The sequence below is a fragment of the Aulonocara sp. 'chitande type north' Nkhata Bay genome, linkage group LG20 (genome assembly GCF_057382095.1).
Source record: "Aulonocara sp. 'chitande type north' Nkhata Bay isolate Kocher_YH1m ecotype deep benthic linkage group LG20, A_spYH_male_GT1.1, whole genome shotgun sequence".
Lineage (NCBI taxonomy): Eukaryota > Metazoa > Chordata > Actinopteri > Cichliformes > Cichlidae > Aulonocara > Aulonocara sp. 'chitande type north' Nkhata Bay.
The window spans coordinates 25,537,385-25,609,473 of NC_141363.1; the positions used below are offsets into that span (position 1 = coordinate 25,537,385).

Below are 72,089 nucleotides of genomic sequence, written 5' to 3' on the forward strand. Positions count from 1 at the left end.
TTCACTTTATCCACCTCGCACGGTCAGCATTACGTTCCAGATGAGAGATGGTTCGGAGAAATCCACAAGGATGAGGGTCCTGTAAACGATGAAGTCCGATCATTCACTGTCTCAGCTCGGTTTCAGGTTTTGGTTTATGGGGATCCTGCGGTTGCACTGAAGGCTCTGACATGTGCGGGACTGACTGCTCAGGTGGGAGAAATTTAGTTTGTTCACAACTTTGCCACAGGTGTGTCATTTGCCTTTCTTGTCTCGCTGTCAACCGTTCGTCACGTTAAAACCTCGGCAGCTCTGACGGTTGCGCTCCTAAGAGAAGTGGAGTAATTAAAATGTATCAATCACTTGTTTTAGCTCGCCGAGCTATTTTTCACGAGTTTGATCCGATATAGGCAGCAATAACAAAACGAACAATGAAAGCGTCATGTTGGAAAATAATCTACTTACGGGTCCAGCACTGGAGGGAAGCACTCAATCAAACGTGAAAAATGGAGGACTGTGTCCAAGGCCTAAATGTATTCCATGGCCGGAGAATGAACTTGCTGCCCATGTGACACATGATTTACACAGGAAAAGGCCTGTGACTCTCTACAATGATAGATCTATGCCTAAGCCTGCCTGGGCTTACTCTATGACATATAATCCTTCTCTTTTAAGTTGTAAGATAGAGATAGATAACAAAATGCTGTATTGATTTCCCTGTCTGCACAGCGGCTGGGTTTTTAAGACTGCACATGTGCATGTCTGAATCTGGACTACAGTGACAGCTGTCTGTCTGCACCTCATTGTATCCCTGCTTCTTACATTTGCATTGTTAGATTTAAGTTAATCTCAGTGCATCTTCCACATAAAAAATAAAAGATCTTTCATAGAACTGTTTATTCACACATGACTCTAGCATATTTGATATGTTGCAGGCTGTTTGAGACATATATCTTGCAGTGTTTTCAACTGATCATCACAGTGCATGCTATTCACGCTTGGTAAGGCGTCTTCTTCATTGATTCAGAAACTGTTATGATATTAGTTAGCAGCGGGATTAGTTTGCATACTTCAACAATGCAGAGAAAGGAGGATATTCTTAAAACCGCTGACTTGTTTAAATAAATGTAAAGTAAGATTATTTAAATACTTTATTTGATGCACTACTGTTGTGTGTCCACAACCAAATCTAAGGTGGTTTTTATGCCAGTGAAAGCAACAAAGTGTGTTGCACGTTCACAGTTTTTCTTGCAAAAATATTCACTTCACTTGTAAACACTATGAAGTGTCACACAATGTGTGACCTGCCAACCAATGTTCCATCATATACGTGATATTTTTGACAATCTGATTTTCTTACATTAGACAGTAAAAAAAAAAGGTTTACAGCAATGACCAGTGTGAGAATGTTGGTTAGGTCAACAAAAAAAAAAAAAAAGACCAGCAGCTAGGAAATAATAAACCCACATTGGATTTCAGAGATACCTAGAAATACGCTGCACTGTTAGTAATTTGCAGAGTACCGATTTTTTATATAGCGATGGGAAATTTACTCTGAAAGCATAGTTTTGCAACCTACTAATGTCCTGACCTTGATTATTGAGCATGCATCATGACAAGCTACCAATTATTCCTTACTTTGAGGATGAGAATTACAACGAGAGTGCTGTGATAGGAACTCTAATTTGATTAACTGACACTACTTGGAAAAGCTGGCTTCTTGCAAAATGAATGAATTGACAATGTGCATATGAAAACACACAAAAATACACACATACACAAAACCAATTAGAATATCATATACCTGCAGACAAAATGAAAAACAGAAAACCAGTCAGATAAGCTTGTTCAAAAAGTGACCAGTTGCTGACAGGTTACATAAAACAAACAGTAATAATGATCAAGTCAAATAAATAATAACTGGGTGTTTGAACCAAATCAATAGCATGCTACTACTTCCTTAGCTTTTCTTAATAAATAGCCAAAATCAATACTGACTAAAGCTAGTCAGGTTTACATTCAGATACATTCACTGGTGGGCTGACATACAATTTACTGAAAGACCCCTAACGCTTAAACCTGTCCCAAACAAAACAACTCCACTCTTTGCAAGAAATGTTACATTATGACTGAAAGAAATCTGGATTTTGTATTATGTGAACCGTAAAAGTGTCAGTTATATCAGACAGGCAGCAGTTATCTAAACCAGCTGTCCCCAACCTCTTTTACACCACGGACCGGTTTATGTCCAACAATATTTTCACGGACCAGCCTATAAGGTGTCGCGGATAAATACAACAAAATAAAACCAGTACTGATACCAAAAAAATATTTATTCATAACCAGTGATGGGAATAACGGCGTTACTTTTTTCAGTAACAAGTGTGAATGTGTGTGTGAATGTGTGGATGACTGGATATGTAAAGCGCTTTGGGGTCCTTAGGGACTAGTAAAGCGCTATATAAATACAGGCCATTTACCATTTTAATCTAACTAATTACTATTCCTATCGTTACAACGCCGTTACAGTTACTAACAAGAAAATGCGGTCCGTTACTGTTTTTCAACAAACAGATGGTTGAAGCTGTGTTCAGCTTACAGCATCTTATATCAGTTGCACGGAAGTAGCTGACTACGTAAGTAATCTGAGCGCTACAGCTTTAAGCAGCTGCGCGCGCTCCCGCGGACGGTAATCACGATCACTTTCTAGCACAACACCTGGAGCGAAGGGGCAAAACAATCACATGAGTGCTGCTGTTTGACTGAGGAAGAATAAAGTAGGCGTGGTAAGCCAATCACATGGCCACTTAAAGACGAAGCAACAAGGTGATATATACCAGTTTATAAATTGTGTTGATAGGCAACGTAAAACCAGAGTCATGATAAACAATATATACGCGGCGTTTTTCCTCAATAGTTTCGTCACGTTTACTGTCTAAGGACAGCGCTAGCAAGCACTCTCTGCTCATGAGCAAAAACACACAAACAAACAAACAAAAAAACAGGGGAAGTTTTAGGAGTGACGGCGAGAGAGAGAGAGAAAGACAGCAGAAAAAGAGAGAGAGCGAGTTTTGAGATGTGAGAGATTTGTGACGTTTAACGTGTTTGGAGTGTGTAGTTAGTGTGGAGTGTTGTGGATAGTTTTGTGTTGTGTGTCAGAACAATGAGGCGACTGCTGTCTCCAGGTAGAAACCTGCTGCTGTCAGATCTGCAGGTATCAGGCTGTGATGTTCTCCTTTATAGTGGACAGAAATATTTGGAGTGGCACAAATAATTTGTGTGTCTTATTGAATGCAGAACAGCTGATTGTTCTGTAAATAGTTTGAAATGGTTATTTAAAAAATCAAGGTAAAAGGTAAATGGATGCAAATAAATTTGCTGTTTGCAAAACTTGTGCATAGGATTTTAAAATTGACAATTTATATTTGCATTTAAAGTTATGAAATATGATTCATTAAACATGTTTGTGGTTGTTACAGTAAAAAATATAACTTTTTCTACTCGGAGTTTATGTTTTTTGTCTGATTTTAGATCAACTGTGTTAATACAGTATGTCAAAATGAAAACATAACTGTAAATTCAGACACGTGAGGTTGTGCTGAAAAGGATGATCCCAAACAAGGCAAATAAACTGTTTTTAAAGGTGAAATGTGGAGGGAAAATCAAAAGTAGTTAAAAATGGCCAATTATACTCTGGAACCCAGAGGGTTAAACGTTTTTTAAAGTAACGCAATAGTTACTTTTCAAGTAATTAATTACTTTTAGAATATTGTAACTCAGTTACTTTTTTGAAGAAGTAACTAGTAACTATAACTAATTACTTTTTCAAAGTAACTTGCCCAACACTGTTCATAACGCGTGGGAAAAGACCCAGGGAAACCGAGCTAACAATAAAAAATAACTATAAAAACCCTGAAAACCATAAATTTCACACCCGAGTCTCAACTCTGACAGCCCAGTACTAAATGGTTGGGACCGCTGATCTAGACAATAATCATCCACAAAAATCACTGAACTATTTACAGATCAATAAAGTCAAACTGACTTGTTTTATTAGTGTTAGAATTGTAAGACTTAAGTTATATCAATAGATTATACTACATTATAATGTTTTAGACGAGCACAAATGTCATAAATGTAGCTACTATCATGGTCATATACAGTGGGGCAAAAAAGTATTTAGTCAGCCACCGATTGTGCAAGTTCCCCCACCTAAAATGATGACAGAGGTCAGTAATTTGCACCAGAGGTACACTTCAACTGTGAGAGACAGAATGTGAAAAAAAAATCCATGAATCCACATGGTAGGATTTGTAAAGAATTTATTCATAAATCAGGGTGGAAAATAAGTATTTGGTCAATAACAAAAATACAACTCAATACTTTGTAACATAACCTTTGTTGGCAATAACAGAGGTCAAACGTTCACTATAGGTCTTTACCAGGTTTGCACACACAGTAGCTGGTATTTTGGCCCATTCCTCCATGCAGATCTTCTCGAGAGCAGTGATGTTTTGGGGCTGTCGCCGAGCAACACGGACTTTCAACTCCCGCCACAGATTTTCTATGGGGTTGAGGTCTGGAGACTGGCTAGGCCACTCCAGGACTTTCAAATGCTTCTTACGGAGCCACTCCTTTGTTGCCCGGGCGGTGTGTTTTGGATCATTGTCATGTTGGAAGACCCAGCCTCGTTTCATCTTCAAAGTTCTCACTGATGGAAGGAGGTTTTGGCTCAAAATCTCACGATACATGGCCCCATTCATTCTGTCCTTAACACGGATCAGTCGTCCTGTCCCCTTGGCAGAAAAACAGCCCCATAGCATGATGTTTCCACCCCCATGCTTCACAGTAGGTATGGTGTTCTTGGGATGCAACTCAGTATTCTTCTTCCTCCAAACACGACGAGTTGAGTTTATACCAAAAAGTTCTACTTTGGTTTCATCTGACCACATGACATTCTCCCAATCCTCTGCTGTATCATCCATGTGCTCTCTGGCAAACTTCAGACGGGCCTGGACATGCACTGGCTTCAGCAGCGGAACACGTCTGGCACTGCGGGATGTGATTCCCTGCCGTTGTAGTGTGTTACTGATGGTGACCTTTGTTACTTTGGTCCCAGCTCTCTGCAGGTCATTCACCAGGTCCCCCCGTGTGGTTCTGGGATCTTTGCTCACCGTTCTCATGATCATTTTGACCCCACGGGATGAGATCTTGCGTGGAGCCCCAGATGGAGGGAGATTATCAGTGGTCTTGTATGTCTTCCATTTTCTGATGATTGCTCCCACAGTTGATTTTTTCACACCAAGCTGCTTGCCTATTGTAGATTCACTCTTCCCAGTCTGGTGCAGGTCTACAATACTTTTCCTGGTGTCCTTCGAAAGCTCTTTGGTCTTGGCCATGGCGGAGTTTGGAGTCTGACTGTTTGAGGCTGTGGACAGGTGTCTTTTATACAGATGATGAGTTCAAACAGGTGCCATTCATACAGGTAACGAGTGGGGGACAGAAAAGCTTCTTACAGAAGACGTTACAGGTCTGTGAGAGCCAGAGATTTTCCTTGTTTGAGGTGACCAAATACTTATTTTCCACCCTAATTTACGAATAAATTCTTTACAAATCCTACCATGTGGATTCATGGATTTTTTTTTCACATTCTGTCTCTCACAGTTGAAGTGTACCTCTGGTGCAAATTACTGACCTCTGTCATCATTTTAAGTGGGGGAACTTGCACAATCGGTGGCTGACTAAATACTTTTTTGCCCCACTGTATACACTCACCACCGCTTAATTAGGTGCATCTGTGTTGGACCGCGCTTTGCCTTCAGAGCTGCCTTATTTCTTCAGGTCATAGATTCAACAAGGTGTCTGTATTGACTAAGAGTGTCACACAGTTGCTGCAAATTGGTTGGCTGCACATCCATGATATGACTCTCCTGTTCCACCACATCCCAAAGGTGTTCGACTGGATTAAAATCTACTGGCTGTGGTTTATTTGACTACACTGATCTCGTTGTCATGTTAAAAAAACAGCTTGAGATGATTTGAGATTTATGGCACGGCACATTATCCTGCCAGAAGAACCCATAAGTCTCTGTGCAGAAGTCTCTTTATTTTCCTCCTCTGACCAGCATTAACAAGGTATTTTTATCCAAAGAACTGCCGGTCACTAGGTAATTTCTGTCTTTCGGACCATTTTCTGGAAACTTCACAAATACTTATTACGAAAAAACTCGTCGTAGACTGTTTATTTGTTTATTATTTTATTCATTTATTGTGTTATTTGTTTACAGGGTCATTTAATTTCATGGCCGTAATCTCCATTGTTTTAAAAAACTAAAATCAGAGAAGCATTAACATGTGCTTTACATCTGACTCAGTATCTCAAAAGAAACTCACTAAAAACATTTCATTTTGAAGAAATCTGCCATACATTATCAAACCGCAGCGTGTCGGGTTGATGGGAGATTTACTGCTACAACAATGTGTTTTCTCAGTCTAAAACTGTGCCCTAATCTGGGCCAGGAAAAGTGAGTTGCAGCAGCACATCACGTCACATTAACACAACCTGATTGTCACATCATATTTAATTCGAGTTATATGACAGAAAAAAAAAAAAACATGTCTAACCATATTCTTATGCATGCTCTCTCATGCTCTTATGGGTCATTAGACAACATTCAGTAGTTTTTGGATAGGTGGTGAAGGGTGTTTTATTTATTATTTTCAAACTTTGCTTGAGGCCCATGAACCCAGGCTGTGTTTACAGGCTGAGAGAAATAGCTTAAATCTGCTGGCGTCAATGCTGATTCATGTCAAATTGAGTGGCAGGTGACCCGAGAGCCGGCAGCCAGACAGTGAGACGGATTACAAGTGAGCAAAACGCCAACAACCTCTGGCCTGCTGTGGGGCAACAGATGACAGCAGAGGAGGGCAAGAGGTGGAGAGCTCTGTGTGCAACCCCCCCCCCCCAGCTCTCCATCTATCCATCAACCCATCCCCCTCTTGGCCGCTATCCATTCAAGCTTACTGATAGACAAGGGGAAATGAGAGCATTCACTTGTTAAAATAATACAGCTATGTCAGATGTTGAAGTAACTTGTTACAGATTCGTTGTTTTACTTTTTAAGTGTCACTTCTACCAAGACTATAGTGCATCTGGGTAGAGTTAGACTCCGTAATGTTACAGCACACGTACAAATCACCAGATTTTAAAATTGCTTGTCAATCAAAAAGGTCATTGTAGTTACATTATGCGGTCGTAGCAGCAGAAATTACATTGTAGCCAAATACAAGTGAGGAATAAGTGTTTGTGGCTTCAGGACTAACAAGGCTGCAAGTCAGGAAGCGGTCCATTAATAGAAAGGTGTGAACACTATATGCTCCTAGTGAAAAATGTGGACAAGAAGAGAGAGGGAATGAAAATGCTCCTGCTCGCCTACAAATGTGCAGTGGCAAAACGTAAGCATGCATGTGCCCTTGTTGACGGCTGGTTGCAGCAGAGCCAACAAACCCCGAATTCTCCTGACAGCGTCTGAGGGGCCCGAATCCAATCCCCTCCAATTCCGGTTGTTAGTTTACAGCGAGGACGACCTTGCACGGTGCTGACAGTCAAATTCTTTCCAGGCTGTTTCCTTGGATTTTATAAATGTTATATCTCGCTGTGCCACGATGTTACAAAAAACTGCATTAAATCGTTTGCAGCTGAAAGTCGATAAACTGAAACGATTAAAAGCATCAATATTCTATAATGTCTGATTAAAAAAATCAGCTTTCGAAAAATTTATATTAGTAAAAATAAGTAATAGTAATTTCTCACCCAAAATGTCCCCATCTGGACCAATCAGCAACAAATGTGTCACTTTGTTTTGAAATGTAATTTCCCCTCGGACCAATCAGTGTAATTCTGATTGCCGAAAAGCAGCGGCGATATGAATCATTTTCCACATTTTGTCAAAGTGAGATCAGTCATGTCTGATGTTTTGTGTCTGACACATAAATGAGCAAACAGATGTTGCGCTGTTTCTATTGGGCTCATATGTGTAATTCGGAAAATCTAAAAGCACAGCTGTTAGTTTCATCATTTTCAAGATTTAGCTTGATATGAAAAGAAGTGGCTTCACGACTCTTATGTTGCATTAAACTTACCTTTAACATATTTAAAAGAGCATCTTCACCCTGGCCCCATGTTACTGTCAGGCCAGCAGAGCATTTTAGTGTCCATCAGCTCATTGTGCTTTCTGTTTTGGTTTTCTCTGACCGTTTCCATCAAATTTATTTAAAGCTGCAAGCAGTTGCTTATAAACCCAGGCTGTAGCTCTTATCAGCAACAAACTAAAGATCCTGATAACTTATTCCCACAAGCTTATAACCCTGAACAAATGCAGCTGTCGTCTCCTGGATGTGCAAATAGGCAACTGCTTGTTCACAAATGCGCCTTATCAACTTTATAGGGAAATGATAACAAGGTGTGATCCTAAAGTCCTGCACCTCCAACTATAAAATAATAAAAATAAATGAACTACCTGGCCCCTCCAAAGTTATGTCTTTGTGGACGTTTGGACCACCTCCAGCCTAGCTTCTGTTTTTAGAGCTCTCCTTGGAAACGCAGCTCTGACCTCTCGCATGTGCTCGGCTGCAGTTTCGCTACACGCGTCAAATATGAGCAGAGAGCAAACATCGACTTCTGTGTGAAATGGGTTCGACTTTCAGGTTGAGAATCATCCCTGGTGGATGAGCTCCGGCTATCATCCAGAGCCCAAACAGGAGTTTTGGGCTTTAGGTGGAGCATCAGGTCAAGAGTATAACCAGGAGAACGGCTGTGCACTGTGAATTCATCTCCCACAGTCAGACTGTCAGTGCAGAGTGTTGCTGTCATTCAGTAAAAATTCAGTAGAAGCAACTTCATCTGTAAGGCACACGGCGACTTCATCACAGCGCAAGACGTTGTTCAACTATCAGCTGACCGCCTTTTCTCAAAGTTTAGTCTTGTTAAAAGTGAACTCAACACATTTGTTTGGATTTTTAGCAAGATGACATCTGTGTACAAGAACGGTTTTATTGTATCCTTTTATTTCTTAGAAGATAATTAAATCAACAAAACAACAAATGGAGAGAAGAAAAATGTAAATTTGGCCACCCACAGTCAGTCTTTTTAACCAATAAGATAAATAATCTGTATGCTACTTCACTCACACCATTGGTAATGCTGATATTAGATGGTAGTAAGTTCACCAGGCAATAAATGAGACATAATTAACTGATAGATAAGAATAAGTATCATAGATATGTTGTAAATAATTATAACAGGAGGTCCAATAATACTGCTGGCCACTACATGGCTGTCGGTGCAGCACCGTTTATTAACCAAATAAGCTGTCAATCAATTTCTGTGGTTCTGGTTTTGCTTTAGATCAATTTAGACTGAAGTAAAATTGTCATTTCAACCATGTTTGCTTGATGGCCACGCCAACATAACCTTTTCTTATTGTCCACCATGCTCACCTGATTTAAATCCTTGCTGAAAGGCCACCATGACATAGTGGACGTGATACTGCACGCATCAGGGATGCACAAGTCCACAAGACCTCCAAGTGGCAATCTAAAAATAGCAGCTAAAGTGGGGCAGAGCTGCCCAAAGAGCCTTCAAGTGAAGACCAGCCAAATTTATCTCAGGTATGTTTATTGCACCAAGTTTAAGACTTTTTGCATCGTCCCTAAGCAGACAAATCAGTGAAGTCTCGACTTTCCTCTCAGTTTTTCAAGTCCTCACGTGACCACAACAGCTAGCGCAACAAACTAGCCAATTTTCTTCCAAAGGAGCTGCTTTATTTTCTGAATACTTTTACCATATCATTACAAATATGTCACGTATTGATGGGTAAGTTACAGTAAAAGTCAAAGTCTGCCCGGTTGACAGCAGGCTCTGGGCTGTTTACAGGTGTGAGTCGTCATATAAGCTGCTGTTTTTTCACTGTAGCTAACATCAAGCTGGAAATTACTGCAACAATACATCTGTGGGTGCTTAGTGCTACAGGAAGCTGTAGTCATTTGTAATCTTTCTCCTTCTGGCACTGACTGTTTAGTTCAGTTTATCTTTGAAATCCCCTTGTCACACACACTAGCACTCTCTGGTATCAGAGCCTTACAAAAAAAAGAAAAGGTTTCTGTTGGCTGGAATGTGACAAAAAGTGACTGAATTTCTGCTTGCTCCCAGCGAAATCTTCATATCTCCTGCTAGGATATGTTTTGTTCTTAACCCGAGTGTCTGTTATCGGCATTAAAGCTCAGGATGTACTTGGGAAGCTCAGTTTCACATCTCTGGACCCGGTAACCATTTATCTTCATTAACTTGTAGTTTCATGCATTTTTATTTGACAACATTAAGATTTGATCTGAATAAGCTTAAAACTTTGCTTCACAGTTTAAGCACTGCACTTAATGCACATGAATTTAAGAAATGGGTTGGGCAGTTTTAAGTTTTAAGACCACAGCTGATGCAACACAATAGAGATAAACTGTACCAAGCAGTTCATTACTGTTGTTATATAAATGGCTGCCTATATTGCCTACAATTCCTAAGCAGACATGAGGACCTGCTATAAATATCTGATAAGCTGACTTCTTCTGTATCTACACTCAGAGATGTTCTAGCTTGCAGTCCGATTTTAAGCGGATTTAAGTGACAGAATCAATGGGCACAACTCCACCTCTCTCTCAGGTCACACCAAAGACTGTAAATAGAAGATAGAAGCTGCCACCAACTTACTATGTTGATTTAAGCCTCGTGTTTTTAACATTGTAGCCACAGTCATTGTTTTTTATGGATCCAGGTGGGACTATATTTAGACAAGATGGAGAGTTCAGTTATCAGCTAATGCTAGCAAGCTTGGTTAGTAAGGTGCAAAGTTATGGTTCAATAACCTCAGTTAGTTAATGCAACACCTACCAGCGGGCTTGTCAGCACCCGCCTGTCACTTAAAGTGCCCATTCCCCTGGTAATGAATACACTGATCCTTAGTGCAATTTAAATGGGTGAATAAGAAAGAAATTCACTCCCTGTACAGCCTCAGAAATCAAAAAGTTACATTTGTTTCTGCTGCAAAAGTGGACTTTTTAAAATGGGAGCTGACAAGTCTATGTGGACTTGAGCTATGACATTTGTACAGTGAACACTGTTCAATTTGTGTATAGTCTCAGTTGCTAGTTTCATATTGTGTTGATTACTATATGACAGCAGTCCCCAACCCCCGGGCCATGGGTCGGTACTGGTCCATGAGTCGTTTGATACTGGGCCACGACAGTTGAGACTCAGGTGTGAAATTTAAGGTTTTCAGGGTTTTCAATTGGCTTTTATCTTTTTCTTTTTTTTAGCGTTAACTCAGTTTCCCTGGGTCTATTCCCGTGTGTTATGAATAAATCTTTTTATTGGTACCAGTACTGGTTTTATTTTGTTGTATTTATCTGCGATACCTTAAAGGCCGGTCCGTGAAAATATTGTCGGACATAAGCCGGCCCGTTGCGCAAAAAAGGTTGGGGACCGCTGCAATATGATATTTATTTTGTAAACTGAGGTCCTTGTTAGAGTGAAAAAGGCCCTGCTTTAGGGCGGGGCCAAAGCAGACAAATGAGCATGTAGTCTTTTCAAAACTCCAAGATGGCGGCATTCAAAATAAATGGTTGTAGCCATCATTTATGTACAGTCTATGCAGTGTTCAAATGAGGAACCTTCAAAGTCCATTCACAAATGTCTTTGCATGGTGTAAATCATTAATGAGGTTACACTGAAGTGAAAAACAAACAAACACAAAAACATTTGGGATTCATAGTCTTAAAAGAGTGCATCAGACCTGTTTCTGTATCATTATTAACAGAAAGAAACACTTTTTTCATCATCAACATCTGGATTTTTATATTGCTTTCAGTTACACTTTTATGTGGGTTCAGAAAAAGGCACCTGCTGTTAAAATTCCAGACTAGACAATTTTTGCCTCCAAAAATTTTGCTGCATCGACATTAATTTTATTACCAGTGCCCTGGTTTTACTTCCAGTCATCCTTTTTTTTTTTTTTTTAAATTGTAGTTGCATTCCCTGTAACCATTTTTTTTTTTTTACACAACTGAATAATCCACTGAGTCAAATTTGGAAATTCCCTTTTCATTTGTCACAAGAATCAATATGACGTGTTTCCAGATATAATTTCTATTTACAGCTGAACCACAGATTACTCAAAGCACAATCCTGTTAGATGAGTTGCACACATTCCTACCGCCATATTAAAGCCTCCTAATAAGCCTAGGTGTCACCCCTGTCTCTGGTGTCTGGCCACTTTCTTCCTTTACTCTGCGAGTCCAGAGATGCTTGGGAGGCACAAGCAGCCAGTCGGCAAGAATTAGAGCAGCGTCCGTGATTGTGCTGACGTCTGCAAGGGGCTAGGCTGGAGATTAAGCCCAATAAAAATGTGTGATTTGTTGCTTTCATATTTGGAAGATGTCAGCTTCAATTTGAGCTAGCACGCTGCCTTGAGGCAGGCTGGGTGAAAAATATGAAGGATGCGCTGATGAACTGCTGGCAATCAAGTGTTAGTTCTCTCATCCACTATATGATGGCAGTGAAAACCTCCACACATTGTTACACAGCGGCTTGGCAAAATACTGATGGCATCATTTTGTTTATTATAATACATTTCAGTTTAAAATGAAGGGGATTTAATGTATTTAATAATCTTTTGTTCAGTCATCCATTTACACTTTTGCCAAAGGCTTCTCGTGCTCCCACAACTACCCCAATTTGGCAACTTTAAGCCGCCCTGTTCAGCGTTTGCAAGCAACATGCAAACATTTGCTGGTTCGTTTTTGCCATTTTTGTCGTCCACATTTATATTATTATGACTATCCCCGCTCTTATACATTTCTGTAAACATCTATTAAATGTTTACTTCTTATAAATTCTAATTGTGTTTTTAGGTAAAGTACTACTTAAATTTGACATTTATATTGGAATACAAATGTAAAAACTAATGAATTATTTACATGCTAAAGTACAGCCCTAAATATCCTGAATGAAGCCCGTCTCACTGACAATGACTCAAACATAACAACGTTAGTCACCCATCCTTTTTGGAGCACTGGCAGTAGTGGTGTCTAAAAGACAGAGGGGGGGGGGAAATAATTAAAAAGCCAAATGTGCAAAGATTTAAGATCGCTTGAGCATTATCAGGAGCGTGGCTGGACCGACTGTTTAAGATTCTGAAAGTTTCAGAATATCTCATGCATTATAACTGAAGCACCACCCTGAGTTCCCTGAGTTTAATCCTTTTTGCAAGTGCTTCATCAACCTTCAGCTTTTTTGACAAGACAGAAGTTTCAGCATGTATGATTAATAAGATACAAATGTGCAACTGATATTTGATAAATGACTTTGGTTTCATATTCATGATGTACAATGAATATGCAGCACCAGGGGCTTAGGCCTACTTGATTGATCAAATGTATTCCATTCATCACTTATTTTTGCTTAATTAGCATATTTGAAGCAACACCATTAACAGTGGAGGACTATGGGCTATTTGGAAGATATGATGTATGTAAGGGAGCAGACATACGTGCATAACTCTTTGTCTTGCAGTGCTCATATTCTCAGGAGGTAGAATTCATTAGAAGGCAGATTTTAGAGCTTATTATTAACCACAAAAAGGAGGAAATAAAGATGGAAGGCAGGGGTGTAGCATTAGGATACGTTGTTTTTATCCCTCTACTACTTTTATATTTAGAGTATGTTCTTCGCCATATTTAAAACTAATATCATGTCACCGTGTCTTCAATAGTACATTGTAGGGCAATAAAATGTTCTGATATGTAATATGTGATAGGAATAGAGCAATGCGACGGTCTTTGTTGGAGATTTCTCCGAGGGACGTAATAACCGGAGGACTTTGGGGAGAATAAATGGGAGTAAAGGGAGTTAGGATGTGGGTCATTATAGCTATAAGTTCTAAAGCCCTTCATTAAACACATGAGCTCGTCATTACGCTGCTGCTGCTGCTGCTGTGTGATGAACATTTTGAACCCTCCTCCCTCCCCGCCACCTCCGGTTTACAGGCCAGATGATGCAAGTGAATCCATGCTTGTCTGGCACGGGGCGAAGCAAAGTCAAGCACAGTGTAAATGTTTTGTGTGTATCCAAGCAGGCAAATTCTGATGCACATTTGCCCTATTACAGCACATCAGCATCAGAGAGACGCACGCCAGTGCAAGCAAGGAGCGCACACTTATCATTATTTGATAGCATGTTTAATGACAGATTGACAAAGGATTCGTAGATGCGAGCTGGCGTCAATTTTGCTAAGGTCGCTTATCACTGCATCTGCGACGCAAGTATACTTATGTGCATAATTTGATTTTTCAGCCAAGCCATTAGGACTATTTTAGAAAGTATCTTCAAGGAGGGAATAATAGAAGCACTTTTGGTATTTGGACACTGAGACATTTGCAAAGCCTTAAAACATTTCAAAACAATTTCACAGCTGAACTTTTGTAAAAATCAATGTTATTAATAGTGAAAATAACATAATAAATTGGCTTCATTCCATTTAGGGCGAGGTGTGACCGCATCCACTGTTCACTACATGTTTTCTTAATTCTATTTCTTTTTTCATTAAGAGCAACATGAACGGAGTCATGCTTCATCACTGGGCCATCTACCCAGCGCTAATGTGGAACTGCAACAAATAAAAGCTTATATTGTGTTTATATTAGGTCCACGTATGAGCGCGTTAGCGTCACTGATACGTATGACAACCAGGTTTTTTGTTTTTTTTCCACCGTGCATGTGTCTGTGGGTGTGTCTGTGTTCAGTAATTAGCCATGACATGTTGCATGTAGAATGCAATTAACAGCGTTAATGTATGCAAACACTCAAAATGAATATAAAGCACCCAAAGAATAATGGGGTTATTTCACCTAATTATGATGATTATGGTACCTAAAGAATGTAGGTATTTAATAAATCACGCATTAGAAAGAATAATGTGTATTTGAAAACAGCGGATATGTATTTTGATTTGCACCTTTAAATTATTTCACGATAAGAATCTTATTAACCTTAAAAAATGCACATCCATACGAGCTTTTTGTGTACCAACAATAAATCCCACATTGACTTTGACTTATTAGGGCAAATTATAGCCAGAGACAACTAATTTCCTTCTGTGGCTGCACTGATGACAGCATTTTTCTTTAGTTAGCCTTGGGTAAGTCTCTACTAGGTTGTGCTGATTCTTCAAAATGCACTTGTAGACTAAATATGCTCTGAATAACTGCTGTGGATAGAATTACGGCAAATCAACGTGCATTTGAGATAAAAATGGAAAAAGTATGTGCTGCAAAATGCACAGCCTCGCTTTAATGAACAAAAAAAACCCCAATAGTATTCTCATTTTTTCTCTGCAGAGCATTCTGCTGCAGCTTAAGGACAATGCTTGCTTCAAAAAAAAAAAAAGAAGTAAGTTGCTCCTTTAAAACATAATGGCCCCACAGACAAATCAGAGATCCATCGGCGAAGAAAGGCACTAAATAATTTATAGCTTTAATCTGCTCACTGAGGTGTGTGGTCTTTGACAGTAATTATAAATGCAGGGAGAAATTATAGCTGAATACTTTAACTGCATTAGGAGTCATCTGATGAACAACGTGATTGCCTGCTCATTTCCAACAATAGGGGGCAAGTTGGTGTCACAGCATTCAAATCACCACAGTGCCCATGTGCTTTTTCCCATTTACCATCAAATGTCAGTTGCCTGTTATAAAATAGAGATTTGATGGGTGGAGGTAATTGAGGACTTGATTGCTTGAAAAAAAAAGATGAATTGCATAAAATGTTTATGAATTTAGGAGGCAATTATTTTTAATAGCCTTGAAATAATAGAGCTGGAGGAAATATGTTTAATTGTTATGATACCATCTTGCGGCAGCATTCACAGGAAAGCAATAAAGTCTGACAACAAGATCTTTGAAGTGTATCTAAAAGTCATAAGGTAACAAATGAGTGTGGCGTGCTCTATAGTGTCGTGATGTTGTTCTTTGTCGTGTATAGGTTCTGTGTGGCCTGCGAAGATTTCAATGAATGTTTCACAGTATTTTACAGGTCCACACATTCAGCTGATACAGTATGAATAACCGGAAAGGCTTTATTGTGTGAATTATATTATTATTGTGAATCATATCAGCTGATTATTATGTGTAAAAGTAGGAAAATAATCAAATTAAGGGAGCCAAAAAATACAAGGCAATCAAATGTTAACTCTTTATTTGAATAAGTAAAAAAAGGTGCAGGTATCACAGGTATCATCTGCCTTTTTGTTATCCTTGTTGCATGAAACACGTTTTTTTTTTCCTTCTAAAATATATTTACATGTGAAAGAGCCTTATTTTGAAACTGTCTAATTTATTTTTGAGTCATGTACAGGATCCGAGTCTAAACTGGTGATTAAATTTTTATTAAAGTGCTTTTCCCCCCCTCGTCTATCGTTGCAACACGAAACATCTTTACATAGCAATACACTGTACAGGTCTGCATGAGTGTGATCGCGTTATCAGGCTACCTGCTTCAACAACTGCACGTCTGTGCGGCTGCACTGTATCACAGAGGTTGTAAAGTACAGTTAGTCATTATTTTGTCTTTGAAATACAATTGAAACTTGACATATCATACAAATAAATAGTAGTCATAGCCAGGGCTATTGCATGCAAACATCAGCAATAATGTTTCTTCAAGCAGTAATACATTTCATTACTGGTGATGCATTTGAGCAGGGTGCAAAAGTATCTCTTAGTGTTTCCTTACACAAATTCTAACCAGTGTGTCTTTGCTGTAATCCATTAATTTTTTTTTAAGTCGTTACAATGCACACTACACAATGATAATTGAAAAATGGTTGAAATATCTGACCCGTGTATTGAAATAAAAAGGCAAGAAAAAGGAAAAAAAAAAGGTGATGGTAATATGAAAAACTACTCCTTGTCCATTTCCACATATTGTGAATGGTTGTCAGGGGATTTGCTGTGAGTTTTACTCAAATGGAGTTTGACTGCATGATTACTTGCAAATGTCCGACAGCAGAGCTTGCATTTGAATTTTGAGTCGATGTCCTCCTCCGCGACTAGAGCCTCTGTGGCTCTGACGCTGAGGGCCTTCGACAGTTCTGGCTCCTCTACCTTCGTCTGATGCTCTACCGGCATTTTGCACATGTCTTTGATTTGGAACCCGAGATGGGATTCCAGATGGGAAATGAATGCGGTGGGTGACCTAAACTGGGAAGCGCAGTCATTGCAGTAGAAGACTGGGTGGCCCGTGTCCATGTTCTTCAGGAATTTGGTCCCTCCCGTTTTCCGCAGCTGGTACTTTACATTTGCTAACCAATGGCTTATGGTAGTCATGGACAGGCCAGTGAATTTGGAGATGTGCATCCGCTCCTGAGGGCCGAGGTCCGAGAGCAAATACTTTCCTTCAGAGGTCTGGAAGAGGCTGGAGGCAAACTGAGCTTGCAGGATGAGAAGATGGCGCGGATTCCAGTTTGACTGTCTACCTTTACGCTTGTGGACGGAGTACACCTCCGCTGAGACATCTTCGAAGCGCCTGACATCCGATTCCAGTTTCATAGATGGAATCCTTGATGGTATTGATGGTTTTGGAGTGGTGGCTTTCGGAAGCACTTTAACCATATCGGCGATATCAGACAGAGCATATTTCTGTGGCATCGGTGCGGAGGGCTGCATTAGCAGGGAGCTCGCCTTGTTGTGTTTAGATTTCGTCAGATCTATTGGCTGGTCATCGTTAACAAAGAGAAAGGGGTTATCAGGCTTATTTCTTACAGGATTTCTGAGCATTAAAGCCGACTTCTCGCTGCTACGATTAATGTCTGCAAACATAGACTGTGTGTGAGCCGATAGTTTATCTACTCTTGAGTTATTGGGCTTATTTGCTTTCCCCAGATGATTGTTCAGAACTGACTGCAGTGCACTAAGAGGGTTTATGCCAAGTATATCCGGAGTGTCACAGAGAGGCTCTGAAGTAGTGCTGCGTCCATTGCTGGCAGTGGGGCTCGGTGTCTTGCCTCTGTCGGAGAAATCTGGGCTCAACTTTCCTTTGATCGCTTCACTCCCTTCATTCACACAGTCTGTATCAAGCTTTGAAGAGGAAGAGGAATCGTCCTGACAATCGCTGTCATCATTCTCCACCAGATCAAACTTAATATTCTGACTTTCTTTACCATCGCTAATGCCAACCTTTTCTTTTTTGATGTCCACAGTTTGATGCTGTCCCTGGGGAGCCTCAACTCCCACAGCACTGTGGTATAACTTCCCCTTTGGGGCAATCGGTCTCAGCTTGTGGTTGAACGTCTGCTTTAGCTGAGTAGGTGGAGATGCTGAGAGAGGGGCGCTTTTGATGATGCCAGAGAGCTGATAGGCAGCATGAATGCTTGGGTAGGCACTCCAGCTCGGTGTCCCTGTTTGAGCTTTATTTATGGCAGAGGCCACTGTGTTGGCTAAAGATTTAAGAATGTCCCCTCCTCCACCTGAGTCCTGTTCAAGATCCTCCTCACGTAGATAAGGGTACTTAAAAGTCCCATTGCCGGCCTTTTGATCCTCACTCTCTTGCTTGTCATCTTTAGTATCACTTTCTTCCATTTTGTCTGAAGTACCTTCCCCCTGGCTATCCTTCTCACAGTTCCCTGGGGAAGGATTTTTTGGAGACGCTTTTTCTCCTTCAGTGTCACTGACAGCAGGCTCAGCCAAACCCTGGATCTTCTCTATGGCCAAGGGGTCAAGGGCTAACTGTTTGCCCTTTTTAGAAGCTGAGTTTGTAACTTTGATGAAGTGTCCAGTAACCATCATATGTGTGGTCAGTTGCTGAAGGGTGTCATGGGAGCTTCCACACTCCATGCATTTCAGAATCTGAGATTTGCACGTCTCAAACTGCCAGGTGTAACTCGCTCCATTCTGATATCCATATCGATTGTTGTTGGCGTTTGCAATGCTGGCAGCTCGTTGTGCCTCAGTGTAGCCAGACACACCAGTCGTGGAGTCAGGGGAGCAGGGCCTCGTTTCGAAAGCCCGTTTCTTTGCTGGTGGCAGTAATTTGGGTGTGATTACTGGGATCGGCTCTTTTAAAGGCACTTTTTGGTAATGCTTAGTTTTAATCATATGGACGCTCAAATCCTGGAGCGAGTCAAAAGAATGGCCACAAAACATGCACTTCAAAACTTTCTGCGCATCCTCCTTCCCTTCCATGTCTTGCAAATTTCGTTTCCTAGATTTGGAGGACGAGGCAGAGGAATTACTCTGTTTGCTGTGGTTGTTGTCTTGGTAGTGCCCGCTCTTGTTCATGTGAACTGTCAGCTCAACCAGAGTGTCATAAGCAGCGCTGCAGTCCTTGCAGCGAAATCGGCTGGCTCCCGTGAACACCGAGCCACAAGGTTTGGTGGTTTGCCTGTAGAGGTGCACAGAGCTAAAGAGGTTGGGTTTGGTTGCAGGCTTTGGGGATAGTGTCTGCTGCAAGGTCTTAGAGAGCGCGTCCTGGTGCCAGTCGAACTCACTCTTGGTGCTTCCATTGGTGCTGTCACAGTTGGCTTTGCTGGTGTTTTTGCCAATTTTCAAGTTCATTCCTATCCCCGTCCAATAAGAATCCGCGAGAAAGTTTGCATAGGCCGCCCTCATTTTCTCTAAGCTGCTGCCCGTCTCTTCTTTATGCTTGGAGGTGCTGCTTTCTTCGTCTCGCTGGCTCTCAGGTGGCGATGAGGTTTTGAAGTCTGAGAGCCTGTCACTGCTGTCGCTAAGGCGCGATTCCAACTCTGCCTCTTGATTGGAAAGGACACTAATGGGAGAGTTCTGGTTGCTGTAAGTGTTAGTGCTCTTGTTGTCGAGCTCTCTGTCCTCAGACACTTTGGGGCTGGTCTTCTCCGAGCATTCCTCTTCAGTCTGAGTGTCGTTATCTCCGTCTTCTTCAGCGATGGAATCCTGAAGAGCGGCATCTTCATCGGGCACGTACACTAAAAAAGCAAGAGAGATATAACATTAAAAACACACTGTGAAACAACAGTTTCGTTAATTTATAATTTCTAAACAATCTATACAGTGAAAGCAAAAGTCATTCCAGAAAGCATAATGGCGATTGCCTTGTGCCTTGGGAGGCGGCTGAGTATAGGTGGACATAATGTTTCTGCTAACAGACTGCTGCTGGTGTAACAGCACCATTTGATTCACGACAGGCCATTGACTTAGCGCTGTGTCCAAGCTTTCCCTGGCCTCAAGTTGAGATGTTTACAACAATCATTGGCCACTGAGTGACAAAAGGAAATTGATTCTTCTGGGGCTTGTTGAGTGTTATTGCAAATGACCTATTCCACGGTGATTATAGATGCCTCAAAACTGCAATGAAAATGTAAGCCTGCTGTTCTGGATAACATCTTAGACTCCCTGAAGCCACTTGTGAGGAATGGCTTAACATAAACTGAGATATTATAACATCCCTCAGTGATTTAGAAATAAATTAAAAGCCATAGCTGAGAAAAATGAGACTATTCGGAATATTCTTTCAGCATTCTGTAATTTGACATCGGGCAACTGATTTTGTTGATAGCAAAAATAAAAGTATATTGTAAATACGGACACTGGTCCCGATGCAAATGTTGATCACGCTGGTGGAAAAAGTGATTCAATTATCAGTGCTAAAACCAGACAATTATACAAAATTTCAAAAGATTACTGGCAATCTGTCAAGTCATTATATTTTCCCTGACAGTCTCATAAACAGCAATTACTTCTTTCATTATTCACCTGTTCATTCTCTCAACTCATAGAGCACAAACATTATTGCTTCAATTAACAGATAATTAAACAACAGTATTTCTAATTGACACATTTCCCATCATCCAATTAGTGGAAACTCTGACTCAGCACAGAGCCGTGGCTGCAGGGTCTGCGTGGCATATGAAGACGGCTACAGAAGATTATTACAACCTTTCTGACAATAACTGTTTCTGATTATTTTAAATCTAACTACCCGGCAACCCACGCCAACAATATCGCAAACAAAGTAAATGCAGTTTGTCAGAGTTGTCACACATCTGAGATATTTTCCACCTCGTAGTCGTGCTGGAAAATGTGCATTTTGGGAGAGACGCGGCAGATGTGCTCCGAGTTAAATATGAATAGGACATAACAGCCCTGTCCAGGCACTTATGCATTTCATGTGGTTAATATTTCTGTTCTGAATAAAGGGGCACTCCATGAGGGGATGACTGAAGCCGAGCACTCAGAAGTCCCACACTGGGCAGCCCATAGAATGTCTTCGTCTTCTCTGCCTTCTGAAAGTACGACTTTTTTATTATCAATATTTCACAAGTGCCTCAAGAGAAACCCGGGAGATGAACTGCTTGCTAGCTAATGGATGGAGATGGAGATGGGATTCGGACTTTCAAAACAAACATCGAGCACAGGGCCTGGCGAACAAGAGCCTGTACACACACACACACACACACAGACTCAAGAGCCCCTATGTGCTGTGACCTTGATCTACCGCAAGAGAAATGTTTTGATTGGCCAGCCGAGGTCTGTGATGGCCTCCGAAACACCCTTGATGCTAAGGGAGAGAGTTGTCAAGAGCACAGAGGTATGTTTTATTTATAGTCTTATATATAGTATTCACAGTGAAGGAGAACACCAATGGCTTTGACAAGCAGCCAGTTGATGTCATCTCTCTTCAAAGTCATCACTAAAGCTGAAAGTATAGCAAGAATGTTCACCAAAGTGGGGAGAACAGTATTTTCCAGTCTGGTGGTGGTTAAAGGAAAATTGTTCACTCCTTGATCAGACCATAATTTACAGTGCAGGCCATTTTCTGCACATCTCCTGTGCCTAGAAATTTACTGCCCTCTTAGTAAAATAATTGTGCATTTGACAAAGAAGGGATAAACACTGGGTTCCTGGAAATACGACAAAGCTATACCGACTTTAATGTGAATGTTTGTCCTCATCTTAGTATTTGAGGATGAAATTGACAGAGATTAACAGCTGCCCTTCCTGCTGTTGTATGCCTTTCTATCAGATGCCCCCAGTAGCAGACATCCTGAGGCACCAATTAACCTTCTAGAGGGGATCATTCCAAGATACCCACATGTCTAACTCCGCTTCTCACACCATTTGTAACTGTGCTTTGCCAGCTCTTGATCTACCACAGAACTGCTGCCATGCCAAGCTGCATTACTCTTTAATCCAAGAGCACACTCAAGGACAATGTGAAAACAACCAAACACCTACAAGAGTGATCATTGTATTGTGACATGTTTGTCAAGTGATACGCTTCATAAAGCAGCACTGTTCAAAGCATAAGCACTAAGTTGTGTATCATCTTGTAAAACAATAGTGAACAGCTATTTCTAGTTCTTGGGCACAGTTCTTGTTTTTTCATAAATCAGAAAGAATAAGAAATGCTGGCTTTGAAAATGTTGTCTCGGAGTCCGAACGAGGCAACTCGTAGCCCAGCTAGCCTTAGAAAACAAGAGGCTGGCATGCCTTGCTTGAGATTTAGCATGTCATAAACTGCTGTAAAGCCTCCAATCTGTGTCACTACAAATTTATATCTTCAGACAGAGATATGCAAAGGTCAAAAAACCTGAGGTGTCCATCATAAATCAGACGGTTGAAGTGTTTATAACCTTTATCCGTTAGAACAGACTCTTGGCATAGCGAGGCTGGGATTTACAGAAGCGGCAGCCTGTTTCTGAGCCAAAAGCTTTTTCCCCATACATCCAGAGAAAAACAGCTAACTGCACAGAAAATAATAGATTATATTTACTGCTACCTTCATGGTGGCATGCTGTCCAACAGGGCCGGTGTTAAAAGCGTACATGAGATTATATTTACAACTCAACTTTTCAGCATTAGTATCTTCATCGAGCGAAATCCCCTCTCCCAGAGGAAGTGAGTCTATTCAAAATGCGTCAGTCATTGTAGAAATGTATGTGACAGCTGTAAAAGGGCATTCTGTTTCCGATATTAACATGCCAGGAGAAACTTTTGTAATGGTGAGAACATCAACATTTATCCCTTGGAAGGTCAACATTTCCTTCATTAATCTGACAAGCCACAGAGAGTTAGCAGCCCGAGGAGCTTAGCTAATGGACAGCTGCAATACCCATCGCAGGACTTTGTGAGTATCCGAGGTAACACTATCTTCAGAGAAGATTGGGTAATTCATAGGTGCCAGTGACAGGTCTGCACGTCTGCGCCACTTTCCCCAGTGCTCCCCGGTTGTCTCAAGCTACAGTTTTTGCTGCTCGCAAATCAATATCTCTTTTTACTTCTCATTGATTGCATAGCGGTGGGACCAACCTAAGCAGGACTGTTATGACATTTCTAGATTTCCCCCTGTCCTTGGAACAATCAATTACACGCGCATGGCAATCAAAACCTCTTTGCAAAATGAACCTGCTCCATGACATTTTCATCTCCCGGATTTATGCCACGTGAAGAGAAAAAAAAAGGGAAGAGAGAGAAGGAGATAGAGAGAGGCCTGCTGGATCGGCAGAGCACACAGTAACAACGCAGGTCAGGACTGAAGCTTCTCTCCGGGTCGTCTGTAAATGTAGTACTATGTATCTGTTTCCACTTTGTGCTTTCACTCACATCTAAGCAATGTACTCAGTTAACTGTAGCTTTACGTGGCGCAGCACTTAGTCACCGTCTGCTCATCTGTTGTTATAAATAGGTGGGAAATGTCACTCAGAAAGTACTTGCTGTACAAAACATAATTGCAAACAAAGTTGTGAAGTTTTTTCCTCTTTGTCAATGTTGGAAACAGCATGATGTGTTTATAAAAGTCACCACGATGCGATTTCTTCAGTGAGCTATCATTAGAATGAGACGCGCACATGCCACAAGGTTTAATATTTGACAGTGATATCTGACAAACTCGGTGAGAAGTGCACGTCAAGATCAAACAGATACATTGTCAGACATCCTGATGATAGTCCTGATGACACATCTGAAGTTAATTCTGAACTGAATCACATGAGAAACGGCGAAGACCTAATTCTGAGCCCCGAAGCCATCTGTAAAGATCTGTAAACACCTCTCTCTTCATTGTTCCCTGTCAGGAAACAGTCTCCCTGAGCCCAAGGACACTGCAGAGTAAAGAGAGAACAATCACACGCAGCCTGCTCCCTTTGACAAAATTTGTCTGGAGGTTAATTGATATCACAGAATGAAACCGTTTTTGAGTTGCTTTTAAATCAGAATGTGTCATTAGATCCTGTCTGACCTATTATTTAGTTTGAGCACTTTTGTGTTAAATGATTCCAACGATGCAGTTAACAGACTTGGAAACTCTGCAGACAGACTGAGTCTTTATCGTGTTGTATTTAGCTGCAAACAGTTATTAAGAATACTGCAAAAAAAATATAAAAGACTAGATAATGTGAAGTGGCTTTAAAAGCAGCCACGAGTCCCTGCAAAGTAGTTTTGCTGGATCTTTCTCAGGCTTTGTCTAGAAATCCATGAGACAGAAACACTGTTGTTAATTTTTGTATGCATGAAGGAGATGTAACTTAAAGCGCATTACGTACTTGACTAAACACAAGCTATTCATGCAGATAAATGCCTTGCTTTCATCCACCCTCAACTTTAATATTTAATAGTCTAATATAATCAAATAAAAACTGGAAGCTCAAAAAAGACACGGACAACTTGAGGACAGATTGTGAACACAACAAATGGCACAATGTGCTCAGATGGACCCGGAGCCAGATTAATATGATAGGATCGCAAATATGACACCATATCCTGCCATCTGGCTGTTCATTTGGGCAAAAATGATCACAATAATTATGGCAATTAATCAAAAATGTTTTCACAACCAACATTCTGTTAACTAAAAACACAGAGAACTTTGGAATGCACAATCGCTAATAAACACACACACACTCACGCGCACAAGTCGCACAGCTTTCGAGCATGTTTAGTTTGAGTTATGGGACATTTTTATGTAATGACACAAATGTGGGAGTTAGTAAAAGTCTGTTCCTGCATGTTGCATGGATGCTAATCATGGTATTTACTGAGCCACATCAGATTGCAATGTCTAACTCCAGGAGCCCCTTCTCAACATGAAGTCACTGCTCCTTTTGATGCCTACTAGAAGCTTCTGCTCTGAGATGCATCAGTCGGCCGGCTGCCTAATTGGAAGTGAGCGGTGGGAGAGCATTGCAATCTGCACTCCAGCACCCAAGTCATCGCTTTGAACGTGCCACAGCCGCCACATTATATGATGCTGCCTGGTGTTGCGTCTCACCAAAGGGTCCCCTGTCAGCACCAGAGGAGACAATTATACATATAATGTTTCCTTCCTGTCTCGTAGGATTTTTTAAACACTGACGGCACAAAGCCAGGTGCTGTATGCACATATGATAACAACTGGAATTTTGAATGTGTCAGGCAGCCTGAATTTTGGAAATAGTTTTCAGTCTCTTCAATATTACCAGTTCTAATGCACTGCTAATAAGCATTGATCCGAATCTGTTTAACACAGCTTTCCACTGGTCTCTGGTTCAGTATGAGCTGTACTCATACTGTGTATCTAAATGCATTTAAGAATAATCCAAAAACATATAAATCTCTAATGCTGACCTTTCTATTTTTCACATATGTCGTATTTTGTAGCACAGCATCGATACATTTTCTTAAGTAAATTATGTGAACGGTTCTTCCTCCACTAAAACGACTGAATTTCATTAAAACGAGGGGGCAGATTTTTAAAAATCCATAACATTTACTTGGCTAGCTGTAATTAAGAAGAGCTGGGAAAAAAGCGAGTTAATGCTTTAAATTACTGGCTGCTGAATAAACAGTAATGAGGTATTTTGTGTAGCTAGCAGCACAACCAGAATCCGCAGTCTCTCGCTAACAGGTATATATAAAAAATTCAAGAACATGTATAAGCTTACAACTGAAGAGGCTTAAAAGCCTCTGCGTATATTTGCCAGATTATGGATGATCTTTTCTGCCCTAACTGATAAAGTTCCAGTTGGTGGAGCAGAAGCGGGGCTGCTTCAGCTCCAGTGTGTTTTCCACTAGCGGGAGGGGAGCAGCCTCGCGCCGCTCTGTCACTTGGTTTCTGAAGAGCCCGTGACACGGCTCTCCAGGAGCAACATGATGAGGTCTGATGGTTCCTTTCTGCAGAATAGCAGTTTACCCCTCATTCACCCTTATCAGAGAGTGAACCCATCATCTTACAGTACGCCACTCAAACCGCTTCGCATATTGGAGCTGACCAGTCGAGCAAACAGGGCGGTACTAATAAAAGACCATCTTGCTTCGGTTCAAATTTCCCTGATTGAATGTCAGTCAGGAATGTTTGCGTGGCAGCGGGGAGGAAAGTGGGCCATCGTTTAAAGGACCACTGCCTTGAACACATAAGGCCTTTGTTCGAGTTTTATGAGATACTGAGTGAAAGGTATGATGGCCTGCAGTCACCTAACGTGCTGTTTGTTTTTCATGCTCACTAGCCTGACTAAATAAAGAGGGTTTCAATTCCAATTCAATCATTTTCTGATGTTTTAGGAGCATTTTGTTATTTTGCATCTGAGTGGCGACATCCCGGATGCAATTATCCTTATTATTGAATTGAACTTTTATTTCCTTGTGATCGTGTTATTTCATAATATAATACTAGAGCATCAAAAACCAGTGGCAAGTCTTTTTGGACGCTGTTCCATTTAGTTTTCCCTCGAGAGCAGTAGATGCATATACAGCGCATACAGTCCCCGCATCATAAACTTTGCATGAACCCTAAACACTGGCCCTCCCAAACAGCAACAGCCCTCCATCAAGGTCAGGCCTTGATGAATCTGATAGTGCAGCTGGAAGAGACTGTGTGTATTCTATTAAAACAATCTGCATTTCACTAACTCCTCCCGCCCGCTCTGTCCCTGTATAGATCTTTCATTAGATTCTGGATGGGCTCCAGCCAAAGCTTTTCTTGTACAAGCAGTTTTATGCCGTTTTCAGCAAAGGGAGGCATTTTTTTACATTCCAAGTTCATTAATAGTAGATTGCCACTTTTTCCCTTCATTAAATACAATGAGGCTACAGAGTGAATTTGCAGCTGAAGCATGGTACTGTCAGTTTCTAGTGGGACCAAAGGCTGCTTCATGGCAAGCATAAAGGGAGAGAAGCAAGGCAGCCAAACCTGGAGCTCCGTGGGACAAGACAAGCAGCAGTAAGAGAGGCAGAAATGCTTCAAAACAGCCCGCTCCCTCCTATTCAGATTCATTTTAATGGCAAATTTGTTGTCAAGTGTCCTCCACAAAATGATTAGGGCCCGCTGTTTTCTGAAAAGTGCAAACTTCTGGATTTGCCTGGTGCGCATTGTCACTTTGACAGCCCATTCGGAGAACAATGGCTGCCCAAATAGTGAAATGTGTTGGCACCCAATAGTTGAAAGTTTCCCCTCAAAACAGGCTTTCTGCTGTTTGTGGGTATTCTGCTGTGTTGATATCTAGATGTTGATTAGAATGAAAAAAGAAGCCAGTGAATCGGGCTCCCCAGAGCAGGCACATCAACCATTGTAAGAGATTGACAGTCACTCCATTGAGCCAATTATTTCTGTTCATAAGACCTGTTTCTATAAAAACTGGTTAAAGACTACAGTCATTGTGAGAGTGTCTGAATTAAGCTACTGGTAGAATTTACAGAAAACCAACAGCATTTTAATAGCTGGACTAAGGGTGCTTTTACTGCACGAAATAATTACAGACATAATATTGTTTCCATTAACTGTTAGACTTTTCCGAATGAAAGCATAAATGGCAAATTCATCCACAATGAAGGAAACATAATAAAGCCAGGCGCAGCGCCCTATACGTGCGCGAAATACGTTCATTGATAAAACACTCCAAACATATCAAAGCTGTTCAAATATTGCCACTGGAAAAGTCGGTGCAACAAAAATATTTTCTCTGCGCTATATCCTCATTTAGCCTACGAGTCAGCGGCATGACATTTCTAAGGTGTTCGGCTATAATGGAGGAGGAGTAGGTGCCGACTGCAAGACGAGTGCAGAGCCTTTTTATTCATTGCATGGGAGAAAGTGGTTAATTTATTGAAAAGAAGGTAGGCGGACGAAGCAGCGGCACGGAACTGATACCCTGCGTGGCTGTAGGTTGTGCACCGAGGGGGGAGGAGAAAGGAGTGGGAAAAGGGGGAGAAAAAAAAGGAGGTTGAGGGAGGCGGAGACCAGAGCGACAGAGGAACGGTTAATGGAAATGAGTGACAGGCTTTCAGAATGATTTACAACGGGTGGCGCTGCGGCAGAGCCAGCGCTTGATGGATGATCCTGAAAGACGGAGACGAACCATAAATCATGTCTTTGAATCATTGACAGAGATAAAGGAGGGGGAGAAAAAGCAATGGCATTGACGTTCATTCTTCCAATAATGTACATTGACGAGTTACACTACGGAGCCTTAATTAAAAAGTGAACACGGGTCTTCTCCCTCTCTCAGCTCCCCCTCACCCAGCCTCCCCCCGGCTATGCTCCTCTACCCCTCTTTTCTCTATTGCGATATCAATGGTAATTAAAGATGCAGCATCCCCGGCCCCCGTCCCATAGCCACTTCCTCCAGCTTCCCACAGCAGCCAGATTAGATAAGTGCTCTGCTAAAAGATAATGTCACCCCTCAACAAATATCAATATGTGTCTGGCCCATTTGTTTCTACATCTGTAAACACACACTGAGATGAGGGGGATGTGGGGGAGAAAGAGGGTTCTTATCCGGCGCCCCCACCAAACAGCCGTGTTTCTTAAAAGACAAAAATGAACAAAAGCTAACCACCAGTAATTGCATACACTGCTACTGTGTCGGTTTTAGCGTATAAAAGTCTTATTACCCAAAAACACTGAATCCATCTTCCCAGCATCCCACTCTTAAACATTGTGTAGCTCTGTCTTGAGTGCAGATGGCACTTTGATAAGCAGGAGGAGCCCTGTAAGAGCAGAGAGCCTGAATGAGTGGCATTCCACATCAGCTGAGCTCCCTTAAAGTGCACACAATAGAGCAATGAGGTGAAAGTAATCCTAAACATCTGTCTTATGTGTTCTACACGCACTGGCTGTTTGTTCAAGTTCTAGGAAAGACATTAGCGAGGGGGGCAGAGAGAGAGCGAGAGACGGAGAGAGAGGAGGATATATCAATTCATGCACTAGTTCTCCAAAGGGATTAAGCCGGGCCCCTGTTGTCTGTCCTCTCGCTGCTCTGGCAAACAAAATGGAGAAGACTGCCCCACTAATGCAAATACCCTCTTTCGTGACATACTGTAGCGAGCATGTGCCTGCTACAAATTAATACTTACAACTACACCATAACGCCGCGATCGTCGTTAATTATTCAGGCTTATTATAACCCAGTTTAGGTTAGCGCATTGTAAAGCTGCTAATAATCACGAGTGTTTCTGAGGCAGTGTGAGAAGAGACGGCGCGGCTGGCCTAGTCCGCTGTCCCCAGATCAGGGGGCAGCCGGTCAGCCCAGTGCATATAGGGATATTCAGCAGCAAACACTGAAAGACACACAAAGCTGTCACTCTCTCCCTCTCTATCCCCGTCCTGCTGTGAGAAGACATTTTGGCAAGCCAAAATGGAAATGAATACACAATGGTCATCTAACATTGAAAAGCTGTGGCAATAATATTGGTCCAGCAGAAAAGGGTGCCCTGCCCAGTGCGCTCGAGTGCGCGTGTTCATGTATATGCGCACATTTATGAATGATTCATGCAGCGGCTCAACACAAAAGCTCGCGCTCCGGCTTCGCACGATTTGAGAATCATTTTCATTTGAAGGCTTGAGATTGTTCATATCATGTTTGATCGCATCCCTGCATCAAAACACAGTTTGATGGACAAGAGAAATAATTACTTGTCATTCACGTGTCGGGGGTTTCTCTTCTCTCCTCTTTTGTTGCTGTTAAACATGTTCCTCTGTTAAACACTTTTTCCTCCACCAAACTCCAAAACAGTCTGACTCAACTTTCAAGTTGCGCTCCGAAATGGAAATGAAACAATTTCATTACATTTACAAAAGAAGAAAATAAATCTCCACTTTTCTGAAAACTGACTGTTCGGCTGAATGAATCAAATGGATTGAGCATAATGAACTTCTTGGAGTCTGTGTCATTAATGGCCGATAGCTCTCTCTGATCTTAAACGGTCTTAAAAGATGATCCATACAGTAATGAAGCCAGCTCTGCTGCTGGCCTGCTGCCTAAAATGGGACATAATCAAAGTCGCAGGGGATAAGCTGGGGCTACTGTTACCACATAACATCCCTCCTCGTCCCCATTGTATGTTTTTTTAAAGACTGAGATCTGTTTGTCATTACACTGTAAATTCTGAATAGTAAATATTCAAATTCATTGCATGTGTTTCAAGGCCGGCAGCTGGGACTAGAGAGCAGCAGGAAGGCTTATAACCTACTGGGTCTTTTGGAAAAGCAGCATGCACTGTCCAAGGCCCAGCCTCCTCCTGACTCTTCTGCCTGGACCACCCTGCTCGCTGCGTTACACTACATGACAGGACGATGCTGCTCAGTCCTTGGACCCATCGCATTGTTTTTCTTGGACCATAGTGAAAGCAAATAGCAGCTAAAGGGCCCCGGCGCTCGCAGTAAAAACCAAAAACCCATGCAGTCATTCATCAAAGCCCAGACAACTCGCTGCTCCCCCACCAACTACCAACCCCCCCAAGGCACGACCATCTCCCCCCACTCTGGGTTTTAACTAGGACTCCAAATAATTCCAGAAATGACAAATGATACTTATATCTCTGGCCTGTGCCGAATCAATAAGCATGCAGAACAACTATCCATCTTGAGAGGTATCGACATACGCGGCTCGACATTGGCTGAGAAGCGCTTGGTGGCTTTATCCAGGATTGGAATGGGAGGGACGGAGGAAAGCGGCACGCTCATTTTTAAATTACAATAAACCACCCACCACTGTTAACAATCAAAAATCTATTAGAGGAAGCGCAGCATCTCTTCGAAAATCACCAAGAAGGAGGATACGTCCTAACGGTGACCGTTTGTGAAAATATGCATGACCTTGTGAACTGGGACGAGGGTTATTCTGACAGGCACACCTGCACATGTTTACATGGCGCTTGTGTGCTGGGTATGAGCTGATGGGTGGCGATACGGCCCCTTTCTGGTCCCCCGGCTGGATCGGAGCAGCTGACAGATAGCACTTCAGAGCAGCTTTAGCTGCAGCTCCCCTTGAGGGGCTGTGATTGATGACTCGCACTGCCACCTAGATCCATTTTCTCCTCCAATCTGACTCCTCACAGGTAAAGTGGAGGCCTGCTTCTTTCTCACTCAGTCTCCCTCTCCTTCTCTCTCGAGATGAGTGGGCTCATTTTCGCAAAGGAGTTTACCAACAGAGCGATTAGAAAACATCTACTTTGAAGAAATTAAAAACAGAATTGTACAGAGGAAATAATTTGAGCTAAATGCCTCGCAAAGTCATTTTGATCCTGCACATTAGAGATCAGAAAAGTTAAGGAGAAAAAAAGAAAAACTATGAGATGTTTGCAGGCATAATGTCATTAGCAGGGGAAATGTTAAGACCCAGGACCCCTGCAGGTCTGAAGGCATTTAAGAACAGTTAGCTTAGCCATCTGGTAGACAATTACACAGGAACAAACACACCGCCTCAGCAAATAAAGCTTGGCTCATCAATCACAAGAATGGCCAGAACTTGGCCTGTTATTCCCTCTGATTTAATAACCCGGTGAACTGCAGTGCTATCCAGCACCAGTCTTCAAGTCAACTGAACAACATTTCAACATGAACCAACAGCAGTAGGTCGTGAAAAAGCTTCAATTGGAAGTGCGAGCAACCTCGCAGAGGTGGCAAATTATTAATTTCATTTTAAATTTGCAATTAAAAATGTAGAAATATTTCAGAGCTTGGAATGTAAGGAAACTAAAAAAAAAATGAAATTGTGTCTCATTTCTAATTTGCACCGGGCTCTGAATATAAACGGGAGTGAAAAAGAAGTGCAAGGTTAAAAGTAAAAACATTTAAAACTGTCGCTGTTTCCAGTTTGAAGTAGTTTACTTAATTAACATTTGCCCCATGCTTTTAATTGCAATAACGCTCCCCCGTGGGACCTGCATGTGGATTGTGTGGTAATTGCAGTTGTTGATATGAGATGGTGACACAATGTCACGTCTATTTCTGAAAATTACCGAACAAAAAGGAGGATGATGCACAGCCACTAAATAAACCTCTAAATTCACTAACGAGGGGATTTTATCAACTTGAGACACAACGGTGAGGAACTACTGACCCAGAAGAAGGATTCAAAAACAGACGAGCGCTGTGCTGGTCTGTGCTCCACTGTGGTGAATGAAAGAGATCCCCAAGCATAAAAAGGCTAAGAATGCGCCTGAATTTCACCTGGATGCGGGTCAGTCTTTGTCAGTTTCACCAGGGTGTTTTCTGAGCCAAGAACATATTCATCTGTGTTTCTGGGTTGTGGCCTAGACGGCCTGTGTGGGAGAAAAGAAGTAGGCCACCGCTGCGGTCTCCGATTCTCCTCAGTACACGCGTCACCTGCCAGCTCATGTGGCCCAGCTGAGATGTGAACAGGTCTGGCAAGAACCAAATGTTTTCATTTACCTCAGGGGCATCTACACTCTTCTTTAGCAGGCGGTGGCAGGCTAACATGTCAAGATATTGGCCCGGGACTCAGGGCCTCTGGGAGGGGTCATGCACTCAGAGCTTGGGTTCAGAAAACATCAAAATATTACCCTCCGCAAGGCGGAAGGCAGTCCAGACCTCTGCATTGAATAAAGCTGCAGCTTTAAAGGTAAAGATTACAAAATAGCATCGATATCAGAGGTGTTTTTCAATGGAGTTTATCTTTATCTACACAAAGACAGACCAAAGGCAGCTTTGAATCGTTTTGTTTTATAGCAGATACAAACACCTCGAAACCTGAAAATGTACTTCATTACACCTCTACACTCAGATTTGATATGTGTTCACGTTGTTTGATGGATCCACATTCTACTGGGCAGCAGGGGGTGGCGGTGCTTCTCAGGCTAACCTCAACACGTCTATTTCTAGCTGAGGACTTGCTGACAGCACATTTAACTTTGTGATCTGCACATGAGAGACAGCTAACAGTTGCTGACAGCTGAAACACACCAAGAACCATTTCCCTATACAATACCTTATTGACACTTTTCATGTGATGAGGACTTCAACTAACTTTCAGAACAAAAAAAAAAACCCAAGAATGGTGGGTGCAAAAATATCATAAAGGAGAGGTTGATTTCTGGGCAGCTTATGGAAACCAGTAGCTCCTTTGGGGAGGGATGGGGGCAGCGGCTGTCTATAGAAGCCTGATTTATGATCTGCTCAGTTTTGCATGTGTGTTCACAGGTTTCTGGGAGTTACACTCAATTAGAGCAGCAGGGGTTGGGAGTATGTTTTTCAGAGGATAAGTTAAAGCTTGACACGTTTATTTCTGCCAGTGCAGCTGAAGAGCTGGTGACAGCCTTATCAAAAGTCGTTTTCTTTGATCACCCAGCTCAAAATGTGGGAAATAGTAACCGTCCCTGACAAGTGAAGAGAAAAATCCAAAGGAACACAAAATGTTTATAAAGCACAATCTTAAATACCAGTCAACAGAACCTGAAGGAGGAAGAAAATAACTGTATGGTGAAGATGAAAATGTCATCACTTAGCAGGACAACAAGAAGCTGACAAATGCAGTGCTAATCAAATTTGTAAATTCAAATTAGCTTAAATATAATTCTTGCAAAGTGGGAGCACGAAGCTGCATCAAACCAAAGACTGAAGAGTGACTTAATGGATTCAGCAGGACAAAATCCCCAATTACAAGTTAAATGCCATGTCCCTTCACAATTTATATAAAACCAGTAAATCTTATTTTTGAGACTTTTAATGACTGAGCCAGCCAGTGAAACAGGGGAACAAAGTAGCTGTGCAAAGGAGTTACTCATATCCCTGTTGAAAAACTCCTCCGTTTAATGATTCACCGCTAAGGAGAGTCCACACACTTCCAGAAGAATTCAAATCCCTTTTCCCACAGCCTCTTTCAGTCCGTATGATAAATGACACCCGTCATTCCGCCGTTGCCAAACAGCACAGAGGGGAATTGTACTGATATATGATTCACAAGAACAGGAAATAAACTCTGCCTTTCTCTGTAGCTCTCCCTCTTGCCAAGTAGGACGGACCTGGACAGTGTCAAGGATCTCATGGTGGAGGCAGTGGGAAGGCTGACGGCACTGAAACCCAAAAAGGGAATAGACAGTGGGTTTCCAAAATGAACTCTCCCCTCTCTCAAAAACGCTGGAGCTTCTGATGACTGATGAAAGGCACATGAGCCACGGCATTGAAATAACAGCGGCATCTATGGGAACCAGCTTCCATATATGTGTACATATATAGAAATTAAACAGAGGGTACATTAAAGTCTGCAATTACCAAAGAGGGGAAAAATATAGACTGAGCAACCTCCTTCTGCCCCCAATTACAATACAGCAAGTGAGGCTAATTACTGCGCCTTGATTATTTCAGATTTCTGAGTGAGCGAGGATGACAACGGCTTAGAGAGATGGGGTGCAAGTTCAGATAAGGCTGCTGTACATGTATATATAAATATAAGATACATCATATAGATAGATTACTTTAAAACTAAAAACATTAGGCTAATTAAATACTTTCCACTGCCTGTTCCGGTAATAGCGAATGAAGCTGTTACACCAAGTTGGTGTTCTTCTGTCAGAGACAGAAGGAGAGGCACATCCTGCTGCTGTGCGGCTGCTCGCCTTCAGGCTAGTCCCTTCAGGCCAGCGCTCAGCAGTAGGCCTCCCACTTGGGCTCAGAGCGCAGGGATGTGCCCAGGGCCAGGACCAGCAGCACTCAATCACCCAGACAGCGACATCCTTTCGCCATCACCATCAGAGAGGCCCCATTGGGGTGGGTTGAGGGGGGGGGGCTGGGGTTGGGGGAGATATTTATGGGCAGAGCGTTCACACATACACTGCGATTCCGCTGATATACTGTCGGCTGGACTGCGGGACGGAGCCATATAGTTCATCTCCTCCTCATTTTTAGCCCCTAACCAGACCCCTGTAAGTGCTCCTCTGAGCTTTACAGGTTAGGCCTGATGCACGAAGCAGACAACGGCCGCTACACTCTATGTAAATCAAGCCCTCCAATGTGCAACCGGAGTTAGAAGCCAGTTATCGGATCTCATTATAAGGCATTGCTTTGTTTTGAAAATGTGAACCAAATGACCGAAATAAGTTGCAGCAGGGAGGCAAAGCTATGCCCAAGCTGCAGGATTTTGGAACTATTTGTTACTGAAGACACTTTTGAGTGAAGCCCTATATGATGAGCAGCATATGTTTACCTAGGAGGTGCATTTTAATGCCTCTTTACCTTTGATTTCAGAGCAGAATAATTACAGAGGAAGCCATGTAAAACCCTGTGGCAGATTAGGGAAGTGAGTTGGAAATGGGTTCAAATTGTCGTTCCGAAGTAAAGAGGCTACTTTGCACCACAAGGGGTTCCTTTCCTCAGGCAGGCCAGGGGATTAAAAGAAGCCATAAAAGGTCTCTGTAATGGCATCAGTAATGTCTTGCTGCCATTAAAAACGGTGAGAAAAACATCTGCTTTGCATTTTTCACTCCCCTGCTACTCATTTGTCTTTCAAACTATCTGAGAGAGTGCCTCGGTTTCACCGTGCTCATATTTCTTCAGAATAAGGTTATTTTACTGACTTCATCCGACGAGTGTTTGCCTTAAATCAGGGCTCTATTTTCAAATGCCAAAACAACGGCAAACTGGCAGAGGTCACATGTTGTGAAAGATTGTGTTTTCTATACCATAAATTTGCAATCTGGCATCCCCAGATTGTGTCAATTTGATCGCAAACAGCAAGATTTTTAGCGCTGTAATGTTTGCTTTGTCTTCAACTTCAACCAAAAGACACATTTCAACACCGTCTTTATTCACACCCACATAATAGATCACATAATAGGAGCCAGATTATAGTAAACACCTTGATTGCTTTACGGCTAGCCCCTAACCATTAGCGATGCACTGTATCCTCCTTCACTGGGCTTCTGGGAAGCCTGGGCCCTGCAGTAATCTTTTCTCTGCTAACCCTTTAATAAACCATAGCCTGCTTCATTAGCTTCCCCTCACAGAGTGATTGATCGGTGCCAGTCACAGAAACCCCATCCCTGCTCTGCCTACCTCTCCCCAACCAACTAAATAAGGCACTTTTTTCAGTCAGCTACCACCCATCACACTATTAAAGGAGAGTATTCAGCGTGAGCCAAAGAGGGAGTGGCATCAGCCGCGGATGGCAATGCAACAGTGTTCCTTTTGTTCAAAGGCTGGGTCAAAATCAATTTATGGGATGCACTATACTGGGCTCAGTATATTAGATTCTTATGGGTTCAGGTTCTGTCTCCACACGTGAAACGAAAAAAGGAAGAAGGAAGAAAAGAGATTCGGTGAATTTTCAACAATGAGCTGTTCACATTACACTGACAAAATGCATTAAGAATGCAGCCTGATGGAGGGGGAAAAAATTAAATGGGATTAAAGGTGCAGTTTATAGACAGAATGACTCATTATTTTGTCTATTGCTTAACAAGTCTCACATTATTTAATTACATTCAGTGTGATTCTATTTCACTCACTTCAAGAAGTCATTTTTAGGATAAATATAGAGACGGAACACTGAAAATCACATCTATCAGACAAGTTTGAACAAAATTTGATCACGTCCTTAAATTACACATTAGATCACATATTATATCACTTGAGAAGGAAATCAGTAAAGTGAGCCCTTAATGGCAACATAAGAAACTGCACTTGAATACTAATTCAAAGCAAATTGTCCATCTGATAAAATGCACCACACACCACATGCTTATCCAGATAGCCACTGAGCAAGATCCATTTGCAAGAAGACAAACAATGCAACATTTATTGAGTTAGGATACAACTAAAGTAAATGTAAAACCCAACCAGAGGGAAGAAAAAACATGTAAGTGTATGATAAGAGCGGATAATAGAGCATTACTGTTATAATGACATATCATTTCCCTGCCCCCCCATTAGGAGCTGGACTCTGTTTTTTTCTTTTTGCTTTAGTAATACAGACAATGTATGTGCTTTGTGATCCCTCACCGCTCTACAGTGGAGGGATAGAGAGATACCGAGGTGCTAGATGCTGCTCAGCTGCAGTGATAAAGTCAGTAATATCACTATCTCGCCCTCCTCTCTCAAGAATTGCTATAAACCTATTTCGAAAATTGCACCCATATATTCAGCGAAGACAGTGAGCTCATCCCGGTGACAGTGCAAACTTTTAGGCTGAATTATGCCCGTGTCATTCAGAGGGGTTTATCAACGAGGGTCAATAACTCAGAGACCCAAATCTGAGATAGGCCAGCCCAGTGCCTCTTCCCCTAAACTACAGGCAGCTGGTGTGCTGCCACGGAACAGCCTGCTGCTATTGCTCAGGACACAAGATGGTGCCCAGTCGCACTACTACAGCACTTGAAGCTCTACAACTCCAGCACAAACAGACACGGGAACACAATGTGAAATACGGGGAGTCATTACAGCTGAGACAAAAAAAAACTGTAACAGACTAAGGCTGCACGACGGTGAATCTATTTGTTAAACTGCTTTGGTTAAGTGATCAATTATTCAAAATTCAAATAGCATTAGAGTAACAGCTGAAAATCACAGCAGGGGGATTTTTTTAAAATGTTTTGCTTAACGAATCTATTAATATAATTATAGTTTATTTCTGATCATCAAATAATCAACTAATTGCAAAAAAAACCCGTTTTTTTTCCAACTAATTCCAAGTAGAGTTAATAAGGTCTGTAATTTATTTAAATAAACAACAAACATATTGACTTTTTACATCCAATTTTCACATCTATATATAATTATTCACTAAGCGTAGCCTACACTCAGATAATGTTTAACTGGATTAACCAATTAAAGTATTTTGGTGAAGTTTTGGAAGATGTGACACATACTTACATATATATGAGTTAATGAGCTGCTATTGTAGCTGGCAGCAGCAAAATAAAAAAAGCACCGAACAGACTCGTGTGCAGACAATCAACGATCACACCAGGCTCACATGAAGTGTATGGATGTGTAATGTCACTTGACAGTTGACACATAAAAAAATTTAACTAACTCTGTTGCCTTTAGGCAAGAGAAAAAGAAATCAAGATCTTGGTAAATAAAATTTAAAAATTTTAACAGGTTCTGAGGCCTTTTTAAGGGAAATGAATAAATTGTTTCATAACCTGCAGACACCCTAATTCATAATGCACCGAATGTGTAAGGAAAATAAATCCAGGACTTGTTTTCTTGTTACAAACAGTCTGTGCAGTATGTGCCTTTCTTTTTATTTTCACAAGAAATGCAGATGTCGGTCATGAGACATGAGAAGCGTTTAACTTTGCTCTTTCTTAAATGACCTTAACAACCACAATGACTCAACGCTGACAAACACTGAAGATGCAGACAAACGTTTCTGCTTTTCTAAAGGAAATCTCGTGGCACATTTGCTCCAAACCTCGGCTTTATCACTACTATACTAAAACAGAAATACACAACGCCATTTTGCACCATCCTAGGCTCAAAACACATTTCACCCTGACACTTATCTGCAATTAGCCATGTTAGATGTTTGTCATGTGCAAACACTTAGCAGAATTTGACATTCATTTGATTCTAATGGGCTTTTCAGTAGGGGTTTCTGCCTGTAGGATGTTGCAGTGCAAAAGCCTGAATGTTTGCAAAAAAAACATTTGTCACTTGAGGACAGAGTAAATTGGTAACATTTATTGTTAAAACAGACACTTTATATTTTCCTCAGTAGGATAGACTGGATTGCAGTGTTCTTTTAAATTGAGAGCTTTTCAGTAGGACTTTTTACCCCTGCTTTGTCTGTAGTCTGAAGGGTGATATCACCTGCAGCTGTTTACAATTAGCTGAATTGTGTCCCTTTGCAGCGCTTAAGTTTTACTCACCCTCTTTAAAAGCTGTATTTTCCAGATGGCCTAACATTAAGTTCCTTTATAGATATATATATATGTGTGTGTAATCCTGGAGCAACTTGACCTGCACAGCCTAGAGTAAGAATTTTATTAATGTAAAGAAATGTGGAAAAAGTTAACCCATTTAAAACAGTTTAATTGGCTCTGACCGCTCAAACACTCTAACAAAAGTGCAGCCTCCGCAGCCACACAAAGTGTATTAACTTTCTGAAAAGGCATTATATAAATGCACAGGTGACACCACGTCCACCAAAATATAACCTGCACTCATGGTGAAAGAGGCACCGGCTGCAATACACAAACTACTTTGCTGCACCAGTCAGCATTAAAAGTGTGTTTGGGTCAGAGTGATACATGCCCACACTCTCTCTGCGTAGAGTTGAAGCTGCACCATAAAAGAAACCGAGGTCTATCAGACACCCACAGCCACAAGCTATTTTGCATCTTGCAGACCTCAGATGACAGACCGTTGCATGAGTTTCCACACGCTTACTGTAGAGAGGGATAATTCTGTTATCATATGTGGCCCAGATTTGAAGCCAAACAATACGGATGAAGTTCTGAGCGCTCTAAATTCACTAGTGAAAACCATCAAGTGCCATCTTTGAGAGTGAGCTGTCGCGGTGACGACACGAGACAAAACGGCAAGTCTTCAGATTCAATTTTGTAATAATAATTCTTTTTTTTCTTTTTTTTAAATGTCTGAAAACAGCTTTTCGTGATTAATAATTTATTACGGTCGACTTCCTGTGTTTGGTACAAATCTCAGATTTGTTATTAGGAGCTAGAATCTCACCTCGTATTTCAAGCAAAACACAGTGCTGTTTTTCTTTGCTGTTAAATACAGGGAAACACAAACACAGCATTCTGGGTATAAGTATAAACTCCATGAATGGTGTGTGGGATGCTTGCGAACTGCATATACACACTGCTGCATACGCCTGTAGGGCAGGAGTGCATTCCAGTGTGTGGAGCGCTCTTTATCCAGCCAGAGGTGGAGATGATCCTCTCTCACAGTGGGACCTTTCCTTTGTGTACATGTGTGTTTAGGGTTGTCTCGGCAACTGAAAGCCCGCTCCTTCATTGGGCAAGGCCTCCCCACCCTGAGCACTGTTGTGCATAGCGGAGGGCAGGATCCTGCTAGTGGAGCTAATAGTCTACCTGAGGTTTAGTTAAGTAGGCGCATGTGTGTGTTGAGTATATATGGCATCATCAAAGCATGCCAATAATTACAGAGTTGGGTTATTACTGTACGCGACTGTTATTTTCATTAACATTCATTTCCTGTCTCCGGTAAGAGTAAATACCCACCCACCAGCTTAATCACAGGTTTATTTCAAACCAGTGCAGTTATCTCCATGATAGCATCCAGCACTCATAACTTAGGAGTGAATGAAATGTTCATTTTATGAGAAACAGACCTATGGAAAAGACAGGTAAATACAGCTTACAGTGAAATTGGAGTAATTGAGCCTAACTACGAGCTAGATTTATAACAAAATGGATTATAGTACTGATGCACACTAAAGTTTTAAGGAATCGTATTACAATAACATTAACAACCCTGGGACTTCCTTTTTTTTTGATATGGCATGATACTAATAACATGGAACTGGCCATGTCCAAATGGGAGCATGTTTGCAGGTCTTTGCAGATTTACGTCGCATTAAAATGCAGGCAACCTTGGCAGGAAATAAGAGATGGGAAAAAAGCCAGCCTTTCATCATTTTCCCCAAATCAGAGGAGGAAATGAATATGGATGCCCTCAGGCATGAGGGGAAGGAAATTCAGGGGCTGATGAGGTCCCTAAAGGATGCGTCTGGACAGTACCGGAACTTTTCAGCTGGGTCACTGCCAGGGTGTGAGGGCTGCCATGAAGCATGTAAGAAACACATGCAAACACAACTGTAACACATGCAAAAACCCAGGAACAACTCAAAGAAAGAAAGCATACATACAAAAAGGTTGCGCGCTCAGAGGCTGATGAGTTAAAGACCCTTGCAACATCTCTCTCTTAGCGAGCTAAATTTCAATGAGTAGAAATCCGACTGATACAAAGAGTGTTTTTTAAAGACACAAAGATGTCAATAAGCTCCAACTAAAACAGTCCCGTGTGGCACCTCAGGTTAATTCTCATATTTCAGCGGGACAATCTGAAAGTAGCTGTGTAAACACTACAAAGTCACCCTCAGTCACAAGTCTCAGAATGAAGAGATACATTTCGTTATCACACTCTGTAAATAGTCATATAGCACCAACGAGTGCTATTCGCCTCGCTGTGCCATGTGAGGATGTGGCAGGCGAGGCTTTAGAAAAATAGAAGTGTTTAGACACACTGAGGCAGCAGCCGAAGATCAGTCTCAGCCTCAGTGAGGCTGGAGAGTCAGGACGCCCCCTGGAAGTTGGGTAAAACTGATCCGCCACATCAACAGCTAATTCACTGAGGGAGACGGGAATTCCTGGTTAGGGATTAGAACAGATTTCAAGGCGGTAAAGTACATGCAGCATGTAAAAGGACTGAGCTAAACTACATTTCATAAGATGAAATTACAAAATAAGATATGGATGAAGTGTAATGTAACAACTTTTCATAATGATGAGGTTACTTATGGGATGTTTAATGCCATTTAAGCATGCAAGGTCATTTGCGCCATCTTCCTGTTGCTAACAGCTAGAAGTACTTACTTAACTACTTTCCAGTTTTCTCTTATTGTTATATCCATTTTCCGTTGCTGTTTGTTTAGGTTTAGGAAATATTCATGGCGTGAGATAAAATGGGCCCTGTCTGCACTCTGTGTGGTCACAATGGCAGTTAGGCAAGAACGAGATTACGGTGCGCTGACGTAAGAGCCAAACGCACATGAAAGAAGACGAGTGATTAACAAACTTCGAAAGGACTTGCGTAGGTTTTTGGCTCACATGGACAGATGGTGTCACATCCAGGAGGCGAGGGAATATGTGGACGGAGTTTGCAGAAAGCAAGGGAGTATGAGAGGCGAGGCTATGCAGAAAGGAGGTGCAGAAGGCTCAAAACAACTTCTTCAAAGAAGTTTTGAAGCAGATGTCTCTTTTCACTGCTTTCGCCTCCACTACAGCACCATCTACACACACACACTGATTAGACAGCAACAAAGGGCAGGGTGATGTTGACCCCACTCAAACCGCAAGCCAGTGCTGTACCAAAGATTATAGATTACTCGAAGATCTCGCACATATGGAAAATACCGGCTGGCTTTCTTCGGTGACTGTTACGGGCATGTCGAAATTAAAGTGGGAGGAAAAGTTATGTGAAATTAAAAAATGCTTGAAACATATATTTCTGTCACTTCAATAGACCGAGGAAGACTGCATCAGGTCTGAAAAACCCAAACCTATGAAAACAAGCAGAAGTCACAATACTACTGCTTTTCTGAAAAGTTTGGAGAATTTCCCAAGATTTTAACCACGTAAGCATCAGCCGGACGGACCACCTTAAACAATTAACCTGCGTATTTGGGTTTTTTTAATCAATGTTTAAAATTAATCAGTCCCGTCTCAATATTTCACAGAGAGTGCATCATTTTCATGTTTGAGAAGACTACAAAAAAATCTCATGGGAGCTTACTGTGTATTTTTAGTATTTAAACAACAGTCGATGACATTCTTAAATAGATATAAACCTAAAAATGTAATTTTTTAATCTGGATCTCCACACATGTAATGCTGAGCCTTCGTTTAACATCTCAATCTGTGCAGTTACAACGTTAACTAATGTTAGCTCTTTAGCTATAGTGCAGATGGGGAGCTGTCAAAAGGATCACTTAGATGACAACTGATATCTTCAGCTTTAATTAGTTAATTAATCAGACATGGCTTACTTAGTGTGCCATTAGTACCATGAGCAACTGCAACTACAAAGCGGTCACCTTTAAATACTTTTGGACAGAATCAGGGTAATATAACTATTTTAAGTCAACGTGGTTTGTACTATACAGAAGATTTTTTGTAGTTACTCATAGTTTAAGCAAATAAATATTCACTAGTAGGTGACCAAATCTTGTCTTATTTATTTTTTAATATTTCTTTGATATCAAAATAATATTATATTAATGTTAGTATTTCATCTATTGGATTGCTTTTCACTCTCATCCAGGTCAGGTTTCCACACAATCAAACTCTCTATAATACTGATGATGGAGCAGGTTTCCAGATTCATCACTGACCAGCTGCTGTACCGCTGTGTCCTGTGCAGGTCACTCTGTATTAAAGTCAGGGCCTTTGGCTAAAGCAATGATCTGTGTGTGACCTCTGTTACATTTTAGGGATGAGTGAGTGGGCCCCAGGCGACAGTTACCAGGGATACAGTACGCAGCACAGAGAGGACATGTCAGTCACCAACACAGGGAGCTGCAAGGACAGGTAGGTATTCAGATTGAATAGGAGCTGGGTATAACAAGAAGTAGTTTTGACACAAGGACAAATGACCACACAGACGGAGTAAAGCCGTGCAAATGGAAATATTCGACAAGATTCATATATGCCAGTTTAATAAGCAGGTTTAAAATTGACAGCTGGGTAGTCTTAGGTGTCAAGAATAAAAGTTTGGAGCTCTGGAAGCAATCCAACAAATGCTTCGAGCTCTTTTAGACTTTCTACGAGCACAAGGAGTACAAAGCGACAGGCGTGAAGACACACAGTGAGAGGCGACTACACCGGACAAAATGTCTTTAAGGTTCCCAACAGACTCTGTTTCACCAGACCGAATAGCTTTGCTGACTGCCACAGCACTGACCTCCCACTGACACAGAGAAAATGACCACTTTCTACAACTTTAAAATGGCCTGGGGGTGGGTGGGGAGGGGGGGGGAGGGGGGGAGGGGGGGTGGCATGAGAGTACTGAAAATACAACAGACAATTGCTGACTCAATGTTTGTCAGGATATGGGAGGGAGGAAAACGTGTCCTTGACACCTTAAGCGGTTTTGGATTGAACACAACTTATTTTGACAGTTAGTTCTATATCATTGACTTTTTTGACGTCACACGTGATGTCCACTTGTGACGATGACCAGGTGCGGCCAGGTTTCCTGCGCTGTGCACGTGTTATCATTATCAACCTAATGATAAACAGCAGTAACACAGCACCATTATTTTCTACACTCCCCGAGGTGCAATGCAGGCCTATTAGATCCTTAAGCTGATCTGTCTGCACACACGCACATGCACGACCTCACACACTAAAAGCCATAAAATATGACTGTAACATATCATACTATTATAGTTTGCTTTTAGAGGCCTCCCTGTCACTCTGTTAATCTAAAGAATGCTGTTCTGGTTTACAAGTAACAGCTGAAAATCAGGCAGAGAAACACGGTGCCGTCCTGATGGACAGGAAGACTTATGGCTGGCCTGGCTAGCAACCTCTTGAATGTCTGGGCTGAGATATATGATGAACAGGCAAACGTGGGAGGACATGGAGTCCCTGGAATTCTTGCAGAGGGGGCGAGCGTGATGAATCTGCATCTGCTCCTAACAGTACGGCGAATGTAGACATACTGTAGTTATCATCAGTGAGGTCATAAGTGGTGAGGTTATGTGTTTGGTGGAAATGCGTAACCTTGAAAACATGAAAAAGAAGGAAATGCACGTCACCGGCGGCCGTGGGTTTTATTGAAGCTAAACCCATATGCCCACAGAGTTTCTAGGAGGCAGTCGCCAGCTGGACGTAGTATACTGAAAGCCAGACTTCTGCCGTTGCTCAATCAGTTGTGGGCTTAGCATCATGAAATCTGGGTGACGATGACATCACCCCGCACCCGCATGAACCGTTTGTGTGACGTGTCAGTGCAGTTCCTCTTTGTTTGCTCTCAGTCAAGACACAGTTGGACCATAATTAGACATGCTGCTTCCTGTACAAAGACTTCCCTGTGTAATATTAATCATGTGAGGATAAAGTTGTAAATCCATCCTCTGCGGAAATTCCCCCTCTTTCATCTACTCTCAAAATGGAGAAAAGGCTTCTTTTCTCTTATGAGAACAGAACGTCGGTTTAATCAGATGTCAGCAATTTGAGAAGCTGTGCAGGCCTCGAAATCTGAAAATGATAAGGATTTTAATGTAGCTTTTTTTTTTTTATTCATCCAAGGCTGTCAAAGAAAGCAAACAAACAAAACCCTAGAAGGGTACTTAGAGAGCACAGACCGATACCAAAGCCAGTGCCTAGTCTCCCAGTTTAAAAGAAAGTGATGCGGATCCAACCCAAAATGTAATAGGCTGTTTCTTCTCCCATAATCCACCTCTCCCCCAGGTTTCATCGAATTTGGGCGGGTAGTTTTTGCGTAAAGCAGCTGACAGAAAGACAAACAGACAGCGCTAAAAATCAAATCACACTAACTTGAGAATCTGCCTCAATCTGAATCTGCCCCGGTGACCTGATCCTCACTGTTTTATGATACTGTAGAAAAATATTATGAGTAGATTTTATGTGGTATTTAGTGAAATTAGTTCATCTTCATGGAATATCACAGCATATAAAATGCTGCAGAATAATATTTTTGGTTCCCTAGCATTCATTTTCTTCTCTAAATTATACCATTCGTCATGCACTCATTACAAAGACAGTCAATTTTGAACCAATTCCAATTGCCTTTAATTTCTAACAGAAATAATACAAGATGCACATTTTTCATCTGCCTGACATCCATTGACTTTATTATTGTATGAAAATGCCAGACTGTGGCTGAATAAACACAAAGAAAAGTCAACATTATTCACATTTATAGATGAAGTATATTGGTTGGTGTTGCACTCTCTGCAAAATCTATCACAATCAAAGTCAAATGAAGTAAAAACTATTTTTAATCCTCGTGCGAAATTCTAATACTTGTTTATGTAGTGCTTGAAAACTTGTTTATTTCAGGCACACACACACAAACGCTTGAGATTAACTTAAAGGCAGACTGCAGGTAGCAATAAGAAATCATTGCTGGTAAGTGCACACAGACCAAGCCATAGGCTACAACACTGACATGTTGTGTGCTTCTCCTTAATCAAGTTGTAAGTACAACAGAATTATTCAACATTCATCATGGATACCTAAGCTGTCACTGCTGTTTAATGAGTATCAATTAAGCTGTTTCAACAGACTAGCTCAGCACATACTGTAGACACAAACAGGCAGGCACAGCCCTAAGGAGAAGGTTCTTAACACGATGCCGTGCAAGTCTCAGGCACCGTTTAGGTACAGCAGTAAAGCTAAAACAAAGAAAATGTTTGGTATTTTTACCAAGCAATGTCTCTTAGTTTTATGGCAAACAGGTAAACAGTATCTGCTTCCAAGGTTTTTTTTAAACACTTGTGTTTTTCTGATTTTTTCCACTTTTGGAGTCTCCCATGATGATGACGCTGATGCTTTCAAGAAGGAAATTCTTTCTTAGCGCTCTGTAAAGATCTACAGGATGCTTAGGTTGTGGCTAATATTACTCAGTCGACAAAAATAGACAAATTTTATGTATGTGGAAAAAAATGAAGCACTTTACTGATTGATTTTTATTTGACAATATTTTTGGGGACCGTTTTAATAACGCAAAATAGAAATATCACCATAATAATTAAAAAAAAACACACGAAATATTAGTTACACAGTAAAGTGGAAACTTTACTGTCATTCTTTATTCACGACCACGTTTAGGTTTCAGCCAATCTGCACCTCAAAGTGTCACGGGGCCGAATGGTAATGTGTTTAATAGAGTGCATGATCCACTGGACCCCCCGCCACGAAGAAAAAACAAACTCTTTATTCCTGTCACTTTACATTCAGTTTGACATTAAAACGTGTCTACTGCTAACAAAAATTGTCAAATGAGCCTTTCAGCATTTGAAAGCTGTGCTAATTAGCAAGCTGAAGTTTCTACTCCCCTAAATCAGTGTTTCTAGTGCGAGAAGAGTTTGTTAGATAACGTCACTGAAAGCACTAAGAACACAGAATCATGAGAGTGCTGTCTGGTTTCTAATTCAGTGGGACTAATATGAGTTATTATTTCACCACTTTATATTATGTGTTTAATTTATAATTTAAGCTTTCTGTATCTGTAACAAGTAATACGTAAGATGACTATTAAAATCATTTGATTAAATCTTGTTAAACCGTCTGATAGTCTAACCAGTGTGTGGTTACTCAAATATAAAACAGTTTGACTGCAGCAGATTTTTTGGGATGTTTTGATAGTTTATAAAATCCACAAAAATTCAAATTATATTATTCCATCTTAACTGTGGCCAGGTCTTTTATTGCTTTTTGGGCATTCGATCCCTGCGGTCATGCCACTGAAACACATCGGTATAAATTAGACAATTTAAAGTGTTTAAATGCAGTTAATTATAGAATGAAGATTACAAAATACCTCCAAATGACATTTCAGCTTGTTTTCCACAACCGAGTCTATATAATGTGTATTAAAACGAAAAAGATCAGAAACACAGGAATCATTTTGCATTCCAATACGATGGAATACAAAATAGGCTAATTAACTGATTCATTTGAAAGTTTACCAAAGACATTTAAAACAAGGCAAGAAAATTTCTCATTACAAATCTTGATTGGCAATAATAAGAAGTGTGAGTTAATTCTATTTTTCTTTGTCTGCCTAACTGTAACCGAATAGTACAAAATGCGAAAGCCTCTGCATGACCCCCGAAGAGAGACGGACGATCACAGGCCACCAAGGTCAACAGAGCCGGCAGAACATTGACTTGATTCATCAAATTAGCTCCTATGTAATTGTGCTGCATGACGACTCATAAAACACGTAGGCTATAAAGCTGTCAGGAAGCCATCAGCCTCGTGGTAAATGAAGTTACACAAGGTGCAAGGTTCACAACTTCATGCAGTGCTAGAGTAAAGTGTCCAGCAGCAATTCCTCTGGTCATAACCTCAAAGGCTGTGGCACAGGTGTGGATTTCAGTCGGGGGGAGGCACAAAAGATGCATCCTCCTTAATATTTAGAAGAAATGCGTTTGCACAGACTTTTACTTTGAAAACAAAACAAAGATATATATGTGCCACATGTTTTCATCGTGCAGAGATTTTTAACATGAGCAGAAATTTTGCTCATGAATAGATAATCATGAAATATGAATAGGTGCCACATGCACGTTAAAACTATTTGATTCCCCCAACAAAATACACCAAAAAGGCAAGAAGAGTGAATCAGGCCTGTATTTGGAGTGTCTTAGGATTCAGGATTATTTAAACGATGACAAATATTTGCAATTTATTTGGTATAGTTGTTAAAATATGTATTTTGTTTATATAAATAAAGAAAAAATCCCTTTACATGAATGCAGAAAATGGAAAATTTTGTACATAAAGATTTGCTGGAATGCATGAAACGGACTGTTTGAAATTTCCTGTGGCAGGACCACCAGGACCTTGACTAATGTGTCCCATCCAGAGTTCAAATGAAACCCATGCCCACTGAGCCTGGCTGTGTGCCAGCATTTTGAATTTTGCTTGTAATGTGTAGCTCAGTAAAGGTGAAGGTAAACCCAGCCACTCAAAGTAATTAAATAAAAATGAAATGAAAACAAACAAACAAAAAACCCAACTAACATAAATATGTAGAGTTTCTTGTGACATTTTCTTCTTTTTTGAGTTAATGAGGTAATTACCACTTAGAAGTGTACATCACTGTGCTTATTTGGTGCGTGTTTGTGGGTGGTATGCTCTATACTGTGGATAATACTGCAGGGTCCAGAGCGGGCCTCTTGATAAGGTTCTGGGTTTGCAGAGCAGATTATGGACATTAACGATGTTCTGTCATTCCGAGCTCTTTGTTTTTCTCCCCACGGGATATTTAGTGTCTAGCTTACGATTTGATTATCTTTGAGTCAGAACAGCTAACTTGTAAAAGCACGAGTGAAGTTGCTGAGTTGATGACCAGCACGTGTACATTTTGACATTCGTTTCAATGTGAAAAGAAAGCTCCTAACGCAAGAGCAAAAAGTAATGAATATTAATTCCACTAATTAACTTGATGAGATAATTAGACACATTACCTGTCCAGGCCTTAAGTGTTGGAATAACAATGCCGCACGTTTATTTTTGTGTTTAAGAGGCGGAGAGAGAGAAATATTCACTGAAATAGTCTCAGTTAATGAGCATTTGATTTTAGCTGGAATCAAACAGCTGAATATTTTTTTTATTTTGAAAATATTTCATTTTTAATAAATACAGCTGGCTGCCTATTTTTTAAGCTCTGTCAACTTATTTTGGTTTACAGTCTCAGATTTCCTTTACCCTTTGCCTTCCTTTGTTTAAGTTTAGCTAAATAAATACATATACTGGCAAACACTTTATAAAAAAACAAGCAGCTATAAGCAGCAGCAATGCTTGTGAACACATCGCATATCAGGGAAACAATCACATCTCTATCTACTGCTATCTAAAAGACTAATTGATAAAGACTTGATAAACAATTTTCCAAACCTCCAGAACACCTGAACGCATATTTAGTGGTCTGACCTCGCAGAGGCTCGTGGAGCATGCACTGTGAAGGCAGCTTACCTTTGTAATTGTTACAGATCACACCATTAGCACAATATTGTCATAGCTCCTGCTCCTGCAGTCAGTAGCAGCCGAGGGTTAATTTGCATAATAAATCTTAATTGAAGCTCATTAAGGATTTGATAAGAAGCAAATCAGGTACACCGCGGATAACTTAAGATGAATGCTTTCTCTTTTTTTTGGTGCTTGCATATTGAAGCGAAATGTCATATTCATTCATTACTGGGCATCTTACATCACTGTAAGATATATGATATAAGTTAAAGTAAACTTTTAACACAGGAACCGGTGAAAAACATCTAAATGGGGATCTTTCTCTACTTGAAACTATCAGCCACGTTGCTGCTGAGCTAAAGCAGCGCAGGAACCCCAGATGGTCCCCACCCCTGAAACCTGAGCAGATGTGATTTTTAAATCTGGAGAGGACCTCTTTTTAAGAAACATAATATGTTAAGAGCTTTGAAAAGCCTCTCAGGTTAGGTTAACCTGATCCGGCTGTGATTGTATATAAAAACCTCCTAACCATATGGCCGACACGTATGCTCTCTGACTGACTACACATGTAGGTCAACAACTACAAGATGGATTTCTTCACTTACATCTTCTCGACTCTGCGTGGACACAGATGATGTCCTGACAAAGCGGCATAAACTATGGTAGGAATGTATATCATTACAATAATACGAAGCATATGAGCTGCAGTCCGCTTTACCATAAACCATATAAGACACACCATACCTCCTCTGTGTAATCAATACCAGGTCCTCAGTGCTACTGTATTAACTGCAAACTCGCCTTGCATTCTTATCCTCTAAATCCACATAAATGAACAACCAAAGCTATAAAGTCTCCTCCCTATTTTCCTCTGTAAATCATTACATCTTTAGGGACCTGGACAAAATACCATAACATAATTTCTTTTGTACTTGGAATGTCTAGCAGAAATAATGAGTTTTAGCCTCCTTGCAATAAACTCTCCCAATATTCCAGTTATTGTCAGACTTAATGAGGAAAAAAAAAAAAACATAACAAGAAATAGTCTCTTTTCTGCAGTGATGATCACATGGAAACATTATCCACATGAATCACCCCAACGGCATATCAAATTGTGTCATTTGCCTGGAAACTAGTGCAGGTCTCTGAGGGAAGGCAAGGTGAATGAGCAGTTGCTGTAGAGAGGTGCAACACTGCACAGGCACTTGCCTTGAGACCAATCATAACAGGCTGTTTTTTCCACACAGGAGAGCGCAGCGCGGAGGAGAGAGATCACTGTGCTGGAGGGCACAGGAGTCTTGGTTCTTATCACCTAGACAGTGCACCACACTGTCTGCCTCTCACGCAAACAAAAACCTTCCCAAACTATTAGCCATCTACACCTGTCAACTAACTAGCACGCAGGAGAAAATGCAACGAGATCACGCTGGAACCACCTGACTTGATCCCACCCCCCCTCCCTTTTTTCCCCCCACCGTGGCGAGAATATACAGCAAGAAAACTAGCTGATGAGGAGAAAGTTATTAAAGGATATCTCTATGGGGAGCGGCTGCAAGTTAGAGAATTGCAAGCTTTGCAACAAAGTGTGCACATAGAGTCGGGTTTGCTCATAAGAAAACAAAATTTCAAGGCTGGATTTGATCAAAACAAAATATTTGCCCTGCTGAAATAAATTCACAGAGATATGGTGCATAAAAATACACTGATTTAATGAGTGCTAATGATAATATCCTTTGGTAACTATTCAAACAAGAGTTTTGCACTCAGAATGAGCACTGTTACAAAATGACTACTACATATTTTTTATTGTAAGGGGAGGTTTTTCATCTTATTCTGCAAAAACTTTCATTATCTCCTGTATCAAAATGGCAAAAAAGGCACATGGAGGCTTTTTTTTTAGCAGTAACAATCACATGCTTTCCAAGGCCAAGAAGATGGTTTGCCTCATTGTTGTCATGCACTGTGTCTTTTCTCTGGAAAACCATGTAAGATTATGGGGTGTACTCTGTAAAAGGGTCGGGCAGTCACCATATGTTGTGCCATGCATTGATTCCTAACTTGTAGCCTGATGATGCAACCGTATCAAGTATGGGGAGAAGCTCAGTATGTCAAAAAGCTGTACTCTAGAGTCAGAGTCACAGGATAAATATAAAAAAACAGACATACACGAGATCAGTTAAATTATCGAAAAAAGTTCAATCTAGCAAGACCATCATTCCTTTTAAATCTTAATTAGTCAAATAAATGTAAGAAAAATCACAGAAAAAAGTCGGTACAAAGGCTTTAGACAAAAGCGAGTGAATACAGAGGAATGAGAGCAGTAATGGGATTTTAAAAAAATACAATAAGACTCTCTTGTACTTGCTGCCATTTTCCTCGCAGTTTTTGTCATACAAAATGGACTTCCTTTTTCTACCTAAACTGGATAAACAACATCTGCCTTGATCGTAGGATGTTTTCTGAACAAACCACTTAGGAGGAATTTCTGCTAGCCAATTCCCACAAGCTGCTGTCAGTCACTAGCTGGCACTGCAACACTTAATGCCTTTGTCTGTTCTCCAATTTATCTTGTTAACAGCAAATTGGGCTAACAGTTTGAGGCAGAGAGCTATTGTAAAAAACAGAAAGAGGAATACTCCCACGGCCGCAAAATAACATATGGCTCCCTTCACTCAAAAATGCATCCCGTGCACTTATAGGGCTTTACGTTTACACCATATATAAAGCCGATACACAAATTTCATCCTGGAATCTGCAGCCTGATAGCCTCGGCCTTAGTGATGTTTTCTCAGTAATAAAGTAAAGGTTTAGTGCATCCTATCCCGGACTGGTGAGTAATTGGCGTTTTAAATTACCACACAAACCCTGTATGTAAAGGAAGTAAATCAGATACAACTGTGGTCTCACATTTACAAATACGCCTATTAATAATACAATCCCCAGTAGAGAATGCAAGAGCCCTGAGTGCGGCATGTCCTTTGAATAAATGCTCGAGCTGGAAATTGCGATTTTTTTTACCCCCTCACAACACCTTGCAAAACACTATTTCCTACCAAGGGGGGGATACTGCATCTTTAAGAGCCCTACAAAAATGAAACCTATTCCTTTGCATCTTCCATGCTCTTATTTCAATACTCCTCTCTCCTTGTTCCCCCTCCACACATCATTAAACATATTATTATAACATGACTGTCAGCCTGCGCCTCTCTTCGCTCCATTCTTGCTCTGCCAGGTAATCAATTTGTCGTCACTCTCTGTAACCCCAGTAAAGTCATCAAGTGAAATGAGTTACAGCTGCAAAGAGCCTTCAAGAATACAGGAGGAAAAAAAAAAAGAATGCGAGAAAAATGACAACACAGCCCAGGAATATTCCACCGCTTGATAGCACATCCCAGGTCTTGAAGATGAAATATTAATGCACAATTTGTTTATCTGCAGGCCCACATCTCTCCAGTGCCGAGCTGTTAATTTTCTATCGGCACAGACAACGGATCAGTCAGTCATGAACTCTTCACAGCCATTACCGGGAGACATTTTGATTAAGTATTCCTAATGTAGTGGATAGGAAAGAATGAAAACACTCTGCCTGCCAACTTTTGATTGACCATTAAGCCACTGATGAATGTGCCTGTCAAAGAGGAGACAATTACCTCAACAATGAAGAAACTCTTCTGGAAGGCTTATTTCTCTATAGGGCTGACACATTTACCAGAGTACAGGCGAGGCAGCTGAGAGCGTGTAAAGGGATCACTTAGGCATCTACTCAAAAGTTCTCTGAATAAAACTGGGGGCATTGTTTTTAAGAAAAGAGGGCTTTTGGCGACTGAAATGTGGGAAAAATATTTAGTGTGTGACTGTATGGCACCGAGTGTCTATGTGTGTGTGTGTGTGTAAACTGAGAGTGTGCCGGGCAGATAAGGGTCTCAGTATCTTAAGCGGGTATAAAGAGACGCTATTATTGGCAGCGAACAATCACCATCTGGTTGCTACATCCGCAACCATAATAAAGACTGATAACTTCTCAGCACACCACAACCAAGTAATTGCATCCTCAAACGCTGAAATACCCTTGATCAATCTAGTTTTAATGCACCGGCTCGATCGTAATGAGGCAGCCTTTTTGGGAACATTATAATTTACATTAAATAGCACAATTGCTAACGCTGCTTAAAAAGTGGTCAAAGGTAATTTGTGACCTTTTTGTGTAGTTTAGATTTTTTTTTTTTTAAATATTATAAGCAAAAATTAAGTTTAGTGGTATTTTTTGAGGGGGTCCTTTGGGATAGAAACGCTGAGATTCAGCTTCCCTACAGTGCTGCATTAAAAAAGAGAAGCTGTAAACACAAACATTTACAAAACCGTTTTACAACTAACATGCTGGCCTCCAGCACACACTGCACGGGCCTCCATATAGCGTCGTTTGTGTGCTTTAACAAAACAGCAGAATGTACATAAGCATTTGACTAGATTACCCCGCTTCACAAAAAGTAAAAATGTGTGTGTTGTGGAAGTGTGCACATCCTGTTTTGCCTGCCAGCAGCAAGGATGGAGTGTATATGGGTGCCTCTGTGTGTGTGTGTGTGTAAGAGAGAGAGAGAGTGTGTGTGTGTGAGTGAGTGTAACCCATTCTCCATTTGTCCATAAGATTATGAAGAGTTCATACAGAGTTCATCTGCTACGGATCCAGCAGCTCCACATCTTTCAGCCCCTCTCCACACTTCATGCGGGTCAAATCAAATGCAGTGAGAGAGGGTTAAAAAAAAAAGTATGGGCAAAGAAAGTTTCTGATCAATGAATGAATAAATGCCACTTGACATGGTATGAGTATTTTTTTTTCTTTTTTGGAGGGGTGGGGGGCACCTAGAAGGCTTTATTGTCCTTCCTTTCCCCCTTTCTAGTGTTTTCCATTATTAATCTAATTAATCATCCCAGAAGTGCTCTTAAAGCTGCAAGTCTTCCTCTACTGTTTTATAACATTTGACTTTTTACAGTAATTGATACCAAAAACTGGTGTCTGAGGTCCCTGATGAATCCCCCTCACTGGGCTTCTAGAAGGTCCCGAGTGAAATGAGAATTAGTTTCATTTCCGTATTATTAAATTCACTTTATCTGCGTTCACGTTCTTCTCTACAGGACATAGTAACCCATAGCCACATGTACATTTATAGAAAACCTGCTCTGATGGGCTCCTCGGGACAATCTCTTACTAAACGGAAGGATCTGATTCGTATCTCTTCGGGGGTCCCACATGATAAAAGTTTGAAAGGGAAACCCTGTGTTGTAGACACGCTATTCGCAGAATCGTAAAACAAATATCGACAAATCTCACACACAGGTTCTTTTTTGACAAAAAAAAAAATCTCTTACCCGCAGCCCGTTTGGGTGCCTGCTGTTTCCTCCGTGGCATTTTTTTCTGGAGTCGCAGTTCACTACTGTGCCCAGGTGAAAACTGAATGCGGTCTACGATAGTCCATGCATAGACAGAGAGTGTGTGTGAGTCTTTATTGTGGCTCTCCGACTACTTCAGTCTCTCTCACTATATAAAGAAAAATCCAGTTAGGAATCGTTTTTAGAGAGAGCGGTGGGGGGGAAACAGATGTTAAATCGGGATCGTTCTTTCACCTTCTTCTTCCTCCTACGGGCTGCGAATCTTCTTCTTTCACGATCCGTTTGTGTCCATCAGTGCCACATATGTTGATCGACGCGTGTCAGTCAGTTCCGCAGGCTGTTTTCGGTGGCTAAAATGTGTTAGGAATGCGCGTAAAAAGCGTTTGGTAATGGTACAGTATATTACGCACGGTGCAGGCGAGGGGAGAGGCGATGCCAGCAGACATCGATCCATAGAACAAACTGAACATTAAAAACTCCTCCCTCCTCGCCTGGACTTGATGATGGCAGCGAGACATTTGTTACACTAGATAACCATGAGTTTATTAAAGGAACAGAGGCCAGAGAAAAGAGACGGGAGCACAGGCTGTGTGCTGCTGGGCTGCTGCTTTCTATCACTCTGTGCTCGGCGCCTTTTCATGCAGCTTTTCTTGTTTTTAGAGCCTTTCCTGCAGCTTCCGCTTTGCTCGCTGGATGAAAGACAAGTTTGTAAGATCTCCAGCAGATATGAATGAACTGCCGCAGACACACGGTTATTGTGTGGGTTTGACCGAGTAACTCGCTGAATGTTGGAATAAACCTACTTATGTGAACAGGCTGATTCCAAAAAACAGCCCGCTCTTTGCAGGAGTATCAAAATGCACAAAATTGTTTTGTTTTTTTTGTTTCGGTTAATACTTTCCAAGCTGAATGCAGTTCTGGAGGCCTGATGTAAAAATGCTTTATATGCGTTGTAAATGCTTCATAAAGTCCCTATGAACGTGTAATTGGTCTGAGATTATGTATGGCCATGTCGATGGCATTGTGGATACTCAAATTACAAAAGGGTCCTGAATCGATAATTACAAAACACACAGTAAAAACTGACATTTCAGGACACTGTTTACATAAAGATCACATTAGACTTAGTTCCTTCCTCTTAGTTCTCTAGTCCTTCCTGTATCTCTGATTAATCTTCTCATTATGGCTACAAATAAGAGTCATCAATCCAAGTGAAAACATGACCAACTATTTAATTTAGAATTACAACCTAAGAATATTTTCACTATAAATTAATCTGCCCATTATTTTCTTGATAAAGTGTACGATGAAAGTAAAAGGAGCAAAGCTACAGTGACACTGACTTTTTTGTTTGAGTGTAGTCTGCAAACTGTGAGGGAAAAGAGTAAAGAAAAAAATGCTCACACTGATGTAATCACATTGCTTTTTTCCCCTGACCAACACTCCAAAATACTACAAACTTTACTTTCTGAATAAAACAAAGAAAATCATCACCACTGCTAACATGACATTTTATTCTACTTCTAATTTGATCCCATTTTCTAAAAGTGACAAAGTGGTAGGAAAAAAATATTAGTAGCTCTGCTCTACTTCCAGGAAGGGGGTTTGTATGTTGCCAGATTTTTCTGAAACAATCTCAGAAGGCATTTTTAACTTTATTCACTTTAAACCGAACATTTCTTTGCCTTAATCCTCTATGACTAAGGAGCATAATAGTAAAGACTCTCTTTCTCTTTAAAAGCAACTCGTGACCTAATCAAATATGAAGTTGAGTTGATGGATGACTTCATTTCAGAGAGACAACACCCCTCTGAGATCCAGGCTCTCCCCGCATTACAAATGGCTTCCTGATAATATTCCATCACCCTATTTTGTGTCTGTCACTCATTTCGCCAATGATACCAGAGACCTCCCGTGAACTCCACCTGAACCTGTGCGATCAATCACGTCTCAGATCAAGCCTGAGCCATACCTGTCTGACAGCTCTTAACACCCTGTGTGTACACAAAGCATGCATGTGCGGTGACAGCCGTTACACCAGCGCCCACCACAAACTCACCTTATCTCTCCCAGAATGGCCTCGCTCCGCTGCCGCCTGCACCTACTGAATCCCGTATCTCCACACCTTCATTCACCGAGCTGTAAAAACAAAAAAGTTTCTGATCAGCGCTTGTATTTACAGCTTTTTACACACCGTCCATGCATGTGGATGTGGTGCTGGAGCATGACTGGCGGGTTAAAAAAAAGTTTCTGATCAGCGCTTGTGTTTACAACTTTTTACCTACCGTTCATGCGTCAGTAGCGCACACATGCAGATGGTTGAATCTGCCATCCTTTAAGTCTTGATGAGCTTTTTTCTTCTTCTCGTGTTTGCAGTTTTTATGCCTGGATACTCGAGGATTTTCCGGGATACAACTTCAACAGATTTCACTTAAGTGTGATCCGCCACTGTAACCGCATCTGACAAACATATATCTTGTTAGTGCTTTTTCACAGCCACCTGTGGCTCTCATTACAGTGAAGTTAATATAGAGCACACATGCTGAGAAACTAGACATCAAAAAACAGGAAAAAAAAAACTTGACTAGTTTTTGACGACAGGCTTATAAACCGTAAGTGGAATTAAAATCATATATCAAATTTACTGCTGAAAAAAAAAAAACAAATCTACAAAACTAATTGAAATTCTTCCCAGTTACACAAGCAGATGTTTCCCAAGCTGGAAATCGGATCTTAATTCAGTAAATCTTTTGCCTCATATCTCATCACGAAGCGAGGCTGCGTCTCCGACAAAGAACAAAAAACAGAGTTTTTGCATTCTTGAAATTTTTGTTTGAGCTTTGACACCCATGTAATCCCGATCAGTCAGCTCTGAAACCAAAAATGTGCCCACATTCCTTGGAAGTCACCCATAGCACTGTTTTTTGGAGTGTCAACAAAATCAGTCTTTTATTTATTGTCAACAAAGAGGCTCAACAAAGTGTCTTTTGACTGCAGCCAAAGTTCTGACCTCTCATAGTTTTTACTTTGAGAGGGTTTGAAGCATCTTCGCAGTCTATTTTGGACCATTCAGAGCTTGTCAAACACCGCTTTTGGAGTGAAGTTTGAGGTTAACCTTGAACGGTGTGCCTCACATACAGTCGGTGTTGTAAACTGAAATAAAACTGCATAACAGACAGCTGTTAGGAGTTTCACATGTTTGATATCGGTGTCTGAAAAACCAGTTCTCATTTTTTTCAAAAAGAACATTATACGATAACCGTGACTCCCGATATGGATCTAAACAGCTAAAATGGATTAAAGTCAGTAATACTTCACAAGATACTAATTTAAGCAAAATATATAGCTTGAAGTGCATTTTCAGTTTCTCCTAGCCAACTGGAACACTTTCTCATCTTTCAGCGTGTTATTTTGGTCTCACCTCATCATATGCATCTCAATAAACAAACTGTACAAAGGAAGCAAATAGCAGAGACAAAGTAACTGCTTGGACAGCACAGTAAAGCCCTGAAAGCTAAAAAGGCACATATTTCCCACAGGAGATGATATAGGCCAGACAAGGGCTTAAAGGATAGCGAATACACAACGTTAATGCTACATCGTTTATCCTGATCGCGTAAAGACGCAACTGTTTCCTAAATCTTATAATATACATATGTTGATTGTGTTTTTACAGCTTGTTTTGCTGACCCAAAGTGACCCTATTTGTTATGTTTAATATACCCAGAAAATGAATGGATGTCTTTCAAATTCCCTGATTTGTTTCTTTGTGAAACTAATGGCCTTTAAAGAAAATGAATCACAACTCTTTGGTTTGAGCCAGTGCAGCGAGATAGAGGACAATACTGCAATTAAGACATTTTATTTCTTTTTTCCCCCATCTTTGACATTTGTGTCCGTCTTCTCCCACTCTCTAGCATTTCAGATTTATCTAATTGGCTGCATATGAGCTCACACAGTTCACCAGCACTTAAAAGTGCAGTTTAAAAAATCTGAGTGTGAAATGTGTCAAGATTTTCCAGTGTTTTTATACAGGAATTATAGCATTTTTTCCTGTTTGATCATCATAGACATTATAAACTCTCCAAGAAGATTTATGGACACTTTTTCCCAGGTCAGAACAGGAAATGTGAAAACCATTTCGACACAGTTCCTCTAAAGCTCTGCCATGCAAACACAATCCAGGGGAATCTTTCAAATTATTTCATAATTGTTAAGACAATGCAACAGACTCAGAAAATATCTGACAGACAGCGATGCACAAGAACAGAGCGAGTTCAAAGTGAACCCAAACAAGCAACGTCGTCGAGACTTCACAGATCCGCTCACGTTACGAGATTGACAAGCTACCGCCTGCGAACGTGGAACATTTAAAAACACACGAGCTTTTTGTGGAGCCGCACTGGTCAATTATCCATTCGAGTGAAATCTGGGCTCAACCTAAGAATGTTTCCAATATCATGAGACTGAGTGCATTCATATTTTGTGGCTGAACTATTTAGTTACAGTCTTTCCACAATAGGGAATCTAATTATAATGTTCTAGTCATGATAAAAGGAGGATGGTCTGAAAATCCAAACCTGTCTTTAATCAAAAGATGAAATTTCATGTACAATGGACAGCCTCTGATTGAAGTCTGGTTTCACTATTTTCAAAGCAGTGCAACAACATATGCATACAGTCAAAAGCAGCTGCTTGATTTTAAGATGTAATTCTTGTAATGCTTGTGAAAACTTACCAAAGCCTTAAAAAAACAAAGAGCTATTACATTTTCTGTGGAAATAACTGAAGTTTCCAGTTGCGTGATTGACAAGTGGTTAAAAATAAAAATTTCTGAGAGCAGGACTACATTTCAGCAATTTAATGATGCACGCTTAATATGAACTTATGTCAAGACTGAGGGATAAAAAAAATAACACACGCACACACATGAAACAGGAGTAATCTGTGATCATATAAACAGATACAAACATCATCTAACATTTTTCAAATGACGCCGCGGTTGTGGATTTTTGATGATGACATTAAGACGTCTCGATGAATAGCGTGAGTTATAAATAATGTTTGCAATGAAAGAGTTAATCTAAACACAGAGAGAGGAAAAGGCTACCCGTGGTTATATACACACGCGACAGTATGTGGGCCCGTCCTGTGTGAGAAGAAAACCGTTTTGTTAAAAGTAGGTGAACAAGCTGATGTGTGTGTTGTTGTTGAAAGCACATTTAAAGGAGCTTTGCGGGACTCGGCGTGTTTGTCCTCGGGGCTCGGTGTAACAGATGACAGAGATCGTTGGAGCTTTTTTTCACATTAGTCAGAACTTACTCCTTTTCACAATTTTACAGTACTCCATAGAGACCCAGACACCATTCTGATATTGTTGAACTAAGGCTGGTACTTGACAAGTGGGTACTTGTTGTTCTTTTCTTGACAGGTGTTAATGCCTCACACTCCTTCTCCTGTTATTTTGGTGACTACTTTTTGATTCTGTATTGTCTAAGGCTTTTTGCACATCGGAAATTGTATGTGCAGAAGAATATACTGCCATTGCTGTGCATTTATTTAGCTAATATTAACCTCTGGCTCTCTTCCACAGTGTGTTTTTGTCCCGACTTCCTCCCCTCCTTAAACAGTGAAGGCAGATGTATGCCCCTCTCTGAGCTGGAGGTTTTTTCCTCACCACTGTCACCAAGCAGGGTCATGGGGGTTTTGAAACCTTGTTCCAACTATTCTGGGGCAAGAGACACCCTGGACAGAGACAGCCAGCCGACCACTGATGCTCACATTCACACCTACAGGCAGTTACTAGTCACTAGTTAGCCTAACAAGCAAGTCTTTGGACTGTAGGGGAAAGCCAGCGTACCAGGAGAGAACCTACAAAGGCACAGAGAGAACATGTAAGCTCTACGCAGAAAGGCCAAAGCTGGCCGGTGGATTCAAACCCAGGAGTTTGTTGCTGCCGGCCACAGTGCTAACACTGCATCACCATGCCACCTCATCTTATTTATGTAGTGCTGATTTACAGGATAAACTCTAACAAAGATTTTACAAGCCGTCAGATTTCATTTTGGAACATGATTACAAAAACATCTGAGAACTGTAGCGCCATAATGTAAACCGAGCAGTGGACACAAAAACAGGGACATGTCGTAAACTCTTGTCAAAACAGAGAAAACTAAAGGATTTAGAGACATTTTGTTCTGGCCACTGAAAAACAAATGTTGTGGGTTATGACACAGTGTCAAAGATCAGACTCCTTAAAGCCTTTTTTAAATGTAGGTAAAGTGGATCTGATGTGTAAACGAGTCGTGTTTGGTGATAAACGGACTGAAAAAAAAATCTGGCTCTGCAGTTTGCATTTGCTCTACAGATCATTTTATGATCTTCCAGCTCTTCGTTTCACTTGAACTTAATTTTAAAAGCAAGCAGATGTTTAGGGTTAGAAAATAAAATACACCCATATGACAGACCCAGCCCTTTACAACAGGCAGACCAAGCTAGCAACTAGTTGTAAAATCAACACATTCTCATCCCATGGTTCTGTTAAATGCTGCTGGTGTCACTAATTAAGCACAAGGAGTATTTTGGTGTCAGTTCTCCAGTCGTGGCAATGCTCTGGACCACAAGTTGCTCTTTTTAAGAGCAGCAAAGACTGCATTGTGAGGCTGGGTAGGTGGCAATCACCATAATTTACAAACTCTTTGGGAGTTTTTGTGTTTGATTCGTTTTCCAGGATGTACCCCGCCTCTCACACTATGGAAGGTTAAAGGAAATAACCTACAATCATATAGTTATGAGTCCAGACTTCCTGGGGGAATTTAGGGCCTCTTTATGACGGGGCTTCACTATAATACACAACAGGAAACCTTTAAGTAAATACAATACCTTGGATAGTCTCTTAGATGTTGTCATAATTGGATTATTCCGGTCTTTATTATCCATGCCACGCCCAGAAGATATTTCTTTACAATGTGTATAATTTTAAAAAATGCTTTATGATAAAAGACTCATTCTTTATAAAAATAGAGTCTGTTAAAAACAACAGCAAAACATTCAGATAGACATCTTAAAAAGTAAAATTATTAAGGTTAGTTAAGGTTAAAGTTGACCTGTTATCTCAGGTGGAATGGCACCGTGACCTAAATCTAACCCTAACAAACGAATGACTCGTCATTAAAGGTTTACATATGTGTAGGAAAATGAGTCTGAATCTGGGGCTGTCAGTCATCCTGCAGAGTAAGTACAGCACGCGGGCCGAGAAGGGAGGGGAGCATTGTACACCGTCTTTTTAACCCAATAAAACCCATACAACATACAAACAATCTTTCTTACACTGCTGCTTGACCTATTTCTTCTCATGTAATATGTCGTTAAAGCAGCCTTGTGAAATAGCTTAATTATTCATGCTTGATTTCAAAATGAAGAGCTTTGAGAACATGGCTCCACAGGAGGATTGACACACGCAACAGTGCTCTTACAAGCACACACACTGAGGCACACTGGGGCCCGGCTTACTCGAACAAAAAAAAAAAAAAGAACACCCTTGACTGACTTCATCCAGTGTGTTGTGCACAGAGCATTAAAGCAAGAGTGAAGATAAATGCCCTGTCAGTGCCTTTAATGATTTATTTCAAACATTTCACTCGATCCAATAAGGTTACAATCTATGGCAGGTAATTGTTTATAGAGAAAGAGAGGGCATTTTGTTTGTTTTATTGAGCATTGAGCAGAGTGAACATACTAACCTCAGAAATGGATGCACTGTCAGAAATATTAATTTGCTGTTTTCGACTGCATTCTGCGCTTGTAACTCTTATCACACATATTAACACACAGTGCCAACTTCAGCATTCGGACTTTTTTGAATTGAGCCACGCGCTGTAGTTCATTAAATATCCTTTTCTAGGGTGTGAGGCCCATCTGTCCGTAAAGACTAGAGTGGATGTGGGTGTCCGATCAGCCACACACTATTTTTGCCTCCCAGCATGCGTGTGCTGCAGTTAGGTAAGGCATCAGAACAGCCTGTCACTTGTCCCTTGGTATTGCTTTAGTCTGCGTCGACAGTGTGTCCACTCTGGGTTTGTCAGTGTCTATTCAGACCTGACCTGTCTTGTTCAGCTCATGGCAGAGGACGCTGATGGACATTTCCAGTTCTCCTTCTCGGTGTCCATCACTCGGTGCAGGATGCATCCCTGACGCATCTTAGTTTGAGCTCCTGAAATTTGTTGACAGTTGCAGAGGGTGGTCTGCAGTTCTGCCACCCTCAATTATGGGAGATGTGATCTGATTCTGACTTGAGGGATGTAGGTTGCCTGCTGTGCATAAATGCTCAATTGTGGTCGATCGATATCTTGCTAATAGGTTTTGAAAATTGAAAACAATGCAAATAGAAAAGATGCGCAAACCCTGCTGAGGGATTTTGAAATACAAACCCAAAAGGCTAAGCGAAGGTGGGGTAAGTGACATCATTTATTTATTTATTTGCAGCTCTTGTGGATTCGATTCATTCATCCTCTTTTATGTTTGTTGCTTTGCTGCCAGTCAATCTTGTGTTTGTTCTCTTAATTTCCTTCGAGTCGCTGATGAAAAAGCAGGAGTATTTAATTAGCGCTCCCTCTGTTCTGTTGAAACAGTAAGTGTATTTTTATAGGACCAGGAATAGAGCTCAAGTCTGTTTCTAATGGAGATGGAGGCAATCAGATAACCAACACTGCCACCCATGCTCTCTTTTCCTCTTCTTGAAGAGGACAACTTCAGCTTTTAATAAACATGTAATAAGAAGGAAAACAGCTGGTAGCTGCATCACAGATGGTGCCGTTCTTGGCATCTCCAAGGAAGGGACCACACATACAGATGGCTCATTATTCCAGCATTTGGTTATGCATATTGCACAAAATTTTATTCCAATGCTTAACAACCAGTATAAGCAATACAGGTGTTACTATTTTTCACGAGGCTCTCCCTGCAAAGTAAGCAGTTGGGATCGTGTTTTGGTCATATCTTTGCGGATCACTCGCACAAGCCCCAGAAACGACTTCCCCCTATCAATATTTCAGTGCTGTCTCTGTTTGCGAGAAGCGCCACGTTAATCTGCACTCAGGTGTGATTCATGGCTAAACCAGCTGTCAGTCTTGCCTCGACTGCAGCTCTGTTTTCAAAGCGCACCTTTGTGTCATTAAGGTAACAGCCCGCAAATACCTCAGCAGGTCGCTGATTAAGACAGAGGGAGGGATATTGATCACAAAGCAACGGCGAAACAATTCAGCACAGCCAGCCGAGAGCGAGGCCAAACACAACCTTGACCTCTGCGAAGTCCCTCAGACCGGGCATTTTTTAAAATCTAAACTTGTAAACTCATATCGCAGTCTGCCTATCTGCATATTTCTGAACTCCAGTGTCCTCTGAGTATTATTTATTTTTACTCAAATAGAAAATGTCACTGGTAAAAAATAATTTGAATGAAAACAAGGCAAAGGATTCAGTCCCATGAGAGAAATGTGTTCTTCGTTGAGTCTTTTTTTAGGCTGACTGTTTTAAATTACAGATGCTCTCTAATTGGCTACGGTCAAATAAAACCCGCCTAATGAGGCATTGCATTCATTTGCTTATTTCCTTTCAAGTCATTTCCCTTTGTATCTCAGAGCAAAAGTCTGCTCTTGTGCTCACTGTCGTTTCAAGCAGGGTATTCTTAGTCAAAAGACTATCATGCCTCAAATGAATATGTAAATGCACTTTTTTTCCTGCCGCAGAATAGTCGAGACCCTGAATTTACTCATTAAGTATAAACAGTAACAATAATAAACTCCAACTTTAGCTGTTATCCCACCTTTATCTGTTATTTTAATGACCACCACCAGGTTTGGAAGTAAAGGCAGCAAAAACCTACGAGTGCGTCTCCATTATGTGATGAACTTAGCTCGGACTTCTCTTTTAATGCGATGATTAAGTGTGCTAATCACAAGTAAGAGCGAGACGTAGACACTTTTATCCGTCTGTCCGCCTGCGTGTGTGTCCTGAAACATCCGAGAGATTTTCTTTCAGACCTCCTCACACTTGACACTCCATGTATGCTGGAGCTGTCCTCTCCAATTTATAACAGAAGTCAATGTGACCTTTATCCTGGCAATGACTATAATGTACTTTAGCACATGTCAGTCTCAGGTCAGGATTATCCCCCGTGTCATATGTTTTGTCTTGCATGTTTTACAGTCACCAGGGACGCACCGCTGTGCTGCTGCGCTGCAGCCTATTCAACTTTAAAGTGAACTTAGACAGGTGATAGCTTCAAAAAACATGTAACATATTATTACCATAGAGACAGTATTCAGAGGCCCAGTGCAGCATACTATTATGGGCCTATTCCTTCAGCGTTATTATACGTTCAGAGATATTTATAGCCTGCAAAATGCAATTAGACATTATAATTACACAGTAATGACTATTTTGAACCCCAGTTTAATAATAATAGCTTTGCTTTCTACTCTATTCTAGACTGCAGGAAACAAAAGAAGCCAAACGACTTAAAGTGCTTAAAAGCATTGGTAGGCTGCACGAAATAACTGTCACATGTTTTTGGCTCTAATTTCCCCCCTCATACTCATCTTATTGCTCATCAGCTAAGTTGTCAGGTCTGCTACATCCCTTTGATGGCATCACTGACAATTAGCAAGACGATGCCACACAAAACCATCTGGACAGGCACATCTCTCGTTGCTGAGGGAGACAGTTTCTGGTGTGACAAAAATAAATCTCAAGGTCAGTTGCTGTCACTTTTTAAAAGTATCAGATTCCTTCAGAGGTAGATTTATGGGATTGGATTTATTTTGAGAAGGTTTACTGGCTAATGACAAGGTGTCTGAGACTGTTAAGTGGAGAGGAGGAATTAAATCAGTAGAGTACACAAGCCAGTACCCCGCTTAATTTTAGCTATTGCTTTTTTCATCACCTTTCACTGTCATTGCCTGAATTTATTGACAGATTGATGTGTTCAAAAATATGTTAAATATATAGACGGACAGCTGCCTGACTACCATTCAAAAAATAATAGACCTGCTATGACATTTTTCCAGTACACTCTGAAAAAAAAATTATCAAGAGGGGTGGGAAATTGATTTTCCCCTTCCCCATACGCAGCAAATGTTCCACATAAATATATGATGCTTTGACAAACCTCCTCACATTAAACGTGAAGGATCCTGGCAATGAAAGTCAGACTAAATATAACTCTGTTAGGGCCCAGCCACAGCAGCATACTTTTGCATCATTATAATCTGTATAAACATTTACACAAAGGAAGGAGTGAAACCAACTGACCAGGAAACACCATCCTCACTTTAAGGTAGAAAGAGTTACAGATTTCAAAATAAAGGAATCCAGCTTTAAACAGGTGTGGCTGAATCTACTTTAGCTTGAAATGCTCAAATAAAGACTGTCTAGGGATAAAGTGCCAAACATAGTGTGTGTGGTCATAAAACAAGACTGTGTAATTGTATAAACTGCGTGCCTGGTTAGCAACAAAGCTAACGAGCCTATTAACTGACAGATAAGTTGGGTTTGCTAGCTCTGATCTTTTCCCCCTTTTGGTAGCTCTTCAATAAATACAGTACTTACACTTCCATCATTCTAGGCATGTTTGACCACCTTTAATCTTTTTTTAACAATACAAAAGGAATCATGTCTAGTATTTTGTCTAATATGTGAATACAAAATATCCCGGAGAGCTTGCTAAATTTCAAAAACAATTTTATAATATTTAGCCTAATCTATTATATCAAACGAGTTCTCGTTATGTTACTAAATTTGTTTTCTTCACTCTAGTTCAATGTAAAAATAATATAAATAATTTACAGTTTAAATTAAAAACTGGTGGTGGATTAGCTGTTAGCCCAGCAACACAAAATCTTTGCCTACAATTTCTTAAGGTTCTCATAGAATGAAGAAACAGCCACAACAGACAAACTTCAAACATTAACTAAAAGTAACATTTGCCCAAAACTCCGCCCCCAACACACGTGTCAGGTCAGGAATTTAGTGACCTTTCTCCAGGTTGTCCTGTACTACCAGAAAGGTTTTTCTTTTGAAAAGTAAGTCATTTAAAAATAACTTTTAAAAAAATGTAAAGAAATAAAAAAGAGATAAATCATTGGATTTGCAGTTATTTTGTTTGATGGATTGATTCTTCCTGTGCAGCCCTCAATCATATGCCGGTTTCATAAATTGGCACTCAGTCAGAGCTTTGAGAAGCCCTGCCAGAGTAAAAGATGAATTAATGGCTACCATTACGTCAACCATGGATTTGTCAGTTCTGTTTTAAAGCTCTGAGTTTTGGAACCTCACTATTTTGGTGTTTTGAAACTGGGCCTTGCGAGCAAAGAGCAGATTCTGCTGAGAATTTGAACACAACGCACACAAAGAGTAACAACCAGAAAGCAGACCCGCTCTGGACCATAGGCTACCTGCCATTCTTTATTATATCACCTATCATTCTATAACTATAACTTTAAAAAGCATAAAAATGTAAAACATGTCAAAATACACTTGTATGATCACTTTCCTATACTTTGAAACAACCTGATTTATTTTGTGACCTTATGAGTCACACCCTTCTGGCCATTAGAAAGAAAGCAGGCTTAAAGCGATTATGCATAAAACTGAAAAGCCCATCTTTTGTATGTATATATTCTGTGTAGCCGGATCTGAAATCACTAGCCTAAAAATGTGTCTTAAGTTTTTGTTCAGAGTTAATCGATTCTTCGAAGGACACAAGTTTTAACACCGCCCGTAATCATTCGATCTTCATTTTTAACTGCGTTCTTTTTGCCTGTCGGTTTGGATCAAGGATTCAGGGGCAAATGGATCATTAAACAGAAACTAGAACATACTGTCATTGTTTTGAAGAGCATATTCTGTGCAAGCCCAGCTCTTGCTACAGTATCTCATCTGCAGCTCTTCCATTGTGTGGTCCCATGATGCTTCTCTGCTTGTGTTTCCATACATCATGTTTGTGCGGGCTGTACTAAAGCAGATCCCCTACAGAATAGGATCCAGAGTGTCATCCAGGCAGAGTTATCCCTCACCACTGGCTGACCGTGGCATTATTCCGATGGGGACTGTTTGACTAATAAGCATTTTCGTTTCACAAGTGCTGGCTCTAGTCAATGCTGCTGCTACGGATATACATACGGTATAGAGGACACCTTGAATTGGAAAAAAAAGAAAGAAAGGTGGCCAACACTATTAAAAGCACCCACTGGTCCGGAAAACACACTGTGATTTCATTACAAAAATCATATAATGGTCGTAAACACAATAAAAAAGTTGCAATTTTACTTGGGGAATTTGCAGCGTATGTAGAACAGATACAGCGCTTTCTTTCTGTGACAAGTTGCACTTGAATGCACAAGATGCTTCCCTTTGTTTGATTTCAGCAGAATGGTTATAGTGGTAAACCGATATCTTACTGAGCAAACAGAAGGCGGTGCATTAAAGATAAAATAGGGTGGCACTTGATTTTGAATGCATTGTGTGAAAAAGAAAAGGACACTGTCCACACATTAATGGGTCAGCTTAGAGCGGATGCTGTGATTCCTCTCTCTTTAACTGGGGCATTGTATGTTAGGAATGCTCGTTTACAGAGTGCATCTTTATGATGTGCTGCAGATGTTTCATAAATGTAGGTGAGTAAAAATAGTACATTTGCTGAGGGATATCCCCAAGTTATGTATTTGAGAGCACGAGTGGCCCCGCATATCTGAGGTTTATATTGTTAAAAGATGTGACACATATTAACAGTCTCTCACCAATGGGTAAGAATCTCACAAACGCCTGTAATAAAATTCATGCGCAGCTTGCTGTTGGCTCGTCCTTTACGGCCCTTTACTCTAAAACCGAGAAAGAAAGTAGAACAAGAAGACCTCATTGACCTTCTTTGTGCTGGCAGACACTTCATATTTCAACAACCAACCACTAAAAAGTATTTTAGCTCTACGATGCTACCTGAGTGTTTTCCTCCCACACAGAGTTAAAAATGCACACCACTAAATGACCTCTTTCTTTTTGCTCAGTTGGTGGAACTGAGCGGTTGCAGATTTACTTGCAAATGTGTTTTTCTATCTATATAAATATGCATGTCTTTGCTGTAAATAATATTTGTTGCAGCCACCAAAACAAATTCGCAGCACTCTGAAAATTCAACTCTAATGAGCGACTCCGCTCTGCACTCTGGGTTCCTGGGCTGTATATTTGCTCCCGTCGGGTCCGGGTCCGAGCATGTTACTTAGCAAATTGCTGCAATCACCTCAGCAGACCACCCAGACAACCTCTTCCTCTGTGTTCGACTTCCCCGAAGAAAAGCCTCCGAGCGCAGGGAGCGAGTCCGCAGAGGTTTCCATCAGATGGTGTATAGCATCCCGCAGTCTCTCACGGTTGGGCTTTGGTAGAAGTTCAGCACACATGAGACACCATCATTTGAAAAACATCTGTCACTCTGACAAATAATAAGTGCACAGGGCCTCCAGGGAAAAGGGAAGTGCAAGCTCCATATTTTATTTCTTTTTGTATAGCACTGCGACTGACTGCTGTTTTTGTGTGCGGTGAACTGTACTTTATATCTAATGCAATGCATGCTCACACTGACAATTGACATTTTAAGGGCATTACCCTTGACAAGGCGACCTGGACAAATGAAAGAAAAAGGCAGAATGATTTATCGGAGCGGGGGGGGCTGCTGAAATATTTTGACTTACATTTTTTCCGTGCTGTTCGAAATGAATAGTGAAGACATATACCGCACCCCTGCTCCTGGCTGTGTGAGCTGTCTGCAGAATAGCCTGATGACCTGAGATCAGGTAGGGCTATATCTCCCCAGGGTGCTTGCAAAGCCAAGACAGCACTGCACTGCTCTCCTTTTCTAATTCTGCCAGTTCCTCCTGGCTTAATTGAGAATTTGAACAAACAAATTAATCATTGCAGCCCATAAAAATGACAGGATTCATGCAGTAGCATTCTTCATTCTCTCTAATTTGTTGTGCGTTGTCGTTCCCCCTCCCCTGTTCCTGTGCCTTTTCTCAAGCCCCCACAGCATTTTTTGTGCTGAATCTGCTAGTTTACCCCCTTATGAAAATTACAAATACTTGTCAAGGTTAACGAGTTAATATTCTCATTCAATATTTATTTTATGGGCGAAAGAGAGCGTCTCCCTTCAGCGCGTCCTCTTCCAGAGCGAGGATGGGTTTGTTAATCAAAATGACAAGGACAGTGTCCTTTTGATAATCCCCTGAATCATCGGGAATAAAAAATGAACTTTATTAATCAGCGGCCTCTGATTAATTGTTATGAAGTGTTGCTCATCCATTTCCCCTGCATTTCCGTAATTTTCACAGAAGCCTAACAATCTCCCCAATGATTTGAAGCCTTTTGAGCTGGCGATGCATTCAGCAGCACAGCAATAAATAGCTGGGCAGCACACTCTTCTTCCTGGATGAGCTTCTTTTACAAAAACACAATGCTTATTTTCCCTCTTTGCTTACAGCATTACTTTTTTTTAATATAACTTCTTCTTTTTTTTCTTCTAGCTTCTGAGTTTGCATTTTTAAAACGGCATTTTACAAAAACGTCAATACTGACACTAACATCAGTTTAGTAGCAGCCATCAGTCTTCCTTTATGTTTATATCCCACATCAATACTGCACTTTCTGCCCACTTAATCCTTGAATGTGAGACACAAATGTAATATCCATTCCTCTCCAGATGGATCCAACAGTACAGTTCCAGCAAGCTAATAGTGTAAAGCAAGACTTAGGACAAAATCAAATATAAATAAGCAGCTAGTAAATGAAATCATGTTACACATTATCTACAAATTAACAACTCAGACTCAGCAGACCTCCCCACAGCAGAACACGATACCCAAGTTTTCTTTCATCTTAAGAAAGTAGGACAATTAATACTGCATACATTGGTGATGTCTATGATTAATATATAACCCTGAATGTCGTTTTCACAGTGAATGGTGCAAGGTTGGGATTCTGATGTAATTTACATGAGTGAGCGAGACGCGGGGTGCTCATTTTCTCTGAAGTGATGTCCATGAAACAGAATGTACAAAGGATGGGAAAGTTTCCTATCAGAAGGGCGTCTCTCTTTTATTTTCCTTCTCCTCTGGCATGCCACAAAAGGTGGGGAAGGGTGGGCGTGAAGCGACAAAGAGAGCGATATTTCATCTCACGCCCATTAATCAGCATCCGTCTTTGACTGTATTTACCTAGAAGTTATTATTTTCACATTTAACTCTATATTTAAAAGTCCCGTGTACGGAAATGATACATTTAACAAGCGCACGCTATGAATTTCAGCCTCTTCAAGAGATTTAAGGGGGTTGGGTGGCTCACATGCAATTAATTGTGGAGGTGTTTTATCCATCAGAATGAATAATTTAAAGGGAGTGTTAATAGGTATCCCAGACTTGGCCAAAGGAGCGGAGACAAAGTGTTGTTGAAAGACGTTTCATTACTTTCCCTCTGATGCTGCTCTTCATTTGTTCTCCCGTGTCTTTTTTGGGTCAGTCTAGTCGCGATCAATGACGGCAACAAAGAAATATTAATAAATAATTATTTGCATTATTATAATAAAAAAGGGGAGAGTTACATCAACTGTGCACGACCGCTGGATTTGATTCATTTAGAATTTTGACACCGAGCCATAATCATTGTAGCATGAAGCCAGAAGTTAAACTTTGCCCATAAATAAAAGTTAGTCTGGTTCTCCGCACATGGGAACAAAATCTGAGCAAGACCTTTCCCCCAGCTGAGTTACCTTTGAGAAATCTGCTTTATACAACATAAATTGTTCTGAGGCAGGAACATTAAAGCCACAATCCATCTTTTCTTCCCCCGTATAAATGTTAAGTATATTCTCATAAATAAATGCTTTGATTTATAGATTAAAAATAACCTCATCATACATGTTTCCCTGCTCTTTTACCCAGAAATACTGATGTCAACTAACC

General features: G+C 40.9%; 1 protein-coding gene across 1 annotated transcript; it reads right to left on the reverse strand.

Moving 5' to 3' along the window:
• Positions 1-16,268: 16,268 nt before the first annotated feature.
• Positions 16,269-55,570, reverse strand: tshz2 (teashirt zinc finger homeobox 2). Its single transcript, XM_086277609.1, has 3 exons — positions 55,321-55,570; positions 55,066-55,234; positions 16,269-20,021 (listed from the first exon to the last, which is right to left on the reverse strand). The coding sequence occupies exons 2-3, from the start codon at positions 55,103-55,105 to the stop codon at positions 16,984-16,986; spliced, it is 3,078 nt and encodes a 1,025-aa protein (XP_086133735.1). The 5' UTR covers positions 55,106-55,234; positions 55,321-55,570; the 3' UTR covers positions 16,269-16,983.
• Between the last annotated feature and the right edge of the window lie 16,519 nt (positions 55,571-72,089).

Excerpts from the sequence above, each read along its gene's own strand:
- tshz2 (XM_086277609.1), bottom strand. The coding sequence starts at position 55,105 with ATGCCACGGAGGAAACAGCAGGCACCCAAACGGGCTGCGG. Across the intron at positions 20,022-55,065 it reads GGCACCCAAACGGGCTGCGG|TGTACGTGCCCGATGAAGAT; the intron begins GTAAGAGATTTT and ends TTGCTTTTTTAG.